We start from the raw sequence: 72,089 nt of genomic DNA on the forward strand, positions 1-72,089 counted from the left end.
TGCTCCATCAACTGTTTGCTACTGACCTTTCTGGAGATGGTCAGTAGCCAATAAAAAGTCTGAGTTTGATTTACCAGCCTTCAATTGTTTTTCAGTTGCCCATGATGTAACTCTGAGCACATGGCTGAATATATTTGTTGACTAATAACTAGAGATAAAGGGTCAAACCTAGCAACATTACTATTAGGCAAGGAAGTTTGAGGATTTCTTCCAATGCTCCCTACTCCCATTCTCCATCCATTGTATTGTAGTTTAAATAAATTACCAAAATAATTGAAACCAGCATGATTATATTGCATTATCTTAACAAAAAAATGCAGAATTTTGCAGAATTTTAAAATATTGTGCACAGAATTTTAATTTTTTTGGTGCAGAATTCTCCCAGGAGAAATAGCAGAACGAAAATGGTGGGAATAGGGTCAGTGGAGGAAAAGGATTCTGTCAATGCCACAACCTGATGCCAGCGGGCACTATGACAGCGAGGGCAACCACTTACTGTAACATATTCTAAAAATGGTGTCTTTTGAAGACTATTTTCTTCTCCTTTTAAAATTGTTTTACAATTAACTAGGGATATACCACAAAGTATTTTTAATAGCACTAGGCCTGATTCTCCACTGCTTTATGCTTTGTCATCACTTATATCAGTGCAAAGTTGGTGTTATGCTGGTGTAAAATTCTACCCCTTGGATTTTACACAAGTAAAAATGACTATAGAATCAGGCCTACTATATCTAAAATCTATTGAAGTACTGTGCACCCTGAGCCTTTAGTATTGGGAAATCCAAGATGAAGAGCCTTGATCTAATACATATCGCTTGTTTCATGAAGAGGCCAACTCACAATTAGCCTCTTTACATCCACTAAAAATGATAGCCCCAAATATTTTGATTTGAGTTTGATTTGGAGCCTACTATGAAAGCTTATAGATTATTTTCACCAATTTCACCTGTTTAGACATTGGAGGATGGCATAGGGTGACTGGCAAGGCTAATATAGCAGGCTCAAAGGACAGAGAGAGTTATTGGGCCAAATATGCTCTCAGTTCAGTTGAACCAATGTAAACCCAGGGTTATTCCATTGGTTACAGTGACTGGATGTACAACAGTGTAAACAGAGCAGAAAGAGGACAACATTCCCTTTGTAAGCTGACTATTCCATGCCTGATCAAGACCCTAACTCAGCAAAGCTTTAGGTATGTGCTTAATTTTAAGCACATGCTTAAATGCTTATTTTGTCAATGCAATTTACTTAAGTGCTTCCATGAATAAATGGAGTTAATCATGTGCTTAAAGTTAAGAACAAATGCTTCACTGAATGGGCCACTTCACTCTTACCTCAGCCACCTCTCTGTTTTCAAACACAAACATTTTGTATAGTTGTGACCACATTATGTCCGGGATACTCTCATATCCCAATCACTTTCAGCTAGGAGAACAAATGGAGCTGCTATAACTAATTTGTCTCCTTTATCTGGACCTGTAAGGCCAGGACTTCTTATAATAATTCTTAATCACTCATTGCTAGGAAGGAAAATATAAAGCACATATAGATGGCAAACATTTAACCTCTCATGTCATCAGGCTCTGTCTTCTTGTTCTGAGAGATTTTTAGCTGTGAAGTGTACATAGATTGTACAAAAACAACTTCAGCTTTTTTGAAGCTGTATGCACTTCATGCCAGTGGCAGTCTAGTCAGAATGTGATTGCAACTCTTCTGCCTTAAATAGCTTCCGTGGAAGGTGATAGGAAGGAAGAATTGCTTGAACAAATTTATCTCCCAACTGTTCCTCAAATGGTACAAAGTGACATTGCCAGTGTATAGAGGGTGCTGCCTGTTATCTGTGCTTAATAACACCTCTCCCTGGCACCCATTCAGCTGCCACTTAGCACAAAGCCATGTCTGCATGACATTTAAAGGGTCTGCATTAATACGCCCAGCCAATCAATGATTTCTGCCCCTTCCACAAGGACACTGGTCTGTTACCATTACTAGATGCTGTCAACAGAAAATGACATAGGAGTCACAAAAGGTAAAAAGATGTCAATTTAATCAGAGAGCAGACAAAAAGGCAAACAATACTGCCCTGGATAGAAGTGTAACAAGCAGACTCAGAGGCTGGCATAAGCCACATTCGGTAGGTCCCAGTGAAACCAGATTGAAATTCAATGATACGAAATCCAGCAATGTGACACAGAGGATGAGAATGGTTGTTTCCATTCAATTAAAATCAGTGACTGCTGTTGGCATAAAGTTTGACAAAACCTGAGAGAATTTAACTGAAGGTCAAACTATTTCCCTTTTAAATTACAAGAAAACAGAAGCATATCGGTTAGTGTAATGATTACCTAACAAAAACTTTGCAATTTCCTTTCCTATACTAAGTTAAATACAACTCTACAAGGCAGGGAGGCCATCCCATCACACATAAATGAAAGTATTTCGATACTATTTCTATACTAAAAATGTATGGTAACATGTTTGTGATTTTTATTTTTGGAATCCATGCTTTCTTTTATATACATTTGTTCCATTGCATAAAGACTTGTTGATTTTCAAACATATAAACAAAAAATAAATAACATATAGTATCAGTACAGTATAGAATATATGGGCCAGATCCTCAGGTAGTGTAAATCAGCATAGTTGATCTGGCCTTATCTGTATGTAATATATATGTTTGTAGTTTTCTGGTAGCCATGTTGGTGCCAGGATATAAAAGAGGCAAGCTGGGTGAGGTATCTTTTATTGCACGGATTCTCAACCTTTTTCTTTCTGATCCCCCCACGTCCACTCCCCAGCATGCTGTAAAAACTCCACAGCCCACTTGTGCCACGACAACTGTTTTTCTGCATATAAAAGCCTGGGCTGGGGTTAGGGGTTAGCAAGCAGGGCAATTGCCTGAGGCCCCATGGCAGAGGGTGCCCATGAAGCTAAGTTGCTCAAGCTTCGGCTTCAGCTCTGGGTGGCGGGGCTCAGGGTCCTGGGCTTCAGCCCTGCATGGCAGGGCTTTGGCTTTCTGCTCTGGGCCCTAGTGAATCTAATGCCAGCCCTGCTTGGCGGACCCTCTGAAACCTGCTCATGGCCCTTCAGGGAGCCCCGGACCCCTGGTTGAGAACTGCTGTTTTATTTGAGCAACAAAGATATTATGTCACCCACCTTCTCTGTGTAAAATAAATGAACTGTAGGCACCGACTACTAGAGGGCCTCTTAACTTAATTGGGAGTGTTCCAGTTGGGAAGATCTTGAGTGCTGCAATCCAGCCTTGGAGACCACAGCTCCCTTAATGCCTTGCGGAAGAGAGAGAGAGACTTCCACTTCCCTGGGATGCAGGAAGAGCATGCAGTGGGATCCATCTTCTCTGTGGGGAGCTGGGATCCTGGTCAGGGGAGTGGAGATTTCTTTGAGGATCTCTGTCTAAACCAGGAGCTGTTGCTGAGAGTCCACTGGTGCTTTGACCATGTAGGGAATCTCACAGGCTATTGGTGGGTTTCATTGTAGTCAAGGCAGAGATTGTTGCTGTGCCCAGAACTGACTGAGGTTAGCCTGCTGTGCAGGCAGTGTGAATAACCACCACCTTCATTTGGGAAAGTGCTTGGAAGGGAAGGGTGATAGCAAAGAGATTTTAAGGGCTTACCTGAGTGAGAAGAGATGAAGTGGTCTTATCGTCCAACCGAAATCCAAGGTTACTAACCTCTGCTTAAAACAATTTCCATCTTCAGAAGGGTTGTGCAGCTTGGAAAGATCCCAAGTTAGACATGCTCTGTCCTTGTTGTGTGGGCTGGACTGTTTTACTTGTCCAACAGAATGCTGTCCCTAGCTTCAAGATCTTCAAGTGTGCCTATGCATGCACATGTTTAGAACTCTGAAATTCATAGATTCTAGGATTCATAGATTCTAGGACTGGAAGGGACCTCGAGAGGTCATCGAGTCCAGTCCCCTGCCCTCATGGCAGGACCAAATACTGTCTAGACCATCCCTGATAGACATTTATCTAACCTACTCTTAAATATCTCCAGAGATGGAGATTCCACAACCTCCCTAGGCAATTTATTCCAGTGTTTAACCACCCTGACAGTTAGGAACTTTTTCCTAATGTCTAACCTAAACCTCCCTTGCTGCAGTTTAAGCCCATTGCTTCTTGTTCTATCCTTAGAGGCTAAGGTGAACACGTTTTCTCCCTCCTCCTTTTGACACCCTTTTAGATACCTGAAAACTGCTATCATGTCCCCTCTCAGTCTTCTCTTTTCCAAACTAAACAAACCCAATTCTTTCAGCCTTCCTTCATAGGTCATGTTCTCAAGACCTTTAATCATTCTTGTTGCTCTTCTCTGGACCCTCTCCAATTTCTCCACATCTTTCTTGAAATGTGGTGCCCAGAACTGGACACAATACTCCAGGTGAGGCCTAACCAGCGCAGAGTAGAGCAGAAGAATGACTTCTCGTGTCTTGATCACAACACACCTGTTAATACATCCCAGAATCATGTTTTCTTTTTTTGCAACAGCATCACACTGTTGACTCATATTTAGCTTGTGGTCCACTATAACCCCTAGATCCCTTTCTGCCGTACTCCTTCCTAGACAGTTTCTTCCCATTCTGTATGTGTGAAACTGATTTTTCCTTCCTAAGTGGAGCACTTTGCATTTGTCTTTGTTAAACTTCATCCTGTTTACCTCAGACCATTTCTCCAATTTGTCCAGATCATTTTGAATTATGACCCTGTCCTCCAAAGCAGTTTCAATCCCTCCCAGTTTGGTATCATCTGCAAACTTAATTAGCGTACTTTCTATGCCAATATCTAAGTCGTTAATGAAGATATTGAACAGAGACGGTCCCAAAACAGACCCCTGCGGAACCTCACTTGTTATGCCTTTCCAGCAGGATTGGGAACCATTAATAACAACTCTCTGAGTACGGTTATCCAGCCAGTTATGCACCCACCTTATAGTATAGTACACTCAGAGGAGTGTAGATGCGGGGTGCAGTAAATTGTGACAGTGTAAATGCAAGTTGGTTGAGTTTCATTTACTACTGTAAACTGTATTTATTAATTGATTTATTGAAGTGCCCACTGCTGATTTAAATTGGTTGTGACATTTTAATTAATCTTAATCTCTTATATCATGTTTTTTTAAGTTGGTAAATAAAAGTGTGTTAACTCAAACCTAAGTGTGTATTGGTTGCATGTTGTTTATAATTGGTACTTTTGAGTTAGACCAATTGCATAGATTAACTCGTGTTTATTCCTGGAGAATCCCAAGGCATGCCAGTGAGTTTGTATGCTGGGCCCAGCAAGGAGGAGGTACTGCCAAGATTAACTTCCTTTATAGGAAGAGGACTGCAGTACAGGGTTGGATAGAGGATTCCTACTCAGAGCTGACTCTAGCATTTTTGCCGCCCCAAGGAGAAAAAAAAGAAAAAAGCCGCGATCGCAGGCGGCAGCAGCTCTACCGCCGCTTCATTCTACAGCGGCAATTCGGCGGCAGGTCCTTCGCTCCAAGAGGGAGTGACGGCCCCGCCGCCGAATTGCCGCCAAACGGCCGGACGTGCCGCCCCTCTCTTCATTGGCCGCCCCAGGCACCTGCTTGCTACGCTGGTGCCTGGAGCCGGCCCTGTTCCTACTTATCCAACATCACCAATATGATATTCAGGATCTCCTTTACTGTTGACAACATCAGGCACACAAGTAATGCAGAAAGGAAAGGGTGGAGAGGTTACTGAACATTTAATGTGTACATATCAAAAATACATATCAAAAATACATAATAGAAATGCAAAAATAAATATAAATTATGCTGAGTATGGTGCTATAAAGTTTGATGTAAAAATATGATGAACAAATGGACTATTAAGTATTCTTGCAGTGCATTGGTAGTGCATACAGACTTATATTAACAAATTCTGTGGATGATTTGTCGTATGAAATTCCCTATTCAGTTTCCCCATCTGCAAATTGGAAATATGTATACCCACCTATCTTACTGGGGTTTGTCAGGCCTAGTGAATGTTTGCAAAGTGTTTTGCATATATATGTTGCTTTTACCCTATAAATCACTGTATAACTATTAACTATTATGAAGATCTTTTTGCTCAACTGCATTGTACTTGTTTGTGAAGACTGCTTCAAAAATAAACTAGAACAACTCTAATCAAAATAGTTTTGAAAAAGTATAAAGTGACATTGTTTTATGATGGCAGATGCTGCTTGGTAATACTTCTCCAATAGTCTGGTGTCCCGCTGAGGAAAAACAGCTGGACTGTAATTTATGAATGAGGATCCTCTAACAAGCAAGACTACTATCTTGTATGCATAATTGAACTGGTGCTAAGCCACCAGAACTTGTGCAAAGCAGACTCTTGCACTTCTGGAAGAACAATGTTTCTACCCTGGTGATGGTGTGCCTTTCAGGTTATGTGTGGAGCCCCTTGACAGTGAAGTGAGGTGATGCTGAAACTGCAGACAAAGAAATTGAACTTGTTCTGTAAAACCAGTCTCTTCATTTAGCCACTTAGTTCATTCATGAACAAGTTTATTCTAGTTAATTTATGAATAACAAAAAATAATCCTAAACAAATACTGTACTAGGATTTTAAAATTTCATGGTGAAAATCTCAAGCATTAAAGCTGGTTGGAAAATTTCCCACAGAAAGTTCTTCCACTGGAAAATGCAGATTCAAGGAAAAGGTTTCATGGAAATATGTTGATTTTTTTATTAAATATTGGAATGGAATTTTGTTTAATATGTCTCAATAGTACATTGTTTAATATAAAAAGGGAAGTAGCTTGCTAATAAATCACAACATATCTTCCAGTAAATCTGAGAGAGAAGAGTGAAAGAAAAAAATCTAAATATTCATCCTTGATGTAAATCAATTGACATAAATGGGGTTAGTTTTGCTCCATAATTATACATGCAAAAATATAAGCACAATGTACTGTTACTAGTGTAGAATTAAAATATAAGAGCTATATATTATGTGCTGAGTTCATCTATTTCAATCTTTCTGACTAATATTTCCTTTTATGTAGCTAAAAGTCATACAAGCTGCTGCTACAAGTCATACCCTCTCAAGGAAACAAAAGTTGCATTATGCCATACTTTACAGTGCATGTGTTTTGGGCCACAATGTTTAATTCAGTCTTTATAATTTACATTTGTTCTGCTTTTTCTTGTCTTCTTACTTAAATTATGACATTTAAAATTATACTACAATATTTTATTAGATTTTTTTTTTTGCTTGCCACTAATTTCTTTACTAGTTTCCAAGTTTTCTAATAAATCTGACTTTTACTGGACAGGCCTTAGTGCTCATTTATCATTAGATAACTGATGCTTCATTTCTAAACCACACACTAACATGTTGAAATTAATATGGATGTATCACTGAAGGAGTAAATGCTGAATAAAAACTAACAACCTCGCGGGTGATCATCAGCCATGTTGTACATCTCTGTACGTGAATGATGGGAAATGGATTCTGTTTTTATGATGGACAGCATTACTCAGGTGTATTCCTCACACAGAGTTCTTGTTAAAAGAATGTAATGGAAGTGTCTACACAATTTGCACATGTTTTCAGTGGTTGGAAAATAAAAGCAATTTGATCCCCTTGATAAAAGTAGAGTGCTCATACTGTTTCTATATGAGAAAACATTGGCACTAGACTTGAAGGAACTGGTTGCCAGAGATTTGAGACATATGAACAAGCCTCTACAGGTTTGTGAACTCATTCCTATTTGCCTGCCAGACTTATAAGGAGAGTGAGCTTGAAAATCATGCCATTAAGTTATCGAGCCATCAGAATAGGCCTAACTCCTCTGAACCCAAGTGCTGATGGAGCTGCTGAAAATCTGAGATAACATTCAGAGGAGTCAGGTCACAGTAGGATCACATCCCAATATAAACATTTTTGTTTAAATTTCGGATGTGAGTTGTTGCCTGAGTCAGTAAAGTTCAGCTCAGTAAAGTTGAGCGGAGGAGATGGGAGAGCTTGGGGTGATCTATAAACCCATTTGCAAATCCCTGTAAGTGCTTTGCAAATAAGTTTTTATTGTGGCAAAACCAGCCCAGGAATTCCCCTTATAGAATGTTAATTGCTGTCTGCTCCAGCCAGGAGGCTGTGGGCTAAAGACTGACTACTGGTCAGCCCCACCCAAGGCTTGAATTCCAGACTGTTAAGGGTGGTTTGCCTCTGCTAGGAAGCTACTGGGGGTAGACTGCTTACTGCTCAGCCCCCACCGGTGGGACCAGAGCCCAAGTGCTGCTGCCGACCCAGTGTGGCGGAGTGGCCTCCCTCCCCACTTGAGAGCAAGGTACCACTATAAAGCACTTCAAATATTGACACATCTGTGCAAAGACATTGGGCCCCATCCCACTTCAGGTCCCCTCTCCAGCTGCAACCTTCTCCCTAAACTGCCCCTCATGCATACAGGCTTCTCCCGTGCCCAACCTATCTGCACATCCCTGCTAAAAAAATCCTGTCTCCCCAAAATTATGCTTAACCCTTTATACTACCCAAGTCCCATCCACATTCATATTTACTCCCAATAGCCCCTCAGAGCCCTATCTCTATTCCAGAGCCCAGTCTCCAGAACCTTTCAGCCCAGCCTGCCTCTCTCGATTACTAGCTGTATGTTCAGAAAAGAGCTGGTGAGTCAGGAAGACAGGCTGCTGCATCAGAAAGTGCAAGTAGCTGACTGATCTGAGCAGTTTCAGGGGCTAATCTTGTGACTAAAGTAGGTTATCCTGAATTAGGGGAATAACTCTTGGTGTCTGTGGTGTTATCAAAGCACAGGGAGACTTGCTTTGGATAGATAAATACATAAACTGTGAGAACAGGACAAGCTTTCAAAAAGAGAACATATTTGAATGATGCCTCTGCAAATGATAGTAAATGTTGCATGGAAAACCCATTTAGCCTGTGAAGACTTATTTTGTCAAATTTGGAGACTAATTTTAGGCACTGAGGGCACAGTCATGGCTTTGCCATGAGTTCTGAGCAAGGGGCAATTAGTTGTTGAGAAGCACAGTCTGTCTCCCACATTCCCCATTTCCCCAGTCTGCAGAGGAAATACAGTGTGCCAAGCCCCTACACTTCCCCTTAATGTGCAGGTAAAGCTATGATAGCTAGCATATTGAGGGGTGGAGTCTTGGATCACTGCCCATTTCCACTCATTTTTGCTGTAAGGGATAGGGACATAGCAACCCCATGGAGGCTGCTGTCTGCTTACTATACAGGTAATCACCAAAAAGGAGTAAGGGAGGTCATTATGCTCCCTTATTGTTTTATCCTGCTGTGCAAGCTGGGCCACCATCTGGCCCTAAAGTCTGAAAAAAAGGGATTTTAGTCTTGCTTTCAGTGCAAATCTCAACAGACCCTTAACGATGGAGTTGCAACAGACATCCACATAATACTGTGACTCACTGTAAGTACATTTCTGTTGTGTCTTCAAAGTGTATCATTCAAAAGTCCAGTCTGTGGTTAGCTGTGCTGCAATCTGTAGAATGAGTTTTATTTCATTTTCAGAGCATAACATTCAACGACCCATACATTAATATAACATAGTGATACAATATTTGAAAAAAACAATTTAGTTTCTGATCTGATCTCTGTCGTGGCATTTTTGCAGACCCTGATTTTCTGCACAGAAAATCATATTGAAATGTAGGGAAATAAAAAGACATTTCAAAACCTCTGGTACAATAGATTAAATATTTTATCCCCTTTCAAATGAAAAATGGATGCAGTCTGTTGGTTGCTATTTCCCAAGCCAATGGCATTTCTCCTGAAAATAGGACCACATGAAGGAATGTTATAGTAGGATAGTTAAGCAATAAAGAACCAAATATGCAAATATCTCTGTGAGGGATGACCCAGGCATCCATGTAGAACCCCATTGATTTCAGTGTGACTATGTGGGTGCAAACGTCAGCCCACACAGATCTTTGCAGGATGAAGGCCTAAAATACAGCTGGCTACATGGTATTTTTGATTATGGTACACCTCAGTGACACAAGAAGGCATAAGGTGATGCCAGTTGTCTCCAACACACCCACGTTGTGCCTTAATCCAACACTACTGCATGGGTAATTCATACTTTTAATGTTAAAAAATATAGTTAAAATATTTTTATGCCATGAAGTGTAGAGTCAAGGAGACATTTTGAAATGGTTGTGTCAGTTTTAACAAACATGGATATACAATTATATTTAATTGAACAGCTTGTCTGCTTGTACAAAAGGGCCATTAAGACATAGGGGCCTGGAGTTTCCAGTGACACAATTTGTATGATCTATGCCAGGGGTCGGCAACCTCTGGCACGTGGCTCGTCAAGGTAAGCACCCTCGCGGCCGGGCCAGTTTGTTTACCCGCTGCGTCGGCAGGTTTGGCTGATCGCGGCTCCCACTGGCCATGGTTCGCCGCTCCAGGCCAATGGGGGCTGTGGGAAGCGGCGCTGGGCGAGGGATGTGCTGGCCGTGGCTTCCCGCTGCCCCCATTGGCCTGGAGCGGCGAACTGCGGCCAGTGGGACCCACCATCAGCCGAAACTGCGGACGCGGCAGGTAAACAAACTGGCCCGGCCAGCCAGGGTGCTTACCTTGGCGAGCCGCGTGCCAGAGGTTGCCGACTCCTGTTCTATGCAAACTGTGTCAAGGATAATGGGCATTTCTAGTTTTGTATCCTTCCTCCCCAATAAACTGTCCTGTATTCTAAATAATTCCTGTACTGCATTCTGTGACAGAGTCTATAAAGGCTTCCCTGTCTCCTCTGGGGGCATTGGCACCCTAACACTCCACCCTGCTCAGGCAAGGCTACCAACAAGACTTAATCATCTAGAGGCCTAGAAGGGCCAGAGGGAGACACTGACCACTTGGAGGTCAGCAGACAAGTTACGAAGTGTGATGGGCTGTACCTGTCCATTATGGTTCCTTGGTGGAGGCTCCCAATCCTAATACTCCCCGTCCCAAAAAGGGGTCAGCTGAGAGGAAAAAAGTAAGAAAGGCGATACTCCAAGCTTACCTAGAGAGGACTCTCTGGAGCAGGCATTTTGGAAACCATAGAAACCTGGTCCTCCAAGGACTAACAGGGCTAGTAACAACCAATCAGGGCCCTGCCGGCCCAGATAAAAGGAGCTGCAGGGGCTTAGCTGGTCAGTTCCTGGCTGGGACCAGAAGTGTGAAGAAGGGTGCTCATCTCTGGCTGTAGGATCCTGACAATCAGACAGAGTTTGTGGCTGGCTGAACTTATTCTGAGATTGCAGAGGGAGAGGAACCTCAGGATACTGGACCGGAGATTGGGCTGGAGATAAAAGGGCCCAGTAGAAAGAGGCCCAGGGAACTAGCAGTGAAGGATTAAATCAAAGACTATTTGGCTGCTGTGTACAGGGTCCCTGAGGTGCCCACTTACTAATAGAAAGCTGGCTAGATCGTCGGGCTAAAAGGGTAGTGATCAATGGCTCCATGTCTAGTTGGCAGCCAGTTTCAAGCGGAGTGCCCCAAGGGTCGGTCCTGGGGCCGGTTTTGTTTAATATCTTTATTAATGATCTGGAGGATGGTGTGGACTGCACTCTCAGCAAGTTTGCCGATGACACTAAACTAGGAGGCGTGGTAGATACACTAGAGGGTAGGGATCGGATACAGAGGGACCTAGACAAATTAGAGGATTGGGCCAAAAGAAACCTGATGAGGTTCAACAAGGACAAGTGCAGAGTCCTGCACTTAGGACGGAAGAATCCCATGCACAGCTACAGACTAGGGACCGAATGGCTAGGTAGCAGTTCTGCAGAAAAGGACCTAGGGGTCACAGTGGACGAGAAGCTGGATATGAGTCAACAGTGTGCTCTTGTTGCCAAGAAGGCTACCGGCATTTTGGGCTGTATAAGTAGGGGCATTGCCAGCAGATCGAGGGACGTGATCGTTCCCCTTTATTCGACATTGGTGAGGCCTCATCTGGAGTACTGTGTCCAGTTTTGGGCCCCACACTACAAGAAGGATGTGGAAAAATTGGATAGAGTCCAGCGGAGGGCAACAAAAATGATTAGGGGTCTGGAGCGCATGACTTATGAGGAGAGGCTGAGGGAACTGGGATTGTTTAGTCTCCAGAAGAGAAGAATGAGGGGGGATTTGATAGCAGCCTTCAACTACCTGAAGGGGGGTTCCAAAGAGGATGGAACTCGGCTGTTCTCAATGGTGGCAGATGACAGAACAAGGAGCAATGGTCTCAAGTTGCAGTGTGGGAGGTCTAGGTTGGATATTAGGAAACACTATTTCACTAGGAGGGTGGTGAAGCACTGGAATGCGTTACCTAGGGAGGTGGTGGAGTCTCCTTCCTTGGAGGTTTTTAAGGCCCGGCTTGACAAAGCCCTGGCTGGGATGATTTAGTTGGGAATTGGTCCTGCTTTGAGCAGGGGGTTGGACTAGATGACCTCCTGAGGTCCCTTCCAACCCTGATATTCTATGATTCTATGATTCTAATGTGCCAGGGGGTGCTTGAATCCCTGGCTCTGCCCCAAGCCCTGCCCCCATTCCACACCTTCCCCCAAACCCCCACCCCTGCCCCGCCTCTTCCCACCCTCGGGGGTTAGGAATACTGACCACCAGTGAATGGGAAATCTTCTTGACTATCAGGGATAAATAGGTCGCTATTGTGTTGTACTGATGCTCTTATATACTGAAATAGAAGTAGAGCAGTCTCTAATGAATCTTTTTCATCTCCCATCTCTATATCTACAAGGAAAAAAATCACTCAGGCTAGAAGAATAAAGAGAATGAAGAACTAAGCATATATTTACTTTCACAAGAGGCTATATTCTTCCTGATGTGGTTCCTTCTCTGTAGACTTATAGGTAAAATGGAGTTTCATGCGTAAAGAACTACTGATCCAGAAGAAGAGAAAAATCAAAGTCAGCAAAATAAGTTTTATTCCTTAAAATACAGGGTATAAAATCAGTAAGTGTATATATAAAGTATATATTGCTCGAAAGGAGAAAAGTTTGGCAGTTTTAAGGGGACTGAACTCTTTCTTTGCTATCTTAAAGCTTACATCACTAGATGCTAGTTATCCCAGGAAGTGCTTGGTACCTTACTTAGTAAATGCCATGATTGTTTGTTTGCTATTTATTTACTTACTTACAAAGACTTCTGAATGTCCTAATGTTATTTAAGCGTATTAACATCTACCAGGTAATCATAACAGCTAATGGACAGGTCTATGGAGAATTAGGATCTGAGCTTGTATTAGACTAAATACCTTATCTATTTGTTGCAGTATGTTTTATTTGCTGTGATCTTTCTAACTGCCAAGATAACATGCCTCAGTTTATTATGCTGTGCTTACAAACCTATGTGTTATCCACTTCATATAATGTCAGTGGTTAAGGCAAGAGGAAATGGAGGAATGGAAAAATCTAGTCCTTCTTGATACCATATGAGGGTATTATAGTAACTCTGTATAAGATTATACTGAAGCTTAGTGACACACATTAGGAATAAGCAGTAGAAAGTTGGAAGAATTTGTATTAGCCAGTGCTTATCTAATGTTAACATTAGGTGCAGGGTGGGTGAGCTGAATTTCAATATCAGCACATGGTCCACTTGTCAGAACACCTGAAATTGCACTACTGCTCCAGTTAGATAAGAGAAGAACACCCAGTAAAAGATGCAATGGCGGGTGGGTGGTGCAAAATGACACTCATCTTGCTCTTTCACTACTCACTTCTTTATCTGAATTTTGGTTCCACTTGAACCGTAGCCTAGCTTTTAGAACCACTTGAACTCTGTAGGTTTTGAAACCCTTTGAATTAATCTTTTTTTTCCCCTTCAGCATATCAAAGAGGGATGATGACACATTTCTATTCTGTTAAACAACCGTACAGGAGCTATTACAATATGTATTTGTCATACAGCCTAGCTAATTGAAACATAAAGTGGAGATTATGCACATCAAAAACGCCTCTCCAGTGACTAAATTAATCCATGTTATTCAGAGTACAAACACAATGCTAGTGGTTCCTTTAAGAAAGCTGGCTTTCTAGATCAGTTAAACATCAAACACAACCACTTTGCACACCAAGTGCCTTCATAACAACCAAAATATGCTAGTCACACTTCATGTCTCTTGTTATGGAAACTTTATCTGAAGACTTTGCTGACGCCTTGTGGAACACTTTGAAAAACCTCCTATTTCAAAATAATTCTGCAATTTTCACCATAATAACTTATTTTTCTTTATTCTTTTCCCATTACTAGAATGCACCAAAATAGGATAACTGCTTCTGGAGTATCCATCTACTAACTCTTGCCCACCAGAAGTAATAATCACAATTACTCACTGACACACTGTGACAATTTAGAGAATGTGTCTAGGTACAATTTGTACATTCTGGTTGATTTTATGAAATTGCTGCATCATGGAGTGCCTCAAAGCAAAGTGAATCAGCCATGAATTAAAACGGACTGTGTCATCTGTCTCAGACCAGGGACAGTGATCAATTTTGTTAAACCTTAATGGTCACCTATTCAGGTAGAAACACCTTGGGACAATAGGTTGACCAAAGCTAAGAGAACCAGTTTTCTCCAACTTCTCTTCAGGGTGCTCTGGATTGAAAAATCAAAAATCTTGTGACTTCCAATCAATTTGCAAGAGTTGGCACCACTGCATTCCCGCTGGTGCTCAGAAAAGACTCTCCTAGCCCACCACTACCCCCGCGCTGCCATTCTATCTCCTCCACCTCTCACCCACATCACAATCCCCATGCTCGAATTCCTCTGAAATCCCTAAATCTGGCTCCTGCTCCCCCTCATTTTTCCCATCTCCATGCTCTGTGTCTGTTGCTCCTCAGAGTCCCTGTGTCCTGTCCAGCCCCATGAACAAGTGGCAGCCATTTTGCCTCATGGCATGCCTTCAATCTCATTGAAAACAGTGGCAGGTGCCAGCCAGCTTTATTAAGGGCAGTGTCACTTCCATATACAGATAGACTGTAAGGAAATGTCAGCCATTTTGCTGGCTTCAGCCTGAGATAGTGGTCATTTGGAATAAGGGATTATTCCTGAATTGGCATCTTTCATCATGTTTTCATGAGACCAGTTAAAACACATCCCAAAGTTGCTGGAGTTATGATTAAAATCACAAGATTTGGGAATGCTGCTTTTGTAGCAGAGTGATCCTGTTTAGTTGCAGGACCAGCCGAGAAAGGAAAAAGCTAGCTGACCTGGAGCAGAGAGAAACTTCATGATTCAGAAGAGATGCCATGTGCAGGAGAGGAGGAACCTAGTCTCTTCAGAGGACTCTGCCCTAAGCCAAAAGAACTCTAGTTTAGTGAGTAAACTGAGACAGGGAAATGCATTCAGGTGTATTTATTACTTTGTCTAGATCTGTGTCTCTCTTGTGCTAGCTAAGTGAAGAGTAATGATGTTTAGAATCCTGTGCAAAGTCTATCTAGGTGTCTGTTTGCTTCAATTTCTCATGTCGATGAAGAGTTAAATTGTAAATCCAGAGTCCACATGGTTGGAGTTCTGAGAGGAGGGTGTGGTTAGGATACAGGAGAGTCTGGAGGATGAGCACTGGTGCTGGGAGCCTAAGATAGCTAGGCCACATACATAAATGTATCTTATTCTCAATGCAACATTTATCACAACTTTATGTTTGTGAAATCCAGAAAAGGGAAGTCATGAAATTCCACAAATTAAGGTTTCTATGGTAAAGTTAATCCAGCCACACACATGGGTGAGCTCATCAATTAATGGAGCTATGACTATTTACCTTAGCTCAGTATCTGGCTCCATATGATGTGTAATGTGTTCCTGTTTTCCTTGTCAATGTATTCTTTCATGGCTTATATTAAATTTATAAAATACAATATGCAGGGTCTGCAATGGGTCCATATTAATGTTGTAGAAACCTTAATTTATGATGGAATTTCATTACACATCTGTGGTCGATTTCTTTATCAGGTTGTTGCACTCAGCTTGTGTCTGCATATAATCAACAAGTAAGAGAGAATGGACAACGCAGGAAAAGTAGTAAAATCAAATATTTAAAATATGGCCAAAGATATTCAAAAAGGGAAGTCAGGTAATTTCCCTACTAAACAGATGCTAAAGGGCCTCAACATGGTTGGAGGGTGGGCAGAAGTGACAACTCTCTTGGCTATGAAAGCCTATTCAGGTGAGCTGTATATTAATGGTTATGATCTTTTTTTATATACTAGTCAATGAAGTATGGAGAGGCTTGGTGTGGCTCTAGAGTTAAGGAAATGCAGCACTCTCCAAAATTACAGCTGTTATTGTTTAAGTTTAGAATGAATTTTCTGAGAATTTACAAGTAAATGCGTTTATTAGTTTATGAGCTGCAATTAATTTAAAAATGGGTCCTTTAAGACATCTAGCATCTTTGTGTCAGAACATTATATACATACACCAACCTAAGTGTGTCTCAAAAGATCTGAGTAACAAATAAAGTAGGGCTTGTCTACACTGTGGGGATGCAAATTGAGAAGCACAAAAGTGTTGCTCTCTAACTACCCCATGTGGATGCTGCTGGCATGAACTAAAAGGTACCTACTTTACATTAACATAGTTCTCTTTCACACACTTTGGTGCACTCTGCAGTTCACACCACCATAGTTTGGGGGAGGAATAGCTCAGTGGTTTGAACATTGACCTGCTAAATCCAGGGTTGTGAGCTCAATCCTTAAGGGTGCAATTTGGGGCAAAAAATCCATTTGGGGATTGGTCCTGCTTTGAGCAGGGGGTTGGACTAGCTGACCTCCTGAGGTCCCTTCAAACCCTGATATTCTATGATAGTCTACAATGAGGCACAGTATAGACATAGCATTAGATCCTTCAAACTTGCCACATAGTTAAAACTCTCTGAAATCTTGTATATGGAGTTTATTTGAAGGTTGCTTTTAACATTTAATGGACTTTTCTTCATAAGTGAAAGTTTCTCTTGCAGCAGAGGCTGGAGAAAAATGTTCTACTTCAGAGAATTTCATGAAGAATGGCTACCATTGTGATAGCCACCACTATTGAAGTACTTACATCATCCCTGTAATTTAGATCACTGTAAATTATTTATACGTTCTCACATGCTTAACACCATCCTAGTGTAGCTTTTTTCTGGAAATAGTAATTAAATACTGATCCAACACCTATTTATGTCAGTACAAATGCTCTCAGTCACTTCAGTGGAGAGTTGGATTAGACCATAAAGGACAGTGTGCTGTGTGGATGTGGAAGGAAAAGGGAGAGAAAAAGAGAAGGAGTTGTCGGCTCTTTCTGTATTCAGGGAATGGAAGGGTGAGATGAGACACATTTCTGAGCTGTAGGTTTTCTGCCTTAGATCTGTTTAGACAGAATCTGATGTTTCATGTGCTTATGCCAACTTCTATTTCATTTCTATATTTCTTTTGTACTGTCTGAATGTTTGTTGTGAATATCAATATACAGCTTCTTATCTGAGTTCAAAGAGAGAGCAGGAGTCTTTGTGAGTGTATGCATGGTGTAAAAGATATAGATTACTCAAGTCCTTAAACCCATAACAGTCCCATTTGATTGGGACTGGGGGAGGGGACAATCTGTTGGGCTTCTGAGCTGAATATGAGAGAAACAGTACAGTAGTTTAACCCACTTTGAGGATTTGTACAATTAGAATGGTGATTTTTATGATGAATATATATTGCTGCTTTCTGCTGAAAACTTACATCTACTTTTGTATAAGTTATTTATTAGAAGAAAGCTGGGTAAATATCACATTAATTAAAATAACATGGCTTTTTCACTTTTAGACATTGTGTACACTAGAAAGCGTACTGCTTTAACCATTGTTCGTTTATAGTATGGGTATAAGGATAGCTAAAGCCGTGTGGATGCAGTTATACCAGACTAAAGATGCTTTACACTAGTATAGCTGTTCGTTTATGGGAAAGAGAATAATCTATATCAGTCTAAGGCCCTGTCTACACTTTAAATTTAAATCGACATATCTATGTAACTCAGGGTCAGTCTACACTTAAAACACTGCGTTGGCGCAGCCACACTGTTGCAGCTCCGCCATTGTAGCATTTTAATGAAGATGCTCCAAGCTGACGGGTGAGAGCTTTTCTGTCAGTGTAGTTAATACAGATCCCTGCTAGGCAGTAGCTATATTGGCAGGAGATGCTCTCCCACACCCAAGTGCTGTCCACAAAGGGGGTTAGGTCGTTCAGGGAGTGGATTTTTCACACCAATGAGCGACGTAGTTACCGATACAGGTCTCTAGTATAGAAAATACCTTATAAAAATCCACATCCTTAAGCAATGTAGCTATGCCAACATAACCCCCACTGTAGATGCAGCTAGGTCAATGGAAGAGTGCTTCCCATCAACCTGCCTACTGTCATGTGGGGAAGTGGTGTCCCAACAGAGATGGGGAAAAACTCATTCTGTCACTGTAGGCTGTATCTGCACAATGGGGTTCTGCTGGCATAGCTACAGTGCTGGCATAGCTATGCCTCTGTAGTCCTTGCACTCTAGATGTGGCCTGAGGTATCTTTACACCTGTATAACGGCATCCACACTAGCGGCTACATTGGTATAATTATATTGTTTTTAAAAAAATCACACATCTAACCAAAATAGTTATACTGGCACAACTGCAACATCACTATACACAGTATAGTAGTCCAGGTGGACTTTGAGTCTGTTTTGCATAAATCATTTTCTCTTTCCCCCTTCTGTCTAGAAAAGCAGGTTTCTTCTATAACTAAAGTTATACTTTTAAATATATAATTAAACATATAATGAAACTGCAGATCCAGCTTGGTGTTTGTATGCTGGATAGTTTGTTTAGTTGTGGTAACTCTTAAATGGTTATTAGGCTCTGCAGTATGGCCTCATTACCTTGTTTTGACATAAGTTCACACCTTCACTGGTATTGTCTGTCCAGTGTCAGGCTCGGTAGGATAGCCTTCATTATGCACATCAATACATTGCTATCTCTGACACTGAGAGGGATTCATGCTTCACATTTAAACATGAACACTGATTCTGAGACTTAAGAAAAAAACATATAACATCCAGAGATTTCAAATACCACTTCAGCACCATCAGAGAAACAATTCTTGTGACCTGATGGAAGTAAATTTCAAGAATACTTTGTCTAAGATTTCTGAAAGATGCTTTAGTCTCTTCTAGGTTATGTGGTTAGGTTGTCTCAAGAAGGCCCTTCACCAAGAACTATTTGTAGCAGTGGGTCATTTTCTTAGCATGAGCAGAGCTCATGATCCTTTTTTCAGGGCCAACACTTTTTTGCAGAAGTGCTAACATTGGCTTTGCACCTTCCACAATATATGTTAAACTGTCTTCAGCTTTGGTCCAGTGTGACCTGTTGTCATCTGCCATCACCAGTAAAGAGACAATATACTAATGTAGATAGAGCTGAGAATTTCCTAGATAAGGATGGGTGTGTCAGGTAGCTGTTGGCCATGGACAAAAGTTACCATGATGAAGAGCAGAAAATGGATGCATGCACAGATAATAGCTTATTAGGAAATGATTATTTTTCATTTGAAAAATTAAGCTGAAAACTGATATTTTTGTTTATTGACAAAAAACTTGTAGGTTTTTTATGAGAATTTTTTCATGACATTTCTGCTGAGACAAAGCCGCTTTTCATTGAATAAAAAGTTTCAATGATGATTTTCAACCAGCTCTAATTGGCAAATGTGATAAAGAGTGCAGTCCCCGGTATAACAACTGTGACTTCTCAGCAGGTCCGATATCATTCAGGCCCTGTGATGCTCTTCCTTCGGGGAGCTGTGACCACTTACAACAAAGTATTATTTGTTTAGAACCAGAGCATTTGTATCTTCCTAAGGTTTACCATCCCCCTGGAAGCTTGGGAAGGCCCCGACTACTTTAGACACCTCCTAAGGACTTCTCTCTGTGTCCATGTCCATCTGTTCCCAACATGAAGAGCTTACTAACAACTCGCCCCTCCCTCCAGAGAGTCTTTCTAAACATTTAGCATCCCTTTGATCTCTAGGCTCCCAGCCTTGATAAAATAGCTGTGTAATTTCAGTGGGAGCCTAGAAGTAGTATCTTCATTGCTATTAGCTGGGCCATTATCTTGTAACTGCCCCCAAGTGTTTGTTAGGATTCTGCTTATCTAGAGCTATTGTTGCCATCCTATTTGAGACAGCCCTGTGGCCTCAGGCTGTAAAGAGTAGGGAGCTTGCTACTATCATCTGTTGGTGAGCAGGGAGAAGAGTGGCCCAGGATTGCTTCAGAAGTTCCGGAGGGGCAAGGGCTCCACTGGGGAAGTAACTCTCTGCCAGCATCTGTTGATGAACAAGGGGAAATGACTGAATGTGCCAGGCCTTGTTTGCTGCTGACTACACCTGGCAGAAGGGCTACACTTGTTTTTCCCACAGCCCCTTATTAAACTATACCAATACACTTCCCAGGAAAGCCCACTTACCCAATAAGATGCAGTGACTATCTCACTAACTGGGTAACATATAATATTCATAAAATTATTACAGATTATTAGATAGCATTCTAGATTAAGGAAAAATGGAGGCTGTGAACAACTCTGAGTTAAAGGGTATGTCTACACTGCAGCAGGGCACATATTTCCCAGCACAAATAGATGAACATGTACTAGCTCTGCTGTAGCTAGCATGCTAAACATAGCAATGTAGCTGAGGGAACACGGCCAGCAGCTTGGGCTAGCCACTTGAGTACAAACCTTGCCCAGACCCCCTGGTATGTACTTGCGCAGATAGCATGTGCTACGCTGCAATTTTTAGTGCACTACTCAAGCAGAGCTAGGGCATGTCTCTCTACTTGAGCTGTGAAGCATGCTCCTAGCTTCAATATAGACATACCCAGAAAAAATCAATAGTATAGTATTGGCATCCCTAAGTATCAACAAGACATTTATTTAGGTTACCCAAATATTGCCTTATAGCCAATTTGGATTGTGTAATATTTTTATTTATTAGAACATTGCAGGAGAACCTTTTGAACAAATACACTAAAATAATGTCACAGATTCATTTGTAGATGATCACAAAGAGAAGGAAGAGTAACCAATTTGGGATTGTTTCAAATGTAGCGAAGAACATACGATGCTGATATTACATACCATAAGACCTATCTACGCAGTACAGTGGGTGTTGTATGGGTTAGAATGTCACCTTTGGTTCCAAAGTGAGTGGAAGTATTTTGGTATTCTCACTGGTGATATTGTGTAAAAAGTGTGAAGACATGTTGAGATGATTAATGGATATATGGAAATATTATCCCAGGAGTCTTCTAAATGCTGTTGTTCAAATGTCCTAAATCCTCTGTATACCAAAGTGATCTACAGAGTACACTTGCAATCAGAAATGGGAGTGAGATGAGGCAACCTATTGATTCTGGAAAGTTAGTCTACAGTATCAACAGCAGCTGAAGCGATAGATGGAGCCTAATCAGAATTACTAACAGAGGAAAAAATGCATTATACTGAGTGAGGGAATATGGTTCTTGATTCCATCAGATGCAATACTTAAGTTTCCAAGTACAGGAACCTGCAAACCTACTGAAACCTTTTCTGAAAATTTTGGGGAAATCAATGCATCTTCCATTACCCCAGACATAATGGGGTGAACCAAGAAACCAGTTAATCAGGTGCCTTGTTGTGCTAAGATATTGGAGGGCATACTACAAGTTTCACCCCTTACTGTACATTTCCTTGCTTTATGAGTTTGAATCACAATCCCATCTTTGGAATTCGCTGCCCTTGGCAATCTGTAATGAATAATAATAATGCAACCAGATGTTCAGCTCTCTTAGGCTTGCTGCTGCTGTCAAGAGCAGACTGAAGCCAAGTACACTGATTAACATTCCTGCCTTTGCCTGCTCTGTAAAACCTGATCATCTACATTTGAACTGTTGCCTGGGGCAGGACGTTTCTCCCCTTTCAGCCATCCATGGGGAGATAGTAATAGGGGTGAATGTGAAATCTTTGACTTACTGAAATCAATAGGAATTTTGCCATTAACTTCAATCAGGCCAGAATATTAATCATAAAACCTCTGCCATGAGCCTCCAGGACAAGTGATTGAAGATTTTGGGTGGCTCTCCTCTCCTTGGCCTCTAGGGGAGGGAAAGAAGGATTTACTCATCCTGCAGAGAAGTAAGAGGACGTAATATTGGGTGAAGGAAGGGGAGTGTCAAAAATAAGTCCAAAACTACCACCTCAGAAGCCAGACTGTTCTTAGTCCCAGTAGCAAGAACATCAATAGCCTGGAAGAGTAGGTTAGAACACAGAGGATTATATTTAGAAACAGGCTATGCATAGTTTTTTTTGAATAATTGGACTCCTGAATATGAATATATACAGGATTTTCTAAGGCAATTATTATAGTAGCTGAGCCCCTCACAAACACTTTTGAGCACAATACCTGTGTCAACTAGGGAGATATTAGCCCCATTTTACACATGAGAAAGTGAGGCACAGAGAAATTAAATTCTTTGGTCCAGGTCAGGAAGTCTGTCACAGAACTAGGGATAGACTCCAGATCTTCTGAATCCCAAGTGAGGGCCATAATCACCTGACTGCCTTCCTTTTATATTAATGTGTCTTTTTTTTTTCTAGTATTACTTCATGATGGCTCTACTTGTTATTTTTAGGGTTTTTTTTTTCTAGACCTATGGAGGCATGTGAAAAATTATTACTTATTTGATACCACCAGTGTGTTATGTGCTTTACAGATAGGTCTGAAGACAAGGTCCTTGCCCTGAAGAGTTTATGGTCTAAATAGAGAGGAGAAATGGGATGTAATGGGCAGCCAGGGAGAACAAGTGATGAAGTTCCTTGTTTACTTTTTCTGAGCAGATTCTTATGTCCCTCTGCAAAGCCTTTTCAGTTTTAAAATATGAAGCTGATGTATCACAAGTGCACTAAACAAGAGTTTTAGCCATGGCAAAAATAACAAGAATTTTGATTCATATAGGAAATTTTCATGAAGAAAATAAAATGGCTAGTGGTGGTTTGCCTGCTTTTGAATTACAATGAATAATTCTAGTGGTAATTACTGAATTCATATATTTTTTAAAGTGCTTCAAAATTCCCAGTTTTATTTTCATTATATAATAGTAATACATTTCTATACATTTTAGAAAATCAGTAAGTAAAACAAGAATGATTCCCTAACATTTGAAAGTAGTGGCATGTAAACAGGCATGATTTCAGATTCCAGTTAAAAAAAAATGCTATTGTTTCCAAGCAGTCAGGAAGGTTTGGAATCTAAAAGTGAGTTATTTCCTAAACAGGAGAAAAGAATCTGACACAGGCATGGAACAATCTATTCCTAAACTAATTCACTTTCAGGACCCTAAGAACCTCTCAATGCCAACTGGCAAAGGGTTCATTGTTCTGTAACAGTAACTCCTAACAGGCCTGACAAACTCACTACACCTAGCACACCACTTTCCTGATATTTATCCATAAATAATGTCATGTAAGATCTTACATCAAAGCCAGATCATTAATATAATTGTGTAATGTAATTACAGATAGTATATAAAAAGTTATACATATATAAGGAAAATATGTTTTGAAAGTCTGAATCAAGGCAGGTTGACAGCCAGGTTTCTAGAGAGACAAGGTGGGAGTACCTGTCCCAGATCAGAAGAAGTGCTCTATGTAGCTTGAAAGCTTGTCTCTCTCACAAACAGAAGTTGGTCCAATAAAAAAATATTAACTCACCCTCCTTGTTACTCTGATATCTTGGGACCCACACAACTACAACTACACTGCATAAAACAGTACCTGACAAAAGATGTATATTCACCCCTCTGCCTTGGTATACATTTAAATTAAGCATTTTAAGCAAACACGGTGGAAGTCCCGTTTGCATACGAAGTCAACGTGAGGAGGTGAAGTCAAGAAGAAGTCAGCACACCAGGAAATAAATCTCAAGGGATCATCCTGACACTGGGGCAAACAATGGATGTTGGAGGGATATAAAGAGACACCAAAGTACTCCTCTTTATCCTGCACCTGAGGAAATTATCAGGGCAGTGTGATTACATTCACTAAAACAGGATCCCAACCTGCCCTTGTGGGGAGCACTGCAAAGGAAATTTAGGTGAGATAAGATTGCTTTTAAACAGATGGTTAGCCTGATAAAGTTAAGTTTAGTCTCTTAGAAAGTATGAATTGACTCTGTTTTGTATGTAACCTTTCTGTTTCCATTAGCCGTATTCATTATTGCTTAAATCTTAGTCTTTGGTAATAAACTTGTGATTGTTTTCACTATAAATATGTCTTACTGCGTGATGTTATATAGGAGCTGAATCTTAGTTGAATCAAGCCAGCTGGTATGTACACTGAACATGGTATTTCTGAGTCGTCAGTGACGGGGGCTGGATATCACATGGGAATGCTTCAAAACAGCTTGAGACTGGGATGCACCTATTGTTAACCTGCAAAGCAAAATGAGGGCTAGCATTGCCCAGAGGAGATTTTCTCTAAGCACCAGGAAGTCTCCCTCTCTCTGGAGGCAGGGGAGTAACAAAGTGACTCTCAGTCCTGGGTACCCTGAGAATCACCAGATAAGTATTCACAACCTTTAACAGTGACATTGAACAGCAAAAGGAAAGTGCAGCTTATAGCTCTTTGAATGCCAGACCCTAGCTTTGTCCCAGTTCCCAGTCAAAAAGTTTCTTTCCATCAGGTGTAGGAAGATGTTTTTCTTGAAACAACATTCCAACCAGTCTTTGTTGTAAAATCTCCCAGCTCTAAAGTCACCACTTCCCTATCACTTGATCTTGGCTGTTTTGTAATGCACACGGGAGCCCATCTCAATTCAGATGTTATTGAATTTCCTTCTTACACATAAGGGCCATATACTCTCTTGAGCCAGAGTTCCACTTGGTATGTGGCAGGAGTCTTAGGGATTGTTTGCATAGGAAAGTTATACCAGTTTAACCTATGGTGTGAATGTAAATTGATATCTATAGTGACATAACCCCATATGTGGACACTCTTTTTCTTGTAAAACCATGGGATGAGGGGGTACCACTTATCATTTGGGAAGGGGTTTAAGTTAAACCAAAAGAAGCTACTCTTATTCTGAGCTAAGAGTGTCCACATGGCGAGTTATATACGTATACTTATATTGATTTAACTATATTGATAGTTATATCTCATAGCTGGTTTAAAACCTTCTTATGTACACAAGCCATCAGAAAGCTGCTGGACATCTCTTAGTTGCACCACTGACATAGTACATAGTGGGCCATACACCAGTGGAGCAGAGGCATAGAATCATGCACCTCTGCCACCCAACAGAGTTTGCCAGGAAATTCTCTGCTAGGCACTTGTGAGCAGATTATGGCCTTTTTATAGATTATGTCATCAGTGGTCCAAAGGGACCAAACTCACCAGAAAATCTGGCCAAAGGTCTCAGATATCTACTTTTAAAAGCCCAACAAGTTCAAAGGCACCTATTGGCTCACTAATTAACTCAGTACCATACTAAATGTGGTGAATCTGCAGTTGCTTTTAGGCCTTCTGCAGGTTCCCATTTAAGGTACTTTTTAAATAAAATTGGTAGTTTCATATTCTTGCCCCTTTGCTAAGCAGTAGCAGATTTGGGGGACCTTGCAGATTAGTTTCCTGTTGGAAGAAAATATAAGTGGCATGGGGTCAAGATATTTTCTTATTGTAATTTGTTTACTTAGAAAATGTAAATGAGTCCGTTTCCTTGAACTGAGGTGAAAACACACTGCACAGGTGACTCTGTTTTGCCAAAATCTCAGATAAGACATCACAGCTTTAACCCAAGCAGCAGCTTTTTGGCTTCTGTCTCTCCTTAGAATTTCACACAAATCTGAATTCTTTAACCAAAAAACAGCTTTTTCTTCCTGCTCAGTCCCTGAACTTTACAACTTGGGAAATCCCTCCAACTCTAAGCTTCTTTTTTGGGACCAGGTGGCTTTCAAAGGTGATCCTGACTGTCATCTCTCCTTTTGTGCAGCAGCTTTTCAGTACAAGGAACCTCAGAGCTTTAACTGCCAGACAAAAAGAGAGTGCTTTTCCCCATACAATCTCTATAATGAGGGCCTTGGTGATGATGCAAGCCACTAGCACTTCTTCACATAATACTTTTACCCCTTCTGCCACAATACCTAGCTGTTGTTCCTTTCAACTGTTCATGCCCTATTTTCAGCACTCTTACAGGTAGTCAAAAAACATGCTCTTTTTTCCCCCTTCTTATTCAGTAGGCATGGAGAAACGGAGAGTACTAGACTAAGAGTATCCAGAGATGGCACACCGTATGTGTGCGGGAGAGAGATATGGAAAGAGAAAACATTAGTTGTCAGCTGTCCCTTGTGCCTGTGGTTCAGGAACTTCCCCAGGGCATAAATATGCAGTCAGGAGGATTTCATAAAATTGTTACTTTAACCATAAATATTGCAGAGCATATAAATCTCAGTAGGTGATTTCTAAAAAACTCTTGTAAAGGCCCAGACAGGAACTTACTTACAGGGGAGGAAGAGACTTGAGTGTTATGGGATGGGGACTTGAGTGTTATGGAATGGGGACTTCAAATGTTCACGGATTGTTTCGGGGGTGGAGGGATGTCATTTTCAATGCTTTTCTGAGGAGAGTCTCTGAATTTTTTGAAGTTCACCCATCACTGGCAACTGGCTGACAACATTTTTTATGTAGACCATTGGAATATATCAAAAAGATATTTTGAATTAAATACACAATATGCTTCAATTCCTGAAAAGTCATCCTTAGACTGGTCCCTTCTGCAGCACATCATCTATAGAAGGAAGTAAAGGGCTGTAAAATGGCAGCAGCAGCACTGAAGGACCATTATAGCTTTGTTGCTGATGAATGGGTGGCTGCATAGGCGGCACGTATAAGAGGCTGAGGAGGTTGCTTCTGGCGCTTGCGTTTGAGCCTCCCCAAACAGAGGACTCAGGAGCCACCTATGGGTGGCTGGGACAAGCAGGCATCCTGTTCGCCCTGGAAACCATCTCCTTTGGATGTCTGAACAGTGAGAAGGGTGAGCAGGCCAGACTGCCATTCATCCACCTGCAAATTCAGAAGTGGGATGGGGCCAGCTGACTACGCTTGAAGATATCAGGAGTAGTGTGGAGAGTTTATAGGCCTCTGGACTTCCTCTAGAAGATGGCATGAGGTAAAGGTGGTGGGGAGAAAAGGGTCTGTGTGAGGTGGGGAGGGGAGCAAGGGTAGAGAGACTTACAAGATGTATTACGTAACTAGCAAGTCTTGCAACAGTTTGCTTGGATTTTTTAGCAAATGCAAAATTCAAGGGTGTGTGAACCCTTGTGAACTGCATCCACCAATATGGGTTTGCAAAAAGCATGCTAATTAAACTAGGGCACTGGATTTATTGATAGCACATATCTAATGATCACATGTCCAGTGAACACATTTCCTCCTAGATTATTATCCTACTTTGTCAGAAAGGCATTTGCAGTTTAGAGAGGAACAATGGCCCACTGCTTAGGGAACTAACCTGGGACTTGGGAGAGACCAGTTCAATTTTGTGTTTCACCACAGACTTCCTGTGTGACCTTGGGCAGGGTCATTTAGTCTCTCGGTGCTTCAATTCCCCATATGTAAAATGGGTACTACCCTGCCTCTCGGGGTCTTGTGAGGATAAATACATTGTGAGATGCTCAGATACTATGGTAATGGGGGGCCATATAAGTACTATAGAATAAAGTTGCCAGATAATTTCCCCACTTCCTGTGTTTCCCTCCCTCAGTTGATTATTTGTTTGCGATGAAGCCAGCTTCAGCGCTACATTGTAGAGGGGGTGTGAAAGTGCTGGCTGAGAAAATCATCCAAGGAATCAGCAACAACATCTTTCAATCAACGTGAATAGTGCTACTTGGAGAGGTGCTTTGGTAATACTATGACAGCAGAGAAAAGGCCTTACTGTACAGTGTTCTTTTTTCTATAGTCAAGGGAAATGACTTGTGCAAGATTTTAGTCACGTGACTCCCATTAAAGTCAATGAGCATTTTGTTACTAACATCCAATGCAACTCTTCAAAAACTCTTCCCACAACAGCTGTCAATTTCTTTGCAACAAGTTTTCTTTGAATGCCACAGTGAATTACAAAGAGAGAGGATAGTTTGGTGTCCATGAAAGGTAAAGGCTGCCTAGTCACTCTGGCCTCATCACCCTGCTCTTACAACACAGGCCAAGATACAGCTCCAGATCTACAAGGTGAGTTACATCCCTTTTGCACCACACAGGTAGTACAAAGCGGCTGTAATTCATCAACAAATACCCAGGATAGAATTCCTTTTTTTAAAGGGTGTTGCTGTGCTGATTGGTGCAGCTGCACCACAACTGGGCCGTATATCTCTGCTCTCCAAACCTCCTGGAACAAGGGGCATAATGGGAGAAGGAAGGGGTAATGTTAGAGGTCTGATCCACTTTACAAGACTAATCTTAAATAAATAAATTAATGGAGATATCCTATCTCCTAGAACTGGAAGGGACCTTGAATGGTCATCGAGTCCAGCCCCCTGCCTTCACTAGCAGGACCAAGTACTGATTTTGCCCCAGATCCCTAAGTGGCCCCCTCAAGGATTGAACTCACAACCCTGGGTTTAGCAGGCCAATGCTCAAACCACTGAGCTAGCCCTCCCCCCACAATAATCTTCCACTATTATAGGGTCCATCATGAACCCTAAGGATAAAATGTGGAATAATATAAGTTCTGCTTGGGACAAAGATAATTTGGGCTTTAAAATGTGGGATGAGCCTCAAGAAGGGGAAAATTCCAAAACATTTTTAGAATTTATTTTGTTTGACTGTTAAGAAAGCTATACCCTTTTCTACTGAATACTGATCCTGTACAAAACTGGGATTCCTGTGGTAACAAGTATGGATAGTAATTAATATTATTGACCACACCACATGCACTTATTTTGTTCTTTGCTGTCTCTGCATGTACTCATGATATTAGTAAATATTAAAAGAGCTTTCCAATAAAACTGTTATACAATAGAGATGGGTTCAGAGATTAATAGTATGGATATTGCATTGTGAGAGTGGTTCTTCACATTTACTTCTTTAATTATGCTAATTCAGTCATATATAGTTTTCATGTTTGCAAGCAAAGTAGGTGTGTGTGTGTGTGTGTGTGTGTGTGTGTGTGTGTGTGAGAGAGAGAGAGAGAGAGACACAGAGAGAGAGAGAGAGAGAGAGAGAGAGAATACATACAACAGTTAATACCTCACTTGTGGGAAAAATTTCAGAATAACACATCTTCTGGCAACTGAGTGGATTGCTGGATAGAACATTTCTGTACTCACCAGAGATACATATATCTTTTGAAATTTTCTCACTAATTATTTCTTGTGTTGTAGCTTTGTAGTATATTAAAATCATATATAATAAAGTCCAAAACTAGTCCTCGTACATGAAATTAATTATGCCTGTAAGGACCCTTAAGGGAGAGTCATCCCTGACTAAGTGCTTTCAGTACTATTAACTGTAAAATACCTAGCACAGTACACTGCACTTTAAATATTCTCACATTCCTAACTCCATTAAAAGTTTGTTATTAACTCTTTCTTGGCTAGCAAAAATAGTTTTTGTTTTGTTTTGTTAAAAGTGTTTTGTGGTGAAAATCAAAGATAAAGTAGAAATCTGCAGACATTAGATACAACTCCAAATCAATAAACTCACTTTGTCAAGATGTCATAGTGTATGCAGAATGAAAAATAAAACCTTTATATTGCACAAGATGTGTGGGTGTCCCACGGGTAGTCATTTAACAGTGATGATAAAACTCCACTCCATCACCTGTAATAGATGGCTTAATGGGTCTTCTTCATACATTTTTTTTCATTGATTCACTCATGTTGCAATTTGAAAAAAACAATTCTTAGACACAAAATCTGGTTAATCTGATTTAATAAATTATTATGTATTGTTTGTTCTACAGAAGTCACCAGTTATAGTAGGGTGTCATTGTGTTAGGTGCTTAGTCAGAGACAATCCTTACCCTAAAGAGCTTCCACTTGTAAATTAAGACAAAATGCAACAAGTAGGTATAGGAAATATGTTGAAGGAGCCAGGGAGGGAGGACAAAGGTAACTCTGATAGGAAGGCATGGTTAGACCGATTACATACTGTGAGGGAGTAGAGAAACTGTCATCCGACACAGCGGTAGTTAAAAAAAACCTTTGGGTTCAGCTAGCCCTCCTCTGCTATACCAGTGGCCAATGCCAGGCCTGGAGTGGGGAGAAAATAAGGGAGCCTGGCGCAGTTGGGAGCTGACTGGAGAGGGGGCAGGAGCTCTCTGTCTGCCTGCCTGAAGGGTTGGATCAGCGATCTGCCAGCCCGTGCTGCCACTTGAGGGAAGTAAGGGCTCCCCTGCCAAGGGGAGGCAGCAAATAAGCCCCAGTCCCAGGGGCAATGGACTAGGTGAGCTCCAGTAAACTGGAGCTAGTGGGGACATACCCTAAACTGATGAGACTTGTAGAAAGTAGCCCAGGCAAGTGGGTCTTGATTTCCTGCGAGGGAAGGGAAGACTCATCTTCCCTTTTTAGGGGTTAAGCTACACAGGATACTGGGCTGGGACCCATTAGAGAGGGAGGGCCACATCCCCCTACTACTCCCTCTGGCCTTATAGACTGAAAGACTAGTGATCTAGCCACTAGGCCACCCAGTCATGGAAGACCCTATCACACATACATAATTTACATGAAGGTTTGAGGGTTTACTTATTAAAGATATAAATATATACTTATAAACAGACATCAATGATGCCAGCAATCCACATCAGCCACTTACTTAGCCACTGTCAATAGGCAGTTTACTCTAGGCATCATAGTAGAAGTAGGTCTTGAGGAGAGATTTGAAGGAAAATAGGCAGCCTATTCTCAGGCTCTGGCGAAGTTCACAGAACTAGGGGATGATTAATTCCTCTCCTTGCTCTACATTTAATTTACTATTGTACTTTGGGCAAGACAATTAAACTCTCTATTGCTGTATCTTCACTAAGAGTGGAGTGATATCAGCCATTACTTCCCTATCCCTTAACCTTAGTTGAACATGGGTTAGTCACAGGGAAGACAAGGGCCAAACTGTATTCAACAACCAATACAGAAAGCATGCTCAGGCCCTGTTAGAGCTAATACCATTTGTGTGAAATACCTTGACTTTAGTTCCCTGCTTTTCCCCTAAGTTCCTCCTTAGCATACCTTCCTCACAGAGGTATTGAGAGGCTTACTCAAGAAAGGCTAGATTGTGAAACATTTATACATTTTTGCAAACATTTTCTTACAAATGTAGTTATATTGAAGTATGCACTACTTATGAGAATGTATGTGTAAGTACACACCAGAATGAATAAAGATTGCATAACCTTGCCTTTAAGGTTTGTGAAGTTGATTGAGTACATAGACTGGGATATTAGTTATAGGTACTAAGTAGAGCTGGTCAGGAAATAATTTTGTCATGAGAAATGTTTACAAAAATTATATTTTTCTTCTAAATCTTTCAGATGGTTTTCAGCAACTATATATCTTTTTCTCAGTTTTAAAACTGAACTGGCTTTAGACCAAACATTTTTGGTTTTCAGTGGCTGAAAAATGAAAACTTAAAGGTTTTTCCAAAGTTTTATTTAAGAAAACTGAATTTTTTCACCAAAATTTCAATTTTGCTAAAGTCATTTTCCATCAAAAATATATGTTAATGGAACATTTTTGATCATCTCAGTTCTAAATAATATAATTATGTTTACCTTATTCTCTAATTTTTGAATCTCACAAGGTCAAAATTAGCTTTATTAACTGTCTCAACCATTTCCATAATTCTAAGAACTTTTGTCAGTGTGTGTCCCCAGGATCTCCCCTGTTTCCCATGGTAAATAAGACCCAGTTTCTTTAATCTTTCACAGATTTTGCCATATTGAGTGGTACCTTACTCCAGATATAGTTGTATCAATGTGAATCCTACTTCTACAATAAAGCCCTACTCAGCATGAGTAAAAGATGACAGAACCTGGCTCTAAAGTAGTAATATCCTTTTTCTGGATATTCTTTAGTGACTGTATATTTATTATTTCAGATGCATCTCATCAGTTAATTCTACAGTAATAGGATAATCTCTTTGCCTTGTATTTTATCCCTCTCCACTAATAAACTTGTTTGCTAGTTTTACATTGTTCTCTACCGGATTAGTGGTTTCAGTAACTTCCACATCTTTCTCACGAACAGTTTTCTGGACGATAGCTTCCTCTAGCACATATTCAATAGCTTGATTCTTTACTCCCAAACTAATTATTTTACATTATGCTACAATGAACTGAACTGCATTTGCCGCCTGCTGACAAATAACCAACATGATCCAAATGTTTCTGAATCTGGGTTGCATTATTCGATGCTCCTGAGCCTGCAATAGGAATATTGCCATTTGTTTCCATAGGAGTAGGAGCAGGCCCAGTATGTGCTACCTCCAATGTCAGTATCATCTGCAAACATTTTTTTTTTTCAGCTGTAGTCATTATTTATATATTTTGTACCAAAATAAAGGCAACAAAGTTAAGGTTACAAAATCAAACATTTAAAAATGAAGAAATGACAAAGTCCATGTTGAATAGCTATATCCCCTTATTTGTATGCATTAAAGATACAAGGTTGAAACCTAGCCCTGCTGAAGTCAGTTGGCGTTTTTCCTTTGAATTCAGTGGGGCCAGGATTTCACAGTCTTTAACTACATGATCATATGCTATAATTTTATTTAATCCTTCCTGTTTAAGGGGTACAAATAAGAATGTAATTTAAATTCCACACAGAAAATAACTTTAATTGTGGTGGACAGAGAACAATTGCATTATATGCATTCTTCCTCCTCATTTATTTTTTAAAGTTATTTAAATAAAACCCATTATTCATTGCACATCTTCCAACTTACACACTAAAGATGTCAAGGGTCCCACATAAATAATAGCATGTGACTATGTAAGTAAAGATTGGGCCAAATTCACTGCTATGCTAAACTGACAGCTTGTATCAGCAGAGAATTTGGCATAATTCTTATACACAAAGGGGCAGAGTTAACTTTGGGCATGCTTTTTGGGTATTTAATTTTGCAACTTTAATATTCTCTTAATATAATGTTTTTTTCATGAAATTACCTATTTTTTACAAAGAAAATAGAAAATAAATCAAAATGTACCTTTGCCACATGCCTAGAAAATTTTGGCTGACAGTATCAGGATGCCCACAGTAAAACCTGATGGGTTTCAACATCATGTTGAAACCATTATGCGTAGAATGCTCCCCATCTTGATCTGCCCAAGTACCTTCAATTTTTCCTCTTCCAAATCTTTCCTTTTAAAATTCAGGTCTTTAAATAATCTCTTCCCTGTTCCTGTCAAAATTAATAATGTTCACTCTTCAGAATGGTTGCCCTATGTCTTGTATTTGTTTACCAAGTTTTTGGCTTAGATAAAAAAATATTGGGAAATCGGCAGGGCTAGCTTTCTGTTTGTAAAGCATAACACATAACCTACAGCTCTCTATAAATGACTTAGCGATAATATAGTCATTATAGTTATATTTTCTCATTAGTGCTAATAACTACTGAGCACTAATTCATGCCTTTTTCCTCAAAAATGCTTGCAGAAATAAGCTTTGTGTAAAACACAACACAGAATAAAATCAGGTTGGAACATACATGTCTATGAAAGAGCCAAAATAGCTATTAAAAATCTGTTTTGAATTTTATTGTGAATTAGTTAAGGTATTAATAAATTTATTTTTCTCATCTTTGCCCCGGTGTGCTAGTGTACCCAGTTTTCTTAACAAATGATGCACTTTGTCTTTGATTTTTAACAAGGCGATACTGCCTCAGTAAAAACTATTGTCCTTGGCTGTCCTTCAGATCTTGAAAGTCCATAGTTGTGGGGGTCTCATAAGAAAAGACTGACTGTATACAAGGGCACAAAGGCTTGTTACAAAGGGGATTCAAAGAAATTGGTATAAAAACCATGACAGTCCTTGAGGACAGTAGCAAGATCATAACAGAAATAATGTTGTACTTGACAATATTTGTTTCCTGTGCCTTGGGCTGAATAATTTTGTGCTGATGTGCTCAGTGAAAGAGACAATAAGATCCTTTAAAGATATTTTATTTGTAATATGAGAGTTGTAGTTACCAGTTCTTTCCAATCCAAATTACCCAGATACAGCCAACATGTTACAATAATCACTCCACTTTGAATAGCGTTCGAACTAATAGGCTGCCTGCCTTCTTCCATGGGAAACTGTCTCAGGCTATCACTATGCATCTACAGTCATGCTTTAAGTTATAGCTTCTTTTAAATAGTTTGGAGGGTGATTAATATGCATATAAGTACTGAGCCATCTGATGCCACTATCGAAGCAAGGCTCATTAACAGATAGCCAGGGCAGGCTGTCACAGTGCATTGTCCCAACAGCAATTTTAGGGCTGGACTGGCAACCTTGCTCCATGGGAGAAGTAAGTTGTGCCAGCTCTTTCCCTGGTGCAGCTTATTTCTCCATTCTGCGCCTGCTCCACTGCAGTGGCCCATGCATTGTGGGGAATGGAGCCATGGCTTCTCCCACTCTGCTCCCTTGGCCTCCCATTTCCTGCCCACCTGTACATGAGTGCTTGGCAGTGGCTTCACTCTCCTCCTCCCCTCTCCATGGAGGGTCTGGAGATTCAGGTAGACCACATCGGAGAGTGACTGTGTGCCCTAACCCCTTTTTCATGGGATGTGCAGCTGGAGTCACATTCGCATTTTCTCTTATTCAGTATTTGGCATCACCTTATTGAATAATATCAACTGCACTGAATTGGAAAGTGGTTTTGGCATGGAAAGTGGAGGTTTTCATGGGCCCTGGACTGGAGGTGTGACAGGTAATGTGGTTTCCACATATCTTTACTTTTCAGAATTAACCTTTTTGGAATGAAGTGACTGCTTCAAAACACCACTTGTTTTCTCTAACATTACCCCAGTAACATTCCTTCTGACTTTTGCCTTTGCCAGAGGAACAACAACAACATTTACAAGGGTTTGAGTAAATTAGCAGACATTCGTAAGCTTGGAAAAAAGGAAGAGGGATACATAAGAAATATATTTGTCATTGGACCCTTAAACAAATAAATATCCCAGAAAGTGCTTTTAGAATTTAACCTGATTTTAAAGAGAGCTGCACAAAAAAAGCACTTACACATATAAAAAGCCAGATGGATGCTGTAGAAGCCATTGAACGGTTAGAGGAGGTAGCATGAAGACCTCAATCATTCTTCTCAAAATATATGCTCATTTTTTCTAAAATATGCTTTAGGAATTATTTGGGGAAGGTCTATGGCCTGTGTTATACAGGACATCTGGCTAAATGAACACAATGGTCCCTTCTGGCCTTGGAATGTATGAATCTATGAATTCAGATCAGAGTTCAATTAACCATCCCAAATTCGAAGGTGAAGTCCTAACTGCACCTGCTATTGCCAGGTATTGCCTGCTTGGATGCCTGAATGTCACCAATGCAGTCAGAGGACACTTTTCTCTTTTGTGTCACATGAACCGAGTGAGAGAAGTTGGAGGACAATAAAATGTCAGTGCATTATTTTTTCTTGGGTTAGTTGCCTGCCCTACTGATACTAGTAAGCCATATAAAGTGCATCTAAATATCAGTGATACTGAACTCTGGTTTATAACTCAGCCTGATCTAGAAAACATGATCTCAGTGTTACTGTGTTGCAGTCTGCATGATTTTCTTCAGCTAATAAGCACTACCTCAATTATAGATAGTCCTCCTTAACTGTAAGGAGCAATTTCTAGCCAAACAAATATAAATACATTAATTGCTAATTCAAGGTATACATCATCAGTGGTTCACAGACTAATAATTTGTGTAATCATGATGTAGTTGTGGCAATGCATTGACAGGAATAATCCTTATTAATGTTTTTGAGGAAATAGGATTACTGTTATATGCCCCAATAAAGATTAAACTAAAAGATGGAGCAAATCCTGACAGTATTCCCACAGCTAGGAGAATTTCAATTCCAAGGTTCTCTGAATAAAGATATATTAGTCTGAACAGTTACAAGTGTACAGTGTGGTCATCCAAAAAAAGAATAGACTATGTTAGGATCAGAAAAAAAATTCCCTCCTTAACTGGGGAAGGGTTGACAGTGTGGGGAAGAGACATTGCAGAGGGTTAGAGGAAACAAGGCAAGAAGTAGGAAAAAGGATAAATATGGAGTTAGAATCGTATATTTAGCTATGTTTCCTAAGTACTTACTCACTCTGAGAATCTCATTCTCCATGCTCTTCAGTCATCATGAGTGGAAGAGGAAAGAACCCAAAAGAACTGGTATGGGAGCCACATAAGGTTGGGATGGGGAACAACATGTCAGCAACATGTTCCCCTTAGTTTGGATCATGCAGCAGAAGCCTCTCCTTCCTTAGGATTGGGTGTCCAGAAGCTGGAAAGAGGTATATTATGGCTTGAGTGAGGTCAGGGGGCAACCACATTTTGGAGACCGTATGATGCTAAAACGGCTGTGTGCCTTCATCGCTGAAGAAGGACTGACAAACCACAACTACAGAAAATCCTTTCCCCAAAAGGATCTGCTGGGTGTAGAGGCTGTGCCTGTGCTCTGTGGCTCTCTAAAGACCTCCTTGAGGGAACACTCATAGAAAAATTTTCAATATCATCCGTACAGTTTTCTGTAACTACTGTCCTTGTTCTTTGCATTTTACCATGGGAGAAAATTATATAGCTTTTTAAAAGCCCTCATCCTCCATCAACACAAATTCTGCTCTCAAGGATTCATAACCCACAATAACTATAATTAAAGCTCTACTTCTCCAATATTTCCCATTTTTTTGTGAAGGAAGGATAGTTTATAAGGCTCAGATTCTGTCACTCGGGATCTTACCCTAAAGTAACAAACCCCTATGTCATACTTTGTATTCGGTAAGTAAGAATTTATTTTCCACATCTCGAAAAATAAGTCAGAATTTGTCCCATTTTCATTGTCTTCCAGTTCAGTTGTTGTCAGTTGTTACCATACCATTAATTGTTTTTACTGGTTGTTTTTGTTACATTTATGAAGGAAATATATATTCTTCTTTCAGTGCTGGTCTCTATGGGCACATGTGCTCCAGGTGACTGGAGGCTGAGAATTTTGAGTGTGGTGTCTGTTTATCCATACATGCACTGTGGCTCACCCTGTGTCTCCGACCACCTCTGAAGGGAAGGGTGGACTGACCATCTCTTCAGTTCCTTCTCATTGCTGCATGATCCAGGTTGGAAGCTCCAGTGTCTGAGGTTTTGGCGTTCTCCTTTATCTGTAAATACATTTAGATATTTGTAAATAGTTCTTAGAGTTCTAGAGTTTTAAAGTTTTTATCTGATAGTTTTAGTGTTTTACAGTTTATCTTCTCAAGGTGGGGAGCACCCTCCTCTCCTTTACGCAGTTTGGGTACTGGACAATGCCCAAGACTCAAATTTGTGCTTCCTGACAGTGATCCTTCTTGGTCTGCAACAACCACCAGTGCTGCTTGTACTTGGGGAAGCCCACATTGCGACATGGTGCAGTATCTGTCATTTGTTCCCCAGATGTACATGGGAAGGGCAGGAACTTTGCCTTAGGAAGCTCCTAATGGAAAAGGCCACAAGGCCACAATCAGATCCAGGCCAAGGTATGCCCCCTCCCCCCCAACCCCTGTACATCGGCCTGTCACAGCAAAAAATGCTTCTCCTGCCACAAGGTCCAACTCATGAGTGAGGGAGTCTAACCCCAAAGAACCCTCAGCAGGATCTTGTCAGGAAAGCAGGGACCATTCTCATAAGCATCGGACTGAATTTTCATCCAAATCCTCTTCAAAGAAGTTAGTTTCAGCACTACCTAAACTTGGCAAGTCTATGAGCTCAACCCAAAATAACTTAGTACATCCTACATCTCAGAGGCATGACAGGAAAGCTCACAAGTCTAGGGCTCCATCAGCACCAAATCGCAGTCTCTTTGGGAAACATTTAGCACACTCTTTCAACACTTGGAGTGTAATAACAACACGGGTGCTGAAAATCATCCTTTCCAGCTATATGGGAAAGTTTATGTCCCTATCCCCTCTAAAATCCCCTTCCCCGCTCCCTTCTGGGGACCCCTTTCACAAGAACATTCTCAAACAAGAGATGGAATCTCTTACAGTGAGGAGTGATGGAGTGGTTTCCTCTTCAGTACCAAGGGAGTGGTTTTTATTCAACATACTTTCTAGTACCCAAAATGAATGGAGGTTGGAGATCCATTCTCAGCCTGCATCAACTCAACTACTTAATTCACAAACTTATGTTTCTCATGGTCACATTGGCATCAATAATTCCATCACTGGAAAAGGGCACGTGGTTTATGGCTCTCAATATGAAGGATACCTACTTTCATGTGGACATCCACCCCATTTGCATACACCTTCTCAGATTCACAGTGGGCTCCACCCACTTTCAGTACAGAGTACTCCCTTTAGGCATTGCTGCTACCCCCAGGATCTTTAACAAGGTGTTCTCTGTAGCAGCAGCCTCTAACAGATGCTATGGTTTCATTGTCTTCCCTTACCTTGTTGATTGGCTCCTTGTGTCCAGGTCATGCCAAGAGACCCATGTGTCAATTTCAACAATGCAGCAACTCCTCTTCTCTTTGGGGTTCAGGGTAAGTGCTGAAAAATCCATCCTCACCCCTACACATATTTTAGACTTAATCAGGGCATCCTTAAATTCAATCATGGCAAAGGCTTACCTGCTATGGGGCAGGTTTCAGGCTATGAATGATATCACAGAACAGATCATAAGCAACCCCTGAGTGCATGCCAAGACCTCTCTCTCTTACGCCATAATGCCTCATGTGCTTATGTCATGCAATTTGCAAGACTCCACCTTCATTGCCTACAAGTGTGGCTCCAACCTGTGTACTCACAAACCAACAGTTCATGCGTGGAAGAATGCCCACAGGGTATGCATCAAAGTTCCCCTCATCATCTCTGCACTGGGCAGGAAAATCATTACCAATGCATCCCCGTTGGGTTGGGGAGCCCTCATTCTTTCCTTAAAGACAGCAGGGTTGTCCATCAGATCTGTATGGGCCACTTGGCCACAATTAGTGCATACCGTTAACCTTCACAGGGCTACTCAATCTTAGCATGCCCACTGAATAGCAGTGTAGCGGGGTGGTCACTCACTCCTGCCCTGAAGGGTTTAAAACAGCCCAGGAGAGGGCTGTGGCTGGGGCAAGCAGCTCCCAGGCTGATTGGGGAAGCAGGCACAGCTGGGGGTCACGCCCCAAAGAGACCTCAGCTAACCCTAAGCTCCTGCCTGGCAACTCCCCAGGCTGCCGGCCTTGTGCAAGGCCAAATAGGTACTGGGGTTGCAGGGGGCAGCGAAAGGCGAGACACCGACTGACAAGGGGCTCTCCGGAGGCTGGGAAGCTAATTCCCTGGACGACCAGCGGGAGGCACCGCGGCAGTGAGTCTCGCACCCTTACAAGCAGATTCTGGAAAGACCTAATCAGAACCTTTCCACCTATAAAAAAGCCTATTTCTCAATGGTTCTTGAACCTTGTTCTCTCAGTATTCACTACACCTACTTTTGAACCCTTAGCTTCTTGCTCCATGTCTCTCCTATCCATGAAGGTCACCTGCTTGGTGGCCATCACCTCAGCCTGGAGGCTTGGTGAGCTGATGGCAGAACCTCCTTACACTATATTCCATAAGGAGAAAGTTTTATTACATTTAAACTCTAAATTCACCCCCCAAAGTAATCTCAGTTTCACCTGAACAAGATAGTGCACTTACATACATTCTTTACAAAACCCTTCACATCCTCAGAAGATATGAGGCTCCATTCCTTTGACATTAGGTGACTTTTACCGGCAGAGAAGAAAACCAATCAGGAGGTTTTCTAGACTATTTGTTGCCATAGCAAAAAGGGTTGGGGTCAGGTGATATCCTCTCAAAGAATCTGAAAATGGATCTTGGGCTGTATTTCACTTTGCTACCAGCTGTCTAATCTTCCCCCACTTCTTGGGGTAAGAACTCATTTCACAAGAGCATAAGCAATGTCTCTATCATTGCTTCAAGTGGTGCCTCTTCTTCACATCTTCAAGGCAGCTATATGGATCTCCATCCACATGTTTGTGAGACATTATGCCTTGGTACAGGACTCCTCTGCTGATGCATCTTTTGGAATGGTGGTCCTTCATTTGGCTCTGCCATCCTTCTCCTCCTATTTGAGTACTGCTTGTCAGTCACTCACAGTAAAATACTGCTGGGGTCTGTCCAAACGCAGTATAAAGATACAGTCTTTGCCCCAAAGATCTTACAATTTAAGTGTAAGCCAGGAGGCAGTAGATGGAAACAGGCAGGGGAGTACATGGAAACAAGACAATATTTGTCAGCATGGCAAGAAGCATCTCAGCACATCAGCTGCCTAACCACTGTTACCTTTTTTGGAATCATTATGGCCAAGGAGAGTTTTAAGGGCGGGGGTATGTATCATATCAATATTATATGAGAAAGTTGCTTACCTTATAGTAACTGGAGGTTCTTCAAGATGTGTGGTCCCTATCCATATTCCACTGTGGGTACGCATATGGTCTGTGTGCCTGGAGCCACAGGATGTTCATGCTGCTTTCAAAATTCTCTGGCTCCAGGCACATAGACCATATGCGTACCTACAATGGAACACAGATAGGGGCCACACATCTTGAAGAACCTCCAGTTACTATAAGGTAAGTAACTTTCTCTTCAAGTGCTGGTCCCTATCTGCATTCCACTGTGGGTATGCATATGGTCTATGTGCCTGGAGCCAGAGGAGGTTATAAAATCGCCATCATTGGAGATTTTTAAGAGCAGGTTAGACCTGTCATGGATGGTCTAGATAATACTTAGTCCTTCCATGAGTGCAGGGGATTGGACTATATGACCTCTTGAGGTTCCTTCCAGTCCCAGGATTCTATGAATCTGGCTCCTAAGTGCTACTGTAATACATATAAAGAATCATAATATTTCAAGCAAGAATTATTTTTACATTTTCATCAGTTTGATGCACTTCAAAAATTAATAAGAGATCTTGGGACACATTTTGTGAAGTGAAGGACTTCAGAGTAAATATTATAACTGATGTAAATGATAGAAGTGCCTCAGTGTCAAAAAAGAGGACACCACTTACAGTTGTCTTCTGTGGAATGGATTCACCTACTCTATTGTGTATGTATATATACATCTGTTCACTATGAGCTGTAGTTCTACCTCAATGACCTGCTAACATAAATAAGGATTTTACAGTTCTGGTGTGATGAGAAGATCAGCTGAAAGAACGTGCGAATAACGATTCTCACATCAGCAGTGCACATTTCCCAGCACCTGATAGTGATCTAGTTGAAACTACCCTCTGGGAATTCTGAGTTTCACAATGTATGATACAGAGAAATCAGCACATTTATTCAATTCTTATATAACAGTTTCATAAGAGCTGGAACTTAGGCTCTTTCTTTTCTTTTCCCAAGGGCTTATAATACTAAAATAAGTCACTATGGTTTAGAATTTGGCATAGCGAGTTTCATATTGAGAGTATATTAAATGCATTAAATTAATTTAAAACATTTTATTTTTAAATTATCTGTCGCTTTAATCTATGAGAGAGGAGAGGAACAGCTTTATTGTTTCTACAGACACTTTTTCTGCATCTATTTTTTAAACGACTGTTTTTAATTAGCAGGTATTTAATTATGTTACTAATATGTGAAAACTGGCTGCTGCCTACGTGCATTAATTTTAAGAAAATATGTAGATGCATACTAATATCACAACTCCATTCTCTGCTATACAGATACCTCATAATGTCTTACAGTAAAATAAACCTAATGCAAAATTACATGATACTTTAATGACCCTTAAGGAGGTTTAGGGAATTAGATCCATAATTAAGCATTTAAAATTGGAGTGTAATGCTATGTTTTCTAAATTAGAATATGTATCAAAATAGGTATTCACTAGTGATTCTACTGTTCCTATAATACACCCTATCAGCCATGACACCTTGTTCTGCCATCCATGGAAATGGCATAAACAGAGCTTCTGTGAACCAAGTAAGCTTTTACAATGGTATGCCTCTGAGCGGAACTGATGATTCAATAGGCAATACTTCACCCACCTGGTAAGTAGTGAGCCAGTCTCTCAGCACGGTGTTAAGAGATCATTGAGCTGCTAGAGCTGTACAACTTTTGGATGAGTTGTAATATAGAGCAACTGGCCACATGGTCATTATAGATCACTTGTTTTGTTCATCAACAGCTAACATGCTAACCCCAATATCCCAATCAAATTCCAATTTAGATACAGTGGGCTCAGTCTCACCCTATGAGAAGTCCGCTGTGTGTGGTGCAGGCAGCTGAGGATTTCCTTCAGTGTGAAGGAATCATTGGCTGATATAAAGCTGGCATAGCTGGCTCTCTAGCTAACCCCTCCAAACCCACCCCACATCATAGGATCATCAGGTTTTCTGGAGGTAGTGGGACCAGAGTACAATGCTCTCCAGTGATCCTTGTCTGGAAGAATACCAATAGAAAGCTGATGCTGCTGGCATGAAGTTTGCCAAAGATGATAAAGACAGTGAAAAGGGGAGATGATAATGAAACATCCATTACAAAGTTAACTATAGCGGTCACTACTGCTATAACAATCCTTTATTTTTTCTCTCCTGAAATTTAGTTCTTCATATCTTTGGTTCTGTCCCTCCTCTGCTTTTTTTTTCTCTCTTCTGAATACAGAGAAGTTATTGTAGAACCTCATCTTTGCAAAAATCCTAGTCACATTGATGGGAAATTTGGTTGCAAAAAGGATTTGATTTGCTTATTTCAATAAATTTGCTGTTGACAGGTCTTTGGAACTATACAATCCAAACTGGGAATGCAAAATCCAGTCCTTCTCACTTTTCTCTTTTACCTCTCCTCCCCCATTTAGAAATGGTACCACCTTTTTCTTTCCTTCCTCCGTCCATCCATAGATAGATAGACAGATAGATACAATTTCATCGTCCTTTTAGTTAAGAAGATTATACTACACTTGATAAGCTTTTTTCACAAACAAAAAGCTAGAAACAATTACTACAGACAGTAATTGTAAAAAGGGACAGACTGAATTGGCCTCTTCCATCTGTAATTTGTGATCCTAGTATTTTTCCCTTATAACTCTCAACCACCACCATGCATTTCCTATTGATATTATCTCCTTTTAAAAAAACTAATCACTAGTTAATTTCCTTGCCACTCCTTTTAAGCCTGGAGAGTTTGGTGTACAAATCTTTTAAATATCAATTAACACAAATTCAGAGAGACATAAATGAGAGACTGAATTTCATTTTCTTGAGGTTTTTTTCCCCTTCTTTAATCAGTTAACCTGCTCTATACTGCAGACATTTCAGGGTCACATACAGGAATATTAGTACTGCTAAGAAATTGCACTGTGGACAATGTGAGCCATCTTCTGCTATTTATCTGCATTGTTCAATAAGAGTGGCAGTACAGATTTAAATAAAGGTAGAAACACAATTATTTATTGTTGTCTTTTGGATTACTTTTAACTGGGTAACACAGAACATGAAGCATAATCAGTTCCAGGTGGAAATACTCCTACAGTACATCAAGGACAATGGGTTCACAAATTGACTTTACCTGCTATTCATGCAGTATATGAAATGAATCAGGTAAAGGGAATTTAATTAGCTCTCTTCCCTGTAAAAATAAATAGGGAAATAGAATTAAAATGTTGATTGTGATGAAAATTATTTTTGCATTGTATTGTCAATAACTGCACAGAAGGGGCTTACTTGCTATTTTCACACTATAATTTGGAACACCATATGTGAAATTTAAGTTCTATATTTTTTAAAGTGTCAGCATAAGAAATGAGACCTTATTCTATTCACCAAATGTCTAGCAAGATGAACAGGTGCAAAAAGAGAGAGCCTGCAATGCCTGCTGCCAGATCCAAATGCTGGGTCAGATCCTGACACTATTACATTGAATAGTGCCTTGTTCTCTTAGTAGTCCCAGAGGTAGTAGTAGGGGCACTGGACTGGAGGTCAGACCTGGATTTTATGTCCATTGAGTTGCTATAGGACAGTGGTGGGCAACCTGCAGCACACGGACCGCATGAGGACCATCAGGGTAATCTCCTGGTGGGCTGCCAGACAGTTTTTGTTTGGAGACGTCAGAGATTGAGGAGTTGACCATCCATACAATACTTAATCCTGATTCCATCAGGAAGGCGATCACGGATGAGAATCAGTATCATGGCAAGGTAAATGGAGAAGAGTGTTGGAGCAATGACACAACCCTGCTTGACACCAGTTCAAATGATTAATGGTTTGGTCTCTGAGCAGTTGCACAGAATCGTGGCAGGCTGATGATGGAGTAGTCTGATGATGGAAATGAATTTCTGGTGACAGCCAAACCTACACAGCACCTTCCATAGGGCATCACAATTGATAGAGTCAAAGGCATTGGTGGTTTTAGAGTTAGTGGGGCCCTGTGTGCAGCTTCATTTTCAGCTTAACCCAGTCAAGAAAAAATAACACTCACTTATCTCCCCGCCACCCCAGTTTTTCATTCTTTTTTTCTTCCTCCTCCTCCTATATTATAAGTACAGTAACTCCTCACTTAACATTGTTTCAAAGTTACGTCGCTGCTCAATTAGGAAACATGCTCGTTTAAAGTTGTGCAATGCTCCCTTATAACGTCGTTTGGCTGCCTGCTCTGGCCACTGCTTGTAGGATTCTGTGGAAGAGCAGCGACTTTACAACGGAGCATTGCACAAGTTCCTCTTCTCCACCTCCTCCCCCTCCCTCCCAGCACTTCCCCCACCGCCAAACAGCTGATTGGTGGCACTTAGGGCTTTCTTGGGGGGGGGAGGGGGGGAAGAACGGGGATGTGGCGTGCTCCAGAGAGGAGGTGGAGTGGGGGTGGGAAGAGGTGGGCCTGGAGTGGAGCGGGGACGGGAAGAGGCGGGCTTGGAGCATCCCCTGGCAAAGTTGGCGCCTGTTCTTCTCAGGGGAAGCTGCCGTTGCTGCGAAGGTGCTTCCTTGCGTGCAGCGGGCTGTGCCTGTGTGGGGTAAGCCAGGGGCACTTCTCAACTGCAGTACAGTACAGTATATAATGCCTTTTGTCTGCCCCCCCAAAATTTCCCTGGAACCTAACTCCCTGCATTCACATTAAATCTTATGGGAAAATTGGATTAGTTTAACATCGTTTCACTTAAAGTTGCATTTTTGAGGAACATAACTACAACGTTAAGTGAGGAGTTACTGTAATGGAAAGTAAATGAAAATAAACTGAGGTATTTTGATTGGGGAAGGGGGGTAGGGTGCAGGAGTGCTTACCTTGGTAGGTGTGGCTCCCAAAGCATCCAGCACACACACACCCCTCCAGCAGCGGCTCCTAGGTGGGGGGAGAGGGGCAGAGGGTCTCTGCGCACCACTACCTGCAGGTGCTGACCCTGGAGCTCCCATTGGCCACAGTTCCAGGACAATGGGAGCTGCGGAGTCGGCGCTCAGGGGCAGTGCACGGAGACATACACACTCCCCCCAGGGGCTGCAGGGACATGCCGGCCATTTCTGGAAGCGAAGCAGCACAGCGGGAGGAAGGCCGAGCAGGCAGGGAACTGCCTTAGCCCTGCTGCTGGCACATCTCTGCACGCCCTTGGGGGGGAGGGGGACAGCGGGTCTCTGTGCATTGCTTGGGGCGGCCTCCCCCCCACACCAGGGGCGTGCAGAGACATGCCTTCATCCTCTTTTAATTAGCCCTCATCGGCCCGGCGGGTCTCACTAAGAACTGGAATGTCAATGCAGTTGTCAATTGTCAGTTCTCTGGCAATTATGGCAGTTCTTCTTTCTGGGCTTTCACAGTGCTGAGACTAACAGATTTGGCCATGGAGTTGAGTGATCCCGCTGGATGCGGCCATCCAGTTGGAAGAGTGTCAGACAGCCTATGTTTGGGGCACCTTTTCTAGCCCCTTCCCTATTTGGGGTGAGCAGAGGGGATCCAAAAAAGGCCTGCTCAGTCACAGCCTCTGCTGCCGAAATGCACTTCAGTCTCATCCAAGTACAAGACGACCGTCACACGACTGCTGCCTCTGTGCAGATTTGTGCCTAAAGACTCCCAGAAATCACTACTCCTGTCTTCACCACCACTCATCCCTTGCCACCGGGATTTGCGGGTGTGAGCCCTTTGGCAGAGACCTGCACCTGAAATCTATTAATGTGGGGAAACCTGTGTGCAGGCTGTGACCACATGAGACTTGACAGGAGGAAAACCCCGACAGAGACATTCAGGGGCCTCGCTCCTGGTGCAGCTCCATCTGCCTTCACAGCCTCAGAGTACTAACATGTCCTCTATATGTGTCTGATCCACCATTGGGATCTTGTGAAGTTTGGACTGCAGCTAGTCAGGAACCTCACCTCAGACCTGCTCACCAAGGGGGACCCTACCAGGAGTATGAAAGCTCCGGACGATGTAGCTCTGAGCATATTTAGCCCATGCAAGCCTCTCCACCACAACAAGGTTGCAGTCCATCAGAGAGGTATGGCATATGTAATGCTGCAGTAACTACACCATATTGTATATGTTGTTTAATTCATTGTGTTAAATGTTTTAAACCTTTATTTAACTTACTGTGAAATGATGGATATAAGTTCACTACGCATTTAAGTTTGCCTATGGATAGTGATTAGTTCTACCACTTAGTAAGAAGGGGAAAGACAGCAAATGTGGCTGTTATGCATCTCATAACAGACAATAGTAACATCAGTACAGTAACTAAAAGGATACATTCCCACAAGGATTTGTAGCTCTAATCCTTCATCTTTTTCCTCCATTCTTGTAATGAAAACACCTGTAGCAATAATTTATCCTGCCAAGCGGAAAGACAGAGAATGGAGAACAAGTTTAATAAAAACACTTTAATTAACATCTTTAGTATATCTTCACCATGTATCAACACCTCTTATGAACAGCTTAATCAAACTTGCTTTTTCCTGTTTTCACTTGAAACACATTTACATTTCTTGGAGAACTCTACATGCAAATTCAAGCAGCACGGAAGAAATGTTTTCATGAGAAAACCACAACACAAACAGCTACAACAAAAACCCTTATCAACACTTCATATGGCATACTTGAATTAAAGAGACATTTGCAATATAAAAGAGGGCAGAATAAACTTCCTCAAAATCTTACAAAAGGCTCTTTTTCATCTCCTAGGGAAAAAAAGTTGTTCTTTGCAGTCTGCATGCTTTCCCATAGTGCAGTTTTTATAACTCTGCTTTCTTTGGAGATTATAATTCTACCATAAAAGTTCTATGTAGGCCAAATCTCAGCTCAGTTAAAAAAAGTCACAAAATACCGTGTGTATGTGTGTCTTTCCATAATAAAAGCAGCTTCTTCTATAACTGACATCTTGTAGGCTACTGCTATATAATGTATCATTGTCATGGAGAGATAGAGGTCTTGATCCTGCACATTGATTCAGCAGGGAGCTCTAGTGCAAATATAAACTCGCTGTGGGCCTGCAGGTAAGTGTAAGTTCTAAGCACAGTGCTAGCATTGTGATAAGCCTCAAACAATCCTCTCCATTACTGAAATGGGTGCAGGATAAGGAAAAGATGGGACATAAGCAGAGATTTTTTTTATTGTGTGAGGAGATACAGGTTTAAGCAATTTTCTCACCATGCTCCTGAAGTGCTTGGCTCTGTGCTCTTTCTCAAGACCTGATCCTGCACCACTGACCTCAATGGGAGATTTGCAATATCAGGTCTTAAGCCTCATTCTTGCTATTTTATCCCAGTCATCGGTGGGCGGGATCGAACCTGGGACCTCAGTGCATGAGCCTCTACTGCATGAGCTAAAAGCCAACTGGCTGTTAGCTAAGGGTGTAGAGCAGACTCATTTAACTCACTAGATGGGACAGAACACAACACCCTAGCTGAGGAAGCATGTCCCGCGCTTCAGAGACTTCCCAGTTGGAATCCCGGACAAGCCCCCACTTGTAATGCCGACAGATCCCAGTCGTCGGCAGGCAGGATTGAATCTCAGACCTCTGGAGCTTAGTGCATGAGCCTCTACTGCATGAGCTAAAAGGCAACTGGCTCTTTGCTAAGGCTGTAGAGCAGACTCCTCTCTCTCTTGCTCTCTCTCTCTCCTCGGTGCCACTAGATGGGACAGAACACCACACCCAGGAGGTAGGGTGACCAGATAGCAACTGTGAAAAAACAGGATGGGGGTGGGGGGGTAATAGGTGCCTATATAAGAAAAAGTCCCCAAAAACGTGACTGTCCCTTTAAAAACGGGACATCTGGTCACCATACCAGGAGGTGTGTGGGTTACATACTTCCCCTAGCTGAGGAAACACATCCCAAGCTTCAGGGACTTCCCAGTTGAAATCCTGAATGATCCCCCCTTCTGCCAGGTGGAGCCAGCATCAACAAGGGCCGGGTTCAGTATCTATGGGTTCCTTTTCAACAATACGACACAAAGCTGGCTTGAGCCCCCACCCAGAGTCTGGATGAGCTCTCCCCTGACATCTAGTGATGAGCTGTGGAAAAAGACTTCAGAAGCTGATCTCATTTGGATGGACACACCCACCCTGCCTAGGTGTTCAGCATGATGGGATTGCTTGCCCAAATAATCACTTGTGGCTGGTGTTTGATCCCCAGTCTCTTTGTTATTGGGGCAGGAGTAATAAAGGGTTGTTATTCTTGTTGTGTGAACTGAGGGCAGCAGAACTGTACCTGGCATTTCCCAATGGAGGGATTCACCCTCAACTGAATGGCACTTGCTAGCCAGGGGACATGGGTTCCAGAGCCCAATAAGTGGAGAGAGGGTTGGTGTAGGTACTTGTACCTGGTGGGGAAGGTTTTGTTTAAGGATCCTAGACAGCCTTTGACCCTTTTTCTCTCCATGATATAATAAAAGAGCTTATTTAGATTCAATTGAGATTCTTGTTACATTCTGCAGAGCTAAAATCACTGATAGCTAGGTCTAAGTATTAGACTTATTTTGGGACAGTGTCTCTATTGCAAGAGACTGCCCAGTATGCACCAGCAGTGAGGCTCCCCCACTAATAGCTGACATCAGTGAGAGCTGTGTAAACCAGAGGGGGGAGGGCTGAAAACATCTTGGTGAGTGGGCAGCTGGCGGAGAGGCGTGGCAAGTGGCTAGCAGGGGGGCTGAAGGAGAGGTGTGGCAAGCAGCCAGCAGAATGGCTGGCAGAGAGGCACAACCAGCAGGGCGGCTGGCACAGAGGTGTGGCAAGCGCCTAGCAGGGCAGCTGGTGGAGAGGCGTGGCAAGCAGGCATTGGGGCGTTGAGTGAGTGCCCGAGCAGTGCAGCATGTAAGGTGCCTCCTTACCCCCCTGCCTTCCATACAGGGTGGGAGATGAAATCTGCGGATGAGCCTCTGAACTCTGGGGCTGCATTGGCCAAGGACAGCAACTGTGAGTGGGGTACAGAGAAGGGATGGGCACGTTAAACGGACTTTTGGGTTGTTGGACTTAAGACCCTGAGGGGAAAAGGACACTGCCCAACTTACTTGGGGGTGGGTCTTTCGCTCATGGTTTGTGTTTATGAACCCTATTTGTGGTGTTTTCCCAAATTAATGCTGAGTTTCCCTCCTTTTATTAAAAGTTTTTGCTACCCTCAGACTCTGTGCTTGCAAGAGGGGAAGGATTGTCTCTTAAAGGCACCCAGGAGGTGGTGTGTAATTGTCGCAGGTCACTGGGTGGGGGCTCAAACTAGTTTTGTGCTGTATTGTTGAAAAGGAACCCCTAGATACTGAACACGGCCCTTGTTGCTGCTGGCTCCACCTTGCAGAAGGGTTACACTATATATGCAGTACTCTGCATCCATGTTGTCAAGGGCCAAGCCCAGAGTAAATGTGTATATATAAATTTAGACTGGGATTTCCAGAATGGCCTAAGGGAGTAATGTGCTCAACTCCCATTGAAATTGGGAGTTTGGTTCCTAAATCCCTTAAATTCTTTGAAAATCTCATTCTTGATGTTTAAACATAGGCCCCAGTTTCTTCAGTGATGGTCTACACTCTGACCAGCATAATTTAGCAATTCACAAATTCAAAATTTGTTTTACAGAAATAGTCTCTAAAATTCAGTTTAAAATTGGCAGTGCAGTTAATGTTCCTGCCAGGAAACTTATTTGCAGGCATATTCTCTGAAAAGGGACAGAAAAGTGAGTTAGTTCAAAGTTAGAATGAATATTAGAAGGAAGCATTTTGCAGTCTTTGCTCTGCTGTAGCATATGTCATACTATGCTTTTGCAGGTGCTTTATTTCTGATCAGGTGTGAAACTGAGGCGCTAATGAGCTGTTTAAGAACCCATTCTGCTTTCATTACTCAGGGAACAATCCCATTGACTTCGAGAACCTATGATTTTTGACTCCCTTTCCCTAGCTCTAACCTAGACCAAATTACCTTTCTTAAAAAACAGAATAGATTTCAATTGTCTGTGTCCACAAGCACAGCAGCTGATTTTTTTTTATAAAAGTGGTGGTGCTGTAGTGTTGAGGAATGGATTGAGTTTAAATGTGAAGGCTAGATAAATTAATATTAGTAGTCACAGCACACCATAACTTTACACACAATCAGCAATGCCTCTAGAACTTTAGCACAGTATGCTTCATTTTGACTCCGAAGGAATTTTTAATGCCATATTATTCTAGTCCCCCTGAATACAGAGATTTATAAAGGAAATGATGGCACATTCTTAATCATGGCAGCCCAGATACACTGCTATAAGGGTTCTTTCTACAGATTCAGTAAACAGTTTAAAATTCTACATATTGCATGGTATTTCCCAAGTGAATTGTACAGAACTGAGAAAGTATATTCTTTGTAAGTGACAAGTTAAAATTACTCCATTAAACATGGGTTCCAATATATGCAATATATCCAATTCATACCTTACATATCATGCATGCTACTTCTCTGCTTATATATCTTCCTAATTCCTTGTTTTGATACATTTTTGTAATATTAGACAGGTATCCTTTTTTTCTCCTTTGATGTATGTGGTGCACTTTGATGGGGTCTACAACCCCCACCCAAAACACAGGCAGGAGGGGGTTAAGAACTGTCCCTGCCCCTAGACAGCAAAACCAATTCTAACCTGGCTCAGCTGGGAGAAATGTCAATTGTGGAGAGACATGCCCCCAGCTGATGCAGCTAATGAGGGCAAGCCCAAGTATAAAGAGAGAGAAACAGAAAAAGCGTGCAAAAGTTTTTGGAACTTCAGAGAAGTAACTGTGGTCTGCTAAGTGAGCAGGCACCAGGCTGCCTTGAAGAAACTTTGAACCTCCTGGAGTACAAGGAAGGGAGCTGCAGCTGGAAACCCTGAGGAGCATTTATGCTTATGGACTCTGCCTGTTATTGTTTTGATTTAAGCAACCACTGTTGGGTCAAGGAGTGATGCAGGTTGTTTGAACAAGAAGTTGCTGATACGAATGAGTATGCTAACCCCTAATAAAATGTTGGTACTGAAAGAGTTTATAGATCTGATCTGAAAGATTTGCATGCTTTTAGGGCAAACTATACTGAAAAAAGTTTTTTTAAATAAGACCTATGACCCTTTCTTTCCCAGTGTCATTGTAATTGTGGCACTTTAAGCTACAGCAGACACATTAAGTGCTACATTGTTTCTTTAAGGAATAGCCTCTGGGGACAAAGTAGAGGCACACTAGTTCAGCACAAGTATTCTGAAACATTGTACCAGACTTTAGCACAATACCTCCTGGAACTCCAGTGTACCCAGCAGGAATATGACCATGCTTCACACTCCATAAGGATGCAGCTTGTGGTCCCCCTTCCACAGCACCAGCTTGACAGATATGTACTATATATAGCTTGCCTATTACATGATTTATACTGATTACCCTTTAATATTCAAATTGAGACCAGCTACTATTTTTTGATGATTTCCTTCCCAACATATTTTTCTGTATTTAACTGTATGTTGCAATAGGCTCTTCTCCTGGACATTGGACCATAGCAACTTGCAATTTCCCAGATGGAAACTCCGAACAGCTGAGTATCTGCTATTTGCTTTCTGGTACAAGAAAAGGCATTTGTAGATCAAGCAAGCAGCAGATGGAGAACAATTGGAGTATGTAATTATTCAGCATGGGCTCCTTTTAAATAGATAGGCTGGATTCTGTTTCCTTGGCTGGGAAGACAAAGGAATGGAGTGGCACATGGTGGGTAGACTGTCCAAAGATTCTTTTAAATAGAACTTCTAGGGAAAATATGTGAAATAACTCCCTCAGTTAACAGGGTCAGTTTTCCTTGGAACACAAAAATCTGGCAAGTCACCATGACACTGATTTTGAAATTTGGAGATTAATACAGAGCCTGCCTGAACACTTCTGTATTAATAAACTACAGTATATTACCTGAGGACTCCATCTGGTGATGCTCCTTCATTTTGCCAGGTTTTTAAAAGCTGTTGCCTTAATATTCTCTACTGACAAAATGTAAAATACACTATTGGAAAGTATTAACATGTGATTTGCTCAGTGGTGGTGAATAAATGAAATGTGTGACTCTTTAAATTGTCCTCATAGGAGCACTGTATTTTCGAAGCTGACAGCTACCAGGAAGATCACATGCCAAAATCAATAGCTAGAGTCCTATGTTTATTTTTGCTAATTATTCAAGATTAAAAGGACATGTGAAGGAATGTACATTGGACAGCAGGCTCTGGAATAATAACAAGTTAGTTAAAAGACTGCAAGGTACCACGAAGAAAAAATTAGAAACAGAAACAAATGTAGGCTGTATATATACACCATCTATACAAGACTAATGGCAAACCCCTGTAGTTTGTTACCATGTCTACATTGCATACTGAATCCACATATTCAAAACCCACAAATAAATAGATGGTTGCCCACAGATGATTGGATTACAAATGCAGATTAGAAACACAGGGAGAGAAGAATGGAGAAATTGGTTGCTGAACAGGAAAATAAAGAATTCTACTCTGTAGGCATAAATAATGAGTATACAGCAATATCTAGTAAAATATTACTTTTGTTTAGAAAACTGATGTATTCCTGTTTCACACTGAAAAATAACAGTAATTTAAAGACTAAAGGGAGTTTTAGTATTCATTGTGGTCTTTACTGTGTTAAAGCTTCAGAATAAACAAAGACAAATGCCAGTAAATTAAACTGAAAACTAGGAACAAGAAAAGCAGTTTACGTGTGTACTTTCAGGAATTAGGTAATACCCCACATGCCAAACAATTGTTCATCATTCATGCTTTCTTTCCTTTGCTCTACTCAGAGGTGCAACAGCGGTGACGGAGCATGACATGTAAAGTACAGCAACCCCCCCATTTTCTTAATTTAAAGCATTCTTATGGTAAAAATCCATTAACTTCAATGGGAGAAGAGGTAAGCTACTGTAACTCACTTATGTAAATTCCAACCAGAATGAATTATTATGAATATGAATTTAAAGTGTGTGAAATTACTCATTTTGGCTTGAGTCATGAAATTTCCACTGCATAACCAAAAATATTAGAGAATGTTCATACTGTTGGTAGAGAATGCCATATCTGCATTATTTTCAAGGCCCGCATAAAGCAGGCTAAATCATATACCCTTATTCAAGAAAAACTCTCATTGGATTACAAAATGAGACTAAGCAGGAACTGGATAACTAAGTAATTCCTAAATTGAAGAGAATATCACAAAATTCTCGTCAATTTAATGTAATTTGCCTAGATTTAGTAATTAAATTTACTTGAGATTTTACTACTAGCCATGCCTTGTTTCTATTTTCACGGGTGAAAACAGGCATCATGTCAACAAATATTGAATCAAGCCTTTGCTGAAGGCTTGTAAAAGGTCACTTTTTCTGAATAGAAAATCCAATAACTTCAAGATGAAATCACCAAAATGTTGGCTATTTCCAAACCTGTTGAAAATCTACTATATATATTGTACCAATGCAGCTTTGCACAATGTAATATGAATCTTTAAATCAAGAGGAAAATATACTTTATGAAATTGACGTGTCCCAGAAATGCAGTACATTCTTGATCTGGTCATCATCCCTCTTCCTAACCAGGAAGATCATCTATTTAGTGTTTTCTTCTTTCACACTGTTTTATTGTTACCACCTCTTTTGCCTGGCCAAACCAACATGTGTGAATATACATATCCCCTCCCCCTCCCCCCCCCCTCTCTCTCTCACACACACACACACCAAAGAACTTCTTGATGGAGTAACAGAATGTATTTTTCTTTCCTTTCAAGTCAAAATCCCTGCAAATAATTTTTGTTGTACCCTTAACAAAGTGATTGCATTTGCTACATGATTAACTGTCTTTAATACCATTAATATATCCTGAATTCCCATCCCACATGCATTAATCATAAGTATAATTCTGAAAGAATTGTACTGCCATAGTAAGTTTCCATTAATAGAACTTTAGTGTGTTAAATGTCACTTGGATAGGTAAAATGCATGCACTGGAACAATATGCTATTTGGAATATTTAATAAGGAAAAAGGAAGAATATTTTACTTGTGCACAAACAGAAAATCAGAAAACAAGTGCCTCTCAAACAAATGTCTGACCATAGTTTATAATGGTGAGTGAGAATTTTACCTTTTTTTATAGATACAGTATCTCTTTGACTGTGTCCTTACAGCTACAGTTATTGACAATAGCAGCTCATTCAGTAGCTGAATTAAATTCCAAATAAATAAAATTCTCCTAACTTGATGGGCCAGGACCATTCACAACCTATATTCAGGAAGTTATCCTCTATTATTCCAACTGTATTAACAACAATCTGATGCAATCCCCTTTCTGTAGACTTTGTTAGTTTGCCCCATTGTAGCCTCTTGCCTATTTGTAGTGAGAAGAATGACTGCAGTGAACCCAAAATTACCCTCTTCAAATATAATCTGTTTTCATTTTTCTTCCATTCCTGGAGTGTTTTGGATCTTTTAGTTTTTGCTTAGAATTCAAAGGAGTATAAAGCATCTTTGAAGAAAACACAGTGGGCCAAATGCATCCTAAATTTTGCATAATTGAAACCAGTGATGTATTTAGCCCATACCTAGCACATAATGAGGGATATAGAATAGAGATTTTACATGTTAGCAAAATACAGAGAGAAAATCTGTGAGAGCACACACTAGCCAGCAATCATGATTCAATCCTTCTTGTTTCATGCAGACACTCCAGAAGATGGACTGTACCATGAAAGAACATGAGCTAGTGTGGAATGACTACATTACTACTAGAAGACAGAAGGTCTACTATGACCATGTGTTAAGGCTGCCACACGGGACTTACGGTGACTGATGATACTACAGTCTGCTACTACTATGAAATAGGTAGATGTGCCTATTGCCATCTCTGGTGGCTGTACAGATAAGAAAGGGATAATCTCAATATTCTGACCAACATTTCCTTTCTGAGAATACTTACTAATGTAAAAAGCCATGTGCAAGTTGTTGCTGCATTCATACTGGCTGATGCATTTCCCTAAACAGTAGACTGCACCGGGGCGCTGGAACAATTTTTATAGTAGGGGTGTAGAAAGCCATTGAATCAAACTGTAACCCTGTATATAATGGTAACCACTTCAAGCCAGAGGGTGCAGCAGCACCCCCAGCACCTCTAGTTTCAGCACCAATGGACTGCATTATATAATAATCACAAGACATACATAGGTTTCCTTCCTAAAAGACAGTGTACTGTGTTTCTCCGCTAGATCCTGAAGAATATGGTTATTCCTTGCTAGCTTGGCCAGTGTGTGTGTGTGTGTGTGTGTGTGTGTGTGTGTGTGTGTGTGTAAGGCTCATGTTTGAATGTGAAGAGACAGTGAGTAAACTCTGTTCCAGAAACCCAGTAAATGGTGAATACCCAAACCAATTATCTGTTAATATTTGTCTAATCTGGGGTATCACAGAGGGCCATAGCAGCAAGGAGCATGTTCATTTATTAGATACAGTTGTAGCATTCCTGATTACTTTTGATCACTCCAAAATATTCCAAGTATGAAAGGAAATAGAGAATCAAATTCTATTTGAAATTCATTCACATGTACATCTGTATAAGTAGTCCAGAAGCTGGATTAAGTATAGAATCATAGACATGTAGGACTGGAAGGGAGCAGGATAGATCCTATGCACTGATTCCAGTCCCCTGCAATGAGGCAGGACAAAGTATTATCTAAACCATCCTGACAGATGTATGTCTAATCCAATGGTTCTCAAATTATGGGGAGTGCCTCCCAAGGAAGGCATGGGAATGTGTCAAGGGAGGCATGAACTGTGTGCTTTTTTTTTTTGTTTGTTTTTTGTAAGAGCTCTGGCTGTCAGGCCTGGGGAGGGGGGGGCGGGGGGCTCATGCAGAAGGGCCATGCACACTGGGAAGCCGGGGGAAGACATAAAGGGGACAGCTGGAGCCCCATGCCTGGGGCTGACAGCTGGAGTCCTGCCACCTGGGCTCAGGCTCTCCTTCTACCCCCCTCAATCCCTTACCGGGAGGTGACAGTGGGGTTCCAGCTGTCAGTCCTGGGACTCCAGCTATCAGCACTGGGGTGGCAGCAACAGTGCAGAAGTAAGGGTGTCAATGGGACATTAAGTCTACATTGCCACCCTTACTTCTGCACTGCTCCTTGCGTGGTGCTGCCTTCAGAGCTGGGAGCCTGGCCAGCATCCACAGCTTTTCACTCTGCCTCGATGGTAGTATAGGTAGTTGGGAGAGGGGGCAACAAATGACCACAGACACAAAGGTGGGACAGGCACGATTAAATAAGTTTGAGAGCCATTGTTCTAATACAGGGATCGGCAACCTTTGGCACGCGGCTCGCCAAGGTAAGCACCCTGGCGGGCCAGGCCGGTTTGTTTACCTGCCACATTCGCAGGTTCGGCCGATCGCGGCTCCCACTGGTTGCGGTTCGCTGTCCCAGGCCAATGGGGGCGACAGGAAGCAGTGGCCAGCACATCCCTCGGCCCGCCCCCATTGGCCTGGGACAGCAAACCGCGGCCAGTGGGAGCTGCAATTGGCCGAACCTGCGGACGCGGCAGGTAAACAAACCAGCCTGGCCCGCCAGGGTGCTTACCCTGGCGAGCCGCGTGCCAAAGGTTGCCGACCCCTTGTCAAATCTGTTCTTAAAAACCTCCAATTATGGAAATTCCTCTACCTCCCTAGGCAATTTGTTTCAGTGCTTAACAAACTTACAGTTAGCAAGCTTTTCCTAACGTCTAACCTAAACCTCACTTGCTGCACTTTAAGCCCATTACTTCTTGTCCTGTCCTCAGTGCTTAAGGAGAACAGTTTATTACCCTCCTCTTTATAACAACCTTTTATGTACTTGAAGACTGTTATATCCCCCTCCAGTCTTCTCTTCTCCAGACTGAACAAACCCAGTCTTTTCAATCTTCCCTCATAGATCATGTTTTCTAGAACTTTTATCATTTTTGTTGCGCTCCTCTGAACTTTCTCCAATTTGTCCATGTCTTTCCTGAAATGTGGTGCCCACAACTGGACAAAATACTCCAGTTGAGGCCTTGTCAGTGCTGAGTAGAGTGAAAGTTTTATTTCTCATGTCTTGCTTACAACACTCCTTGTAATAAATCACAGAATGCTGTTCACTTTTTTTTTTGCAACAGTATTACATTGTTGACCCATATATAGTTTTGGATCCAGTAAACCCCCCAGATCCTTTTCTGCAGTGCTCCTTCCTATGCAGTCATTTCCCATTTTGTATTTGTGCGGTTGATTATTCCTTCCTCAGTTTAGTACTTTGCATTTGTTCTTATTGAATTTCATCCTATTTACTTCAGACTATTTCTTCAATTTGCCAAGATCATTTTTAATTTTAATCTTGTCCTCCAACATGCTTGTAACCCCTCCCTACTTGGTAACATCCACAAACTTCGTAAGTGTACTCTCTATGGCATTATCCAAATCATTTATGATGATATCGAATAGAAGCAGACTCAGGACAGATCCCTGTGGAACTCCGCTCAATATGCCCTTCCAGCTCAATTGTGAGCCATTGATAACTGCTCTCTGAGTATGGTTTTCCAGTCAGTTGTGTATCCACCTTATAGTAGGTTCGTCTAGGCTATATTTCTCTGGTTGTTTATGAGAAGGTCATGTGAGGCTGTATCAAAAGACTTCCTAAAGTTGAGATATATGAAATCTACTACATCCCCCTTATCCAGAAGGCTTGTTACCCTGTCCAAGAAGAATATTAGGTTTGTGATGGGTTGGATCACAGAAACCCCCCGGGGAACCGCCAACTGATGTGCCAAGACTACTTCTGCCCCTGCTTTCCCTGCCAGCTTGGGACTCAGCACCCTGTCTTGCTGAGCCAGATATGCCCGTCTGCTCCAACACAGACCCAGGGTCTGAACCACATGCCCCACAGCTGCAGACTTAATTGAAAGCAACTTGAGAAGTGTTCCTGTCTTTAACACTCAGATGCCCAACTCCCAATGGGGTCCAAACCCCAAATAAATCCGTTTCATCCTGTATAAATCTTATACAGGGTAAACTCATAAATTGTTCTCCCTCTATAACACTGATAGAGAGATATGCACAGCTGTTTGCCTCCCCCCTCCCCAGTATTAATGCATACTCTGGGTTAATTAATAAGTAAAAAATGATTTTATTAAGTACAGAAAGTAGGATTTAAGTGGTTCCAAGTAATAGCGGACAGAACAAAGTGAATTACCAAGCAAAATAAAATAGAACACGCAAGTCTATGTCTAAGAAAACTGAATACAGATAATACCTCACCCTCAGAAGAATTCCCGTAAGCTTCCTTTTACAGACTAGTCTCCTTCTAGTCTGGGTCCAGCAATCACTCACACCCCCTGTAGTTACTGTCCTTTATTCCAGTTTCTTTCAGGTATCCTTGGGGGTGGAGAGGCTATCTCTTTAGCCAGCTGAAGACCAAATGGAGGGGTCTCCCACAGGCTTAAATAGACTTTCTCTTGTGGGTGGAGACCCCCTCCTCTCTCCTATGCAAAGTCCAGCTCCAAGATGGAGTTTTGGAGTCACATGGGCAAGTCACATGTCCATGCATGACTCAGTTTTTACAGGCAGCAGCCATTGCTTACCTGCTACCTTGAACGTCCTCATGTAGACTTCTTATGTGGATTGGAGCCTTCCAAGATCCATTGTCCCTTAAGTGCTTCTTGATTGGGCACTTAATTTGCACATTCCTTTCTCAAGAAGCTGAGCAAATGCTTTACAAAGGCTACTTAAAAATCAAGCCAGTACAAACCCAATATTCATAACTTTGAATACAAAAATGACACATGCATACAGATAGGATTAATAGATTCAGTAGATCATAACCATTACAGAGATATGCTACATGGCATATGTAGCATAAAACATGTCCTAGTTATGTCATATATACATTCATAAACATATTTCCATAAAGCCTTATAGGGTGCACCATCACAAGGTTGTTTTGATGTGATTTCTTCTTGACAAATCCCATGCTGACTGTTACTTATTTCCGTATTTTCTTCTAGGTGCTTACAAATTAATTGTATGATTATTTGCTCCATTAGCTTTTCAGGTACCAATGTTAAGCTGACTGGTCTATAGATCTCTGAGTTATCTTTATTCCCCTTTTTATAGAGAGGTACTATATTTGCCCTTTTCTATTGCTCAAGTATCTCTCCAGTTCTTCACAACTTCTCAAAGGTAATTGCTATTAGCTCTGAGATCTCTTCAGCCAGTTCCTTAAGTATTCTTGGATATATTTCATCAGGCCTTGCCTTCTTGAAAACATCTAATTTGTTTAAGTAATTCTTAACATGTCCTTTTCCTATTGTAGCTTCAGATCCTACCCCGTTTACACTCATGTTCTCTGTTAGCCATCTGATCATTGCTAATTTGTGGGGGGGGGGGGGGAGGGAGAGGGGTGTTGAAAACTGAGTATGCTGTCTCCTAATGGTTTGGAGCAGAAGGAGGCTGCAGTTAGTCGGCATCAGTCCAACTCTGTGGTAATAGGGTCTGTAGGGGCTAGTAGTTATATTTGTTTCAGAGTAGCAGGCGTGTTAGTCTGTATCCGCAAAAAGAACAGGAGTACTTGTGGCACCTTAGAGAATGAGAGCTGGTCTTCTCCAGGTATTTCAGTTGCTGGATAATGAAAATTCTATGAGAAGCACCAAACTTAGATTATTTTAGCCCTCAAGACCATGAAAATGCAAAATACAAACACCAAGATACTCAGAGTTATCCTGTTATCCAGATATTTGGGTTTTTCTGGAACCCAAATGCACAGCCCTGTTAGAAGTATTGTCCAGAGATTATTAGTATGCTGGGGCAGCTAATGAAAAGGAACTCTTTTAGCACTGCTGTAAGCTACATTTGTCCTTTAACTACTTTGCATTACATTAAATCACCTACTTATGTATCTCCAAAGACAAATTAGCTACCTTTAGGTGTTTACTAAACCCTGATAAGGCAGTCATCTGCTCCTAAAAGTACAGGCATTTCCTGAAAGCAGGCATAAAGGATGAGGGGAGCCAGGAAGAAAGTGACAAGTACAATTCTCATGTTCCTCATGCGATTCCTGTTGTTGCTATGGTTACAGCTGTGCCTGTCACCAGTAAAGATATGGACTTGACTTCTGCTTGACCTAAGACTTTTGTGATATGGTTATGTGCTTGAGAATGACTTCTCTTATCTCCTGCTGATGATTAGTCCAACTTAGAATTTACACTAATGTCTGGGGCTTACACTTCCAAAGAATACTGATGCCTGACTGATAAGTAAGGGCTTGTATAGATGGCCCTGTTAGGAAACAGTAAAAGAGACTTCCAAATCGTGTTTTTTTTTTTTTTTTTTATGTGTTTTTAGATGGCACTCTTCTTTCCCACCTAAACTCAAATGATTTGCTTTTTTTTTTTCTTTTTAGTTAAAAAGTGTCCTCCATTATGCCTCTAACTCCTCCATCTCCATTCTCAATTCTGACCTCTTTTACCTCTCCAATCTTTAATTGCAGAGATATTGTTGACTCTAAGGTCTCCTTTCCACTTCACATGGATACAGTTTGCAAGTCTGCCTACTACAAAGACACATTTTGGGATGAAAAGGTACCTTTACAGTGGTAGAGTGAGCCCTAGTTATTTACATGTGACCTTCATACTTCAAGAACAGGCAGGGCATCAGTCTCTTGGACTGGAGGATGAAGGGAGAAATTGCTTTGTCAGTCACTGAGCCATATTTTAAGGAAGCTGGAATGCATGAGATTCCATTATGAGAAGTCATACAGGAGACTACCTGGGAGCTTTGAGAGAAGCACAGGGACTGATTGTTTGTAAATTGAGTTTACCTCTTGAACATTTCGAAAACCATAATGAAAGCAACACTCTTTATTATGACAGGTTTCAGAGTAGCAGCTCTGTGTAACTCTTTTTTACCTTTCTGGCAGTACAGTACTTGGATTCACGGGTCTTGCTGTTGTAGCATAGCTCATGACTATCCCTACTCTGACACTCGTTCTGCTAATTTGCTCATTCATGCATTTGCCACTTCAGACCATATTTCTATACTGTTGTGCTTCTCTGTTCATGCACTCTCTGAGAGGGCTGTTTCAGCGTTCTGAACATACTGGAGCTTGAACACATGTCATATCAAAACATGTCTATATGACTTCTGACTCTGCACTTACGTATCCAGCCTAAGATATTTCTAAGGTGATTATCATTATTGTAGCTGAGCAACAGACAATAATTAGAAATAGTACTGTGTGTGCCTCAAAATGTGCTGTGTTCTCGGACTCCCCCCATTACTCTTTTTGTTTTCCAAATGATGTATTTTTTCCTTCTTTATTTCCTCTCCTTTCCCCCTTTAATGGTGTTTCTTCTTTCCTTCTACTCCTTCCTTGTGTGGGTAAAGTCATATCAGATTTGTCCACATCCACTTTCACATCTGTTACTAATGTTGTTGCTGATTTTGAGGCCTTTCTTAGCCATGCTTTTATGTACTTCCATTTCTCCATCTACTCCCCACCCCCAGTTTTCATTCTCTTCCACTCTGCAAGTTCAAGCCTACTCTCCGTCTATTGGAGGATGATCTTTTCTAAAACACAGCTGAAAACTTCCTACAGTTTCCCTACCTAGAATCAGTAAGTTCTTAGACAGTTTTCCACATAGGTACTTGCAATTACCAACTCTTCACCCTTCTTCTTATTTATTGTACTCACCTTCCTATTGCCACCTTTGACAACATCTCTGCTGTTGTAACCACTGTGCTTTGTGAGACGTGTATGAATTGACACATTGTGCAATTAAATTGTATTGTGGATTCACAACCTGCTTTATCAAATTTACATTTTCTGGAATTGCTTAAAGCTGACGAAAACAAACAAGGAAACAAGCAAAACAAGGTAATGGTCATGAGCTAGGCTTTGACAAAAAAAAAAAAAAGATTTGTAATTGAACTGAAACTGGCAAAATTGGATTTTCTCACTTGTTTTGCAACAAGATGAAAACAACCCTCTTGCCCCTTTTGGGTAATGGATATATGGATATAAAGTACAGTTACAAGCGAAAAATTGTCAAACCTAGCAACAACAACAAAAAACCTTTTGTATTTAAGTAGAATGTGGGGGCTGAAAGTCAAATATACTGTAAACTCAATGTGTTATTTACATACTAAATATGATATTTAGAGTTAGATTAAAGAAAGTGATAGTGGGAGAAAATAAAGAACCTGTCATTTGTTGATATTCAGGCTATGCTGTAAAAAAAGGGGGGGGGGGCTCTGTGGAGGGCAGAACGTATGGATGTATCTCAGGATGGTATGTTGTCTGAGTACCTTGACTTTTGTGTATGGCTGTTCCTTTTACACAAATTCTGAATTTAACTTCCTAAATGCATGCCACTTTTGAAAAGATCCACAGAAATAAGTAAAACATTTCCAAAATAAGCTACATCATTTCTAGTTTTCTTTAGTTTCTTTAGAAACAAGTTGCTAAGATTTTATCAGTTGTGTTGACGGAGGAAAAGAGTTCAGAGGACTGTTACAGGGGAACTGTTTTTCAGTGTGTGTATGGGCATGTGCACGGGCATGTGCTTGTGTGTTTATGTAAAGAGGCTTGAAAACAAACAAACAAACATGAATTAAGACCCAGATCCACAAAGAATCTCAAGTGTTCAGATACTGCGTGTCACAAGGCCTAACTTTTAGGCCCATAGAAAATCACAGGAATAACACTGTAATCTACAAAGTCTTAGTTAGGTATCTACACTCCCTATATAATGAATGGGGAGATAGAGGGACCTTAGAATGCAATCCACAAAGCCAGCACACTAGCAGGGAGCTACTGTACCTAAGCTTGCCAATGGGAGAGCCTCTAAGTCAGGGAGGCACTTGTCTCTGCTTATGATCCAAGAATTAGAGGAAGAGCACCTCTCCTCTGCTTAACTTGCATGCAGACCCTGCTCAGAGGCTTCCTAATTTCACTCAAAACTGCTGAGGGGGTAATGAGTTCTTCCCTTGTAACTTTTAATTCAGTGCTTATTGTATTCATCTGTGATGTGGAAGACCCCTGGTTCAAGTCTCCCCTTTGCTGGTTGAGGAAAAGGGATTGGAACAGTGATCTGGTACCTCAGCTGAGTGCTTTTACTGGGCTGTAGAAGAATTTTCACTCTTTTTCTAGCCCAATTAATATAACATTATTTAATTATTTAATTAAAGTGGAACAGCTTCAATAGGAGAAACTGAGGGAGACACATATCAGAATATCCCATATCCGTAACTAGTCGGCTAAAGGTTATAAGGAAGGGCCTCTTCCTCTTCTCCTCTCCCTGTTCCCCTGGCTGTTTTGTTTGGAGTAAAGTAATCTCTGAGTATGCCTCCGAGATTGGGACCTGCAAATGAATTAGGTGGAAGAACACTCAGGGGCTTAGGTGGGAGATAGTTGTCTGGGCACCTAGCATGATACAACAGTGCATCTGGCCATATGCAAGAACTTAGCTACCTAAGGAACTTTTTACTGCAAAAACTTAGACACAGAGTAAGTTTAGGCACCTTCAAGGTTAGATGGCAGCTGAGTGGTTGTTTTGGGGGTCTCAGTGGCACCTAAAAATAGGATTTAGGCACCTAAGTCCCTTTGTGGATCTGGGCTAAGGTAAAGAAGAAAAACACGGTATGTTCATAATCATCTACTTAAAGTGAAACTGGAGAAAAAGTAAAAAGCCAACCCCCTCCACTACTGAATCCATCTTCTCAGGCTCTTCCTAAGTAAAGAAAGGCAGTACACAATGAAGATGGAACTAAGTGATGCACCCAAAAGGTAATACGAGAAGCCATTTTATATAAGTTTCAAGGGCACTAGAACTATAAATTTGACATTGTGTTTCTTAGGGTATGTCTACACTACGAGAGTAGTTCGATTTTACTTAAATCGAATATGTGGAATCGATATTACAAAGTCGAACGTGTGTGTCCACACTAAGGACAGTAATTCGACTTTGTGAGTCCACACTAACGGGGCAAGCATCGACACTGGAAGCGGTGCACTCTGGGCAGCTATCCCACAGTTCCTGCAGTCCCCGCTGCCCATTGGAATTCTGGGTCGAGCCCCCAATGCCTTCTGGGGAAAAAAATGTGTCGAGGGTGGTTTTGGGTAACTGTCGTCATCCAACCGTCACTCCCGCCCTCCCTCCCTGAAAGCGCCGGCGGGAAATCAGTTCGCGCACTTTTCTGGTCAGTGACAGCGCGGACGCCACAGCACTGCGAGCATGGAGCCCGCTGCGACCATCGCTGCAGTTATGGCCATTATCAACACCTCACACCTTATCATCCACCTTTCCCAGAGGCAGATGCTGAGAAATCGGGCGAGGAGGCTACGGCAGCGCGGTGCGGACCTGAAGTCTGAGAGTGGCACAGACCTGTCACAAAGCACAGGACCCCGCGCCGAGGACATCATGGTGGCAATGGGTCATGTTGAAGTTGTGGAACGGCAATTCTGGGCCCGTGAAACAAGCACGGACTGGTGGGACCGCATAGTGCTGCTGGTCTGGGATGAATCCCAGTGGCTGCGAAACTTTCGCATGCAGAAGGGGACTTTCCTGGAACTTTGTGAGTTGCTGTCCCCTGCCCTGAAGCGCAAGGACACCCGGATGCAAGCAGCCCTGACTGTCCAGAAGTGAGTGGCCATAGCCCTCTGGAAGCTTGCAACGCCGGACAGCTACCGGTCAGTCGCGAACCACTTTGGCGTGGGCAAATCTACCGTGGGGGTTGTTGTCATGCAAGTAGCCAACGCAATCGTTGAGCTACTGCTCTCAAAGGTAGTGACCCTGGGAAACGTGGAGGTCATCATAGATGACTTCGCCGCAATGGGATTCCCAAACTGCGGTGGGGCTATAGATGGAACACACATCCCTATCCTGGGACCGGACCACCAGGCCAGCCAGTACATTAACCGAAAGGGCTACTTTTCAATGGTGCTGCAAGCACTGGTGGATCATAGGGGACGTTTTACAAACATCAACGTCAGATGGCTGGGCAAGGTTCATGACGCTCGTGTTTTCAGGAACTCTGGTCTGTTTAGACGTCTGCAGGAAGGTATTTACTTCCCGGACCACAAAATAACTCTTGGGGATGTGGAGATGCCTATAGTGATCCTCGGGGACCCAGCCTACCCGCTAATGCCCTGGCTCATGAAGCCCTATACAGGCGCCCTGGACAGTGAAAAAGAACTCTTCAACTACCGGCTGAGCAAGTGCAGAATGGTGGTGGAGTGTGCTTTTGGACGTCTCAAGGGGAGATGGAGAACCTTACTGACTCGCTCTGATCTCAGCGAAACCAATATCCCCATTGTTATTGCAGCTTGCTGTGTGCTCCACAATCTGTGTGAGAGCAAGGGGGAGACCTTTATGGCGGGGTGGGAGGTTGAGGCAAATAGCCTGGCTGCTGATTACGCTCAGCCAGACAGCCGTGCGATTAGAAGAGCCCAGCGGGACGCGCTTTGCATCCGGGAGGCTTTGAAAGCTAGGTTCCTGAGTGAGCAGGGTAACCTGTGACTATTAAGTTTGTTTACAGAGAAGCTGAACCTGCCCCTGTTTCTTTACCCAGTAAATGTTCACTATCCTCTCCAGTTACATACCCCGTTCACCCCGTCCCCCCCCTTCCAACACACGTTTAAAAATAAAATCACTTGAAATTTGTTAATGAACACCGTTTTCTTTATTACTGTTTTCGCGGGAAAGTGTTGAACCTGGGACGCAGACTGTGGTGGGCAGCGGGTGTAGAGTAGTGATGCAAAGGACGCTTCTAAACTCCAGGAATGACAGGCTCCGCACTGGTGGACTGGTTGTTTCAATGGAGCCTGCCACCCCTCCCGTTCGGGACTCTGTGTGTGGGGGCTATGTGACTTTGTGGCAGGGGGAGGACGGTTACAGATCCCCTGCTGCGTGTCTCTGTGATCCAGGATAAGGACCGCTGCATAAGATCTCTAACCGCTCTCCCCCGCCACAAAGTCACATAGCCCCCCCACACACACACACAGAACATGAAAACCACCTCCCAGACTGACCAGGGTAACTAGTGAATGCAATGTGTGTGTGCCCTGCTGCTGAAACTGCCCCCGCGTCTGTACCCTGGTAAAGGTGACTGTCCTGTCCAATTACCAACCCCCTCCCCCCCCCTTCAAACAGACTCTCCTCTAAAAGAACATGATGGAAACAGTAATTAACAGAAACATATTTTTTATTAGCAACTACACAGGAAACTGGGGGATGAAACTGGGACGGGGGCTTGGGTGAGGCGGGAAGGAAAGGACTTATCAAATTTTGGGGAATGAGAGCCTTCTGGTACTTGAGCAGTCTGCAGGGGTGGAGTGAGAGTTTTCACGGACTCTGCCGCCCCTCCTTCTTGGGACTTTGGGTAAGGGGGGTATGGGACTTTGTGGCAGGGGAGGGCGGTTAGAGATAGACTGCAGCGGGGCTCTGTCCTCCTGCCTCCGGTCCTGCAGAACATCCACAAGGCACCAGAGCATGTCCGTTTGCTCCCTCATTAGTCCAAGCAGCATTTGCGTCGCCTGCTGGTCTTTCTGCCGCCACCTCTCCTCCCGTTCCATGTGTGATCGGTGCATTTGGGACAAGTTCTCCCTCCACTGGGTCTGCTGGGCTGCCTGGGCTCGGGAGCAGCCCATAAGTTCCGAGAACATGTCCTCCCATGTCCTCTTCTTCCTACGCCTAATCTGCGCTAGCCTCTGGGAGTGTGATGCCAGGGTAGTTTGGGAGACAGTCGCAGCTGTGGGATGGGAAAAAGGGAGTGAATTCCTCAGAAAGATAAATTTTTGGGTGAACAAAGAACATAGTCTTTCTCTGTGAACAAGACCATGCACAGCACCTATCACATGCGCACTCAGGACAAGGTCGAATTATCGGCCTTTGCATTCAGTGCCTGGGGTCTTGCAGTGCAGATCAGACAAGCGGGACAGGACAGCGGAATTTGGGTAACAGGCTGACATGGTAAGCCGTAGACTTGTGGCTGCTTAAAACTTTAATAATAGCACTGGCCTCCTTTCACGTTCAAAGCAATGCCAGTCCCTGCTGCCAGCAATCCGGCAAGCATGAACTCTGCCCCTGTCCCACCCCCTCGCGGCTGTCCCAGGGAAAGATCCCTGTATGCTGCTCCTCTCCCGCCTCCACCGCGTGGCTCTAAACCGCCGGTTACAGTTCTGTAAAGGAACAGGCAAGCAGTCCCAATACTAACATTCCCCTACCTAATTCAAAGCAGGTCACCATGAGCGACATCACTCTGATGAGGATTTCAGAGACCGAGAAAGAACGGATGCTTCGGGAAAGCCTGCAAAGACCAGGGCCGTATGCCGCCATGCTCTGCAAGGCAATGATACCCGAGTACTTGATTGTCTCCTGGCACGGAAACGTTTCCTACCACGGAGGACCCAATAAGGCCGCTCTCCCCAGGAACCTGATGCAAAGGCTTTCCAATTACCTCCAGGAGAGCTTCGTGGAGATGTCCCAGGAGGATTTCTGCTCTATCCCCGGACATATAGACCGGATTTTACTGTAGCTGCACTGGCAGGGACTAAACAGTAGAGCGCCTAGGGCAAAACAATCATGCTAAACCGGACATTGTTAGATTTTTTTTCAGTAGTTGCACTGCCAAGGACTGAAACATTAAGCGCCTAGGGCAAAAAGTAATCATGAAAAACCCATTGTTAATATTGTTAATATTCCTGTTCTGTTAAAAATAAATGTTTACATGTTTAAAACACTTACTGACTGATCCTTCCCCTGATTCCGTGTCCGGGTTAACGCCTGGGGACGGTTGGTAGGGGATCTCTGTAAAGGTGATGAAGAGATCCTGGCTGTCTGGGAAATCAGCGTTGTAAGCGCTGTCGACTGCCTCGTCCTCCTCATCTCCTTCCTCATCTTCCCCGTCCGCTAACATGTCCGAGGAACCGGCCGTCGACAATATCCCATCCTCAGAGTCCACGGTCAGTGGTGGGGTAGTGGTGGCGGCCGCACCTAGGATGGAATGCAGTGCCTCGTAGAAACGGGATGTCTGGGGCTGGGATCCGGAGCGTCCATTTGCCTCTTTGGTCTTCTGGTAGCCTTGTCTCAGCTCCTTGATTTTCAGGCGGCACTGCGTTGCATCCCGGCTGTATCCTCTCTCTGCCATGGCTTTAGAGATCTTCTCGTAGATCTTTGCATTCCGTCTTTTCGATCGCAGCTCGGAAAGCATGGACTCATCGCCCCACACAGCGATCAGATCCAAGACTTCCCAATCAGTCCATGCTGGGGCCCTCTTTCTATTCTGAGATTGCATGGCCATCTCTGCTGGAGAGCTCTGCATCGTTGCCAGTGCTGCTGAGCTCGCCACGATGTCCAAACAAGAAATGAGATTCAAACTGCCCAGACAGGAAAAGGAATTCAAATTTTCCCGGGGCTTTACCTGTGTGGCTGGTCAGAGCATCCGAGCTCGGACTGCTGTCCAGAGTGTCAACAGAGTGGTGCACTGTGGGATAGCTCCCGGAGCTTTTACCGTCGATTTCCATCCACACCTAGCCTAATTCGACATGGCCATGTCGAATTTAGCACTACTCCCCTTGTTGGGGAGGAGTACAGAAGTCGAATTTAAGAGACCTCTATGTCGAACTAAATAGCTTCGTGGTGTGGACGGGTGCAGAGTTAATCCGATGTAATGGTGCTAAATTCGACATAAACTCCTAGTGTAGACCAGGCCTTAGAGTCACAATGGTCCCCAAATCCCCATTGGTCAGAAGGCCTATATCCTGAGTTGTTCGAAGTTGCGGGGGGAAAAATGAACAAAAGCCAGCTTGGCTTAGTATATAAAAATATATTCTTAAAAATCATCAACATTTAAAGACAGACTGGTACAAATTAGATGTGTTTAAGCTAAAAAAGCCCACCAAACCCACAGTGATCAGTGATCTTCAAGGCTTTTGGGAAAATCACAAACTCACATAATGAGCTGAGGAAAGAAAGGAATTCCTAAATGTAATTGCCAGATATATGGCTTGGGTAGTTTTGATGGGACAAAAAGGCTACCCCTTTCTGGACATTACTGGAGGTTACTTGGCAACTTGCTTAAGTTCATTGAATGGACTGAACATCTTGAGGAAGCAAGTTTACTATCATGGCTACAAACAGCCTCACCATCTCACAGGACCACAGGATATACTAGAACCCCACTGAGCTTTTGGTTTCCTAAAAGATGTCCAGACCAGACCAGGCAAGCAAAGGGAACTAAATAACATTGCCGCCTCCATTGGTCTTAGCTAAATCCTGAGAAACAGATGGGTGTGATTTTGAGGTTCCTGCTATTGTTCTCTCAGTTGTATGTCATTATTATTTCTCTTCTGTTATAACTTTTTTCTCTTTGCTTTTTGTCCAATAAAAGTCTGGCTTAGTCGGTCAAGACAATCTACCTTTTTCAACACTGCAGTAATGAAATGGAAAGCTAAAAACAATAGGTGAAATCCTAACCTCATTGAAGTCAATGACAAAATTCCCATTGACTTTCACCCTGTGTTTTTACGCTGATTAGTAATAATGTATTAAGTCTTTAATAAGACAATATGCTATGCCTGTAATTTCTACAATTATTTTTTTTAAGTTTTATGAATCAAAACATAATTTACTGTTCAAGTAAAATAAAGATGGGTACGGTAGGATTTGCAAAGTGAAATGAAAAGCAAATGAAATGAATTTAACATAGGATGTGAAAAGAAATTAAAAAAATCAAATCATGATAAATCAAAGTCAACTTAAAGTGGTAAACTTATTCTAATTCTTTTATAGAACTCTGAATCCTAAATACAGGTCCTAATTAATTTGCCTCTGAAGCTTTATATATCAATCAAAAATGTTGAGGCTGTCAGAAACAGTTCAACCAAAAGTAATTCTGAAGTTAAGTAACTGTTTATGTTCGTAAGTAAATCAGTTAAAATCAATATTGTCTTCCCCAACACGATAGCCATATGCACTCCATTTCTTTTAGTCACACTTACACACACACACACACAAATGTCATATATGTTTTAGGACCCTCTAAAATCATGTTCTACTACTATTAATATTAGCACAAGTTACACTCTCACTTAGAATACAAGAAATGCATAAAAACAATCCATTGCTTTGCTAGCAAGGAAGAACAGAATTTACATTTATTTTGCACATAAATGTATATTTATTTGGATTCTTCATTCATCACATCAACCGTAATATTTGAATCCTTGTAGATATAAATATTACAGGCAAATCCCGTCAACAGGGAATGAATCAGACAGATTAAAATTCATGTACTTTTTCCCCGAAAAACAACAGGGAATTTATTTTTCATGGATTTTATTGGAATATTAGTTTGAGATCCTGTTGATAAAGGCTACCAACCTTGTAAATTATTTTGATAGGTTTGTTAGCAAAGTGAATTAAGAGATACTGGAATCACTTGTGGGTATTCAGTTCATAAGTAAAAATCACGTAAATAATTATGCTGAAATTAAATTTTTATGCTTTGTCACACAACTGTATTTTTAGACAGACTCTCAAATATTTTTCATGCATATGCTTTCTAATACAAATGGATCAGATCTCCAGCTCCTGATTTTAGTGCAGCTATGCTGGTTTACACCAGCTAAGGATCTGGTCCAGATATCTAGATTTTAAAAATGATTACCAGTCCCCTCTGGCTCCTTTATGCCACCCTGGTGATGCTAATCAGCTGTAAATGTGGATTAAGTTAAAAGGGGTTTACAGATGATTAGCATCACTAAAGCAACATAAAGCATCCAAGATATATTAGCACCTTGCTAGCAACAACAATGCTGAAGCATAATAGATCTTTGTTAGGAAAGACCACAGTTAAATATACCAGTTGCTGTCATGGCTTCCACTTCAGTATGGAAAGGCTTTATTTTAATAGGGAAAACTATGTCCATATAAAGAGGAGCTAAAATATAAAGATAAGGTCTGTTTCTCCACTCATTTATGGTGGTTTAAATTAGGAATAACCCATTGGATATCAATGGATTTACACCAGTGTAAGAATGGTGTAAATGAAAGGAGAATCTGGACCATATTTGGCTAATTAAAAACTAATCACATGTCAGTAACAGACAGCCATTGTACATGAGCAGAACTCCATTGTGTCAAAGGGGCTACCCTGACTATGCCACATGAGGATCTGACCCCAAATGTCTTAGGTATCCAAATGCCATGATTTAGAGGAGATTTACTTTACCCATGGAAGTAATTGATGTAGGAAATCAGAGGGTGGAATATAAAAAGCCAAAATAAGAATGTATGACTGTAGGAAAAAATCCATTGTATAAATAGAATAATGGTCTTTCAAAGACATAATTTTCTGTATCCTAGATTGTCCATCAAGTCCATTATTTTGTCTCTGGCAATGACTTCAGGAAATAAGGATAGTGAAACCCATAGT

Source organism: Emys orbicularis, chromosome 1, assembly GCF_028017835.1.
Source record: "Emys orbicularis isolate rEmyOrb1 chromosome 1, rEmyOrb1.hap1, whole genome shotgun sequence".
Lineage (NCBI taxonomy): Eukaryota > Metazoa > Chordata > Testudines > Emydidae > Emys > Emys orbicularis.